Source organism: Mytilus californianus, unplaced genomic scaffold, assembly GCF_021869535.1.
Source record: "Mytilus californianus isolate M0D057914Y unplaced genomic scaffold, xbMytCali1.0.p SCAF_6, whole genome shotgun sequence".
In the NCBI taxonomy this organism is placed as follows: domain Eukaryota; kingdom Metazoa; phylum Mollusca; class Bivalvia; order Mytilida; family Mytilidae; genus Mytilus; species Mytilus californianus.
This window is the reverse complement of record NW_026262712.1, coordinates 38,418,898-38,490,986: the sequence shown is the minus strand read 5'-3', so window position 1 is coordinate 38,490,986 and position 72,089 is coordinate 38,418,898. Positions and strand designations below refer to the sequence as shown.

General features: G+C 31.7%; 3 protein-coding genes across 4 annotated transcripts in view; 2 read left to right on the top strand and 1 right to left on the bottom strand.

Annotated features, from left to right (window-relative positions):
- LOC127704329 (protein YIPF3-like) overlaps positions 1-10,948 on the top strand; it is a 22,870-nt gene extending 11,922 nt beyond the window's left edge. The window contains exons 8-12 of one of the 2 annotated variants that reach the window (XM_052208339.1): positions 1,465-1,587; positions 2,060-2,183; positions 5,349-5,426; positions 6,173-6,286; positions 9,378-10,948. In XM_052208339.1, the coding sequence (XP_052064299.1) occupies positions 1,465-1,587; positions 2,060-2,183; positions 5,349-5,426; positions 6,173-6,286; positions 9,378-9,382 (444 nt within the window). In that variant the 3' untranslated portion in view covers positions 9,383-10,948. The remainder of the gene's footprint in view (positions 1-1,464; positions 1,588-2,059; positions 2,184-5,348; positions 5,427-6,172; positions 6,287-9,377) is intronic. The other variant, XM_052208340.1, reaches the window with a different exon arrangement.
- A 10,286-nt stretch (positions 10,949-21,234) lies between these two features.
- LOC127705428 (CCR4-NOT transcription complex subunit 11-like) lies at positions 21,235-47,852 on the bottom strand. Its single transcript, XM_052209742.1, has 12 exons — positions 47,712-47,852; positions 37,731-37,836; positions 36,512-36,646; positions 35,486-35,602; positions 34,648-34,701; positions 33,913-34,028; positions 32,786-32,939; positions 27,037-27,243; positions 25,546-25,625; positions 24,942-25,011; positions 23,990-24,145; positions 21,235-21,542 (listed from the first exon to the last, which is right to left on the bottom strand). Exons 1-12 carry the CDS (start codon positions 47,747-47,749, stop codon positions 21,417-21,419), a joined length of 1,359 nt encoding a protein of 452 aa, XP_052065702.1. The 5' UTR covers positions 47,750-47,852; the 3' UTR covers positions 21,235-21,416.
- Positions 47,853-47,922: 70 nt separating this feature from the next.
- Positions 47,923-61,550, top strand: LOC127705429 (resistance to inhibitors of cholinesterase protein 3-like). Its single transcript, XM_052209743.1, has 6 exons — positions 47,923-48,172; positions 49,945-50,036; positions 52,194-52,340; positions 52,985-53,174; positions 54,486-54,622; positions 58,069-61,550. Exons 1-6 carry the CDS (start codon positions 47,986-47,988, stop codon positions 58,354-58,356), a joined length of 1,041 nt encoding a protein of 346 aa, XP_052065703.1. The 5' UTR covers positions 47,923-47,985; the 3' UTR covers positions 58,357-61,550.
- Positions 61,551-72,089: the final 10,539 nt, after the last annotated feature.

Genomic DNA, 72,089 nt, shown 5'->3' with positions numbered 1-72,089 from the left:
AATTTTATTAGTTAAAGTAAATTTACAAATCATAATCATAATCATGTACTGAATTTGATTTTTATCATCTTAATATTTAGTACTTAAATTTATTACTTATTCTAACATGACGTTCTTCAAACGCTTTGAGTACACACCCGTGGTAAAATATGAATATATTGTTTGGGCTGTTCCGATCGTCCTCCCGCGTCATATGTTTTTTTATGAATGAGCTGCCCGACGTCATAGAACGATGACGTAAGAATATAAGCATTTTACGGGAAAATACACGCTTGTGAAACCGAAAATCATCACAACAAGGAAACGTAAACAAACGATGCAAAAATGTGTTATGTAAGCCATTTGTTGTATACATATAAGACATATAAGTACAATTATCATTTAGATTCATCCAAATCTATCTAAATATGTTATTGTAAATAGTTTAAGCATGTCATTTATTCAGTTTGCTCCGGTCTTTTACGTCAATTTAATAGTGCGTTTATTTATGGGAACGGCAAATAATGCCTTCATCTAGAGCGCTTCGATCCAAAACAATTGCCGTATTTGTCCTATTAGAATCGAAATAATTCATGGGGGCTTGAATAATCGTGATTTTACCACGGGTTGTCCCTTTATGCCGATATTTTACCCCTCGCTATCGCTCAGGGTAAAATATTTGTCATAAAGGGCCAACCTGTGGTAAAATCACGATATATTCAAGCCCCCATGAATTATTTCTTAAATATTATATCATTTTCCATCCATCTGTAATGGTTGTCCAGGTAATAGATCACTACATAACAAATTCGATTAAATTTTTCACAATGTTGAATACAAATTTGGCAATTACCTCTGCGTAGTCAGTATCATTAATATTTAGTTGTATAAAAAGTAAAATAACAAAAATACCTAACTCCAAGGAAAATTCAAAACGGAAAGTCCTTTATCAAATGGCAAAACTAAAAGCTCAAGTACATCAAACAAATGGAAAACAACTGTCATATTCCTGACTTAGTACAGGCATTTTATGTAGAAAATGGTGGATTAAACCTGGTTTTATAGATAGTTAAACCTCTCACTTGTATGACAGTCACATAAAATTCCATTATACATGTATTGACAACAATGTGTGAACAAAACAAACAGGCATAATAGGTAAAAACAGGTTATAAATGACTATATTCAATGTATTTAAAAATAAGGAGATGAGGTATGATTGCCAATGAGACAAATATCCACCAAAGTTAACATGAAGTGGATGTAAGCAATTATAGGCAACCGTACGGTCTTCAACAATAAGAAAAACCCATACTGTATAGTTGTCTATAAAAGGCCACAACATGAAAAAATGAAACAATTCATTTTAGAAAACTAACAGCCTAATTTATAACAAAATATGCCCCATTATTATGTAAATTGTCAGAATTATGAAATCACTCCACTGGTTATACACTGTGAAGTATTTTTTTTCTATATTTTCAGGGATATGGATTGTTTGGACCTTGTATTGTATTATTTCTCAGCACTATCATTCACACATCACATGATCATTTATTTTTCTATTCGATGTGGGCAATATTTGGAGGTTTATCTTCCCTTAGAATGGTAAGTTTAATTTCTCTACCTTAAGGTGAATGGTCAATAACACGATTGATTCAGTTAGAATATGAAAAGTGATACAGTGGGAACAGGAGCAGCCACCAAGCAAGATATAACTCTAAATTGTTTGCATTTATAGAGTAGCCAGTGTCCATTGCTGATATGTGCATATTACTAATTATATAAATACCAGAAATATTGATGACCTGATGAGAATTGTATGCCCATACTGGCAAAAGCACTTACATCTGCTTACCCTGCTGGAGCACCTGCTAATGTTAAACTTTTACATAAATTTCATTCAACTCTAGATGAAAAGTGTGTGCTTTCAATTTTGGCTGACTGTGTAGTACACAGTTCCAAGGACTTTATTCACCTAAAAATATTCTATTATATCTTTTCAGGTGAAAAATGACATAGAATTTAAAAAATATTGTATGGTTATGAATTGATTATTTGTCTGTTTCTTATGTTGTAGATATCTATAATATTATCAAGGACACAAGGAAAATCACAGAGATTATTAGTGTGTGGTGTCTTAGCAGCTTTACATCTTTTGTTTCTTATTTATCTACATTTTGCATATCATCAAATTGTTGAAGGTTAGTAGAACTTTAATATTATTCACTCAAACTAATCATGCTAATGTTGAAGTTCTTTCAAGCTCATTGGCCATGAGCTATTTTCATGACTTGGCATCCACCATTGCCTGTTATCAACAAACTTTAAAATTTTAATCTTCTCTAAAACCACTTATCTGATTTTAACAAAACTTTTCAGAAATGATGTATGGAAAGTGTTCTACAAGAAATCTTTGCTTGAATCCAATAGGATTAAAAATACGTCCACCAGAAGCAATCTTAGTTTCTGATTTGCCAAATTTCAAAACACTTTTATGAAACTTCATTGTAACTGTTTTTTTTAGTTTTTATACGACCGCCAAAAATTTTGAGGTCGTATATTGGTATGACGTTGGCGTCATCGTCGTCCGGCGTCGTCGTCCGAATACACAATGGTTTTCGCACTCTAACTTTAGTTTAAGTGAATGGATCTCTATGAAATTTTACCATAAGGTTCAATACCACAATAGGAAGGTGGGGATTGATTTTAGGGGTTATGGTACCAACAGTTAAGGAATTAGGGGCCAAAAAGGGGCCGAAAATAAGCATTTTTGTAACTTCCAGACATAACTTGTGTGTTAGCATATGGATCTCTTTGACATTGTACCACAAGATTCCATATCACAAAGGGTCAATGCTGGGATTGATTTTGGGGTTAATTGCCTCAAAATTTTAGGAGTAAGGGGCCAAAAGGGGGCAAAAAACAAGCATTTTTCTAGTTTCATGACAATAACTTGTGTGTAAGTGTATGGATCTTTCTGAAATTTTACTACAAGGTTCCATTTCACAAAGGGAAAGCTGGAATTGAGTGTTGTGGTAATTGCCCAAAACGTTTAGTAATAAGGGGCCTAAAAAGGGGTTTAAAATAAGCATTTTTTAGTTTCTAGACAATAACTTGTGTTCAAGTGTATGGATCTCTCTAAAATTGTATTACAAGGTACCATACCACAAAGGCAAGGCTGTTATTGAGCTTGGTTTGGGGGGAAAGGGGGGTGGGGGTGATGAATCATAAGGGGGGCGGGGGTCAAAAAAGGGGTAATTTTTTTTTTCCTTTTTTTTTTGTTTAAAATTTACATTTTAAGTTAGTTATTTTTTATCACGAAGAGAAAGTAGGAATTGAGTTTTGGGGTTAATTGCTCAAACATTTATGAATAAGGGGCCAAATATTGGTCGAAAATAAGGATTTTTTTAGTTTGCAACAAAAACTTGTGTTCAAGTGTATGGATCTCTGTGAAATTGTATTGCAATGTACCATACCACAAATTAAAGGTTGTGATTGAGGTGGGGGATGATGAATCAAAAGGGGGTTGAAAAAATGTGTGGGGGGTAGGATTTTTTTTTTTCCTTTTTTTTTCTTTAAAATTTTACATTTAAAGATGGTTGTTTCAGATTTATATATGAAAGAAAATAATAATGATACGGTTATATATCATGAGGAACTGAAATTTAAAATTATGTATATTGGAAAATTTAGGTTACATTGGAAAGAAATAATTGGCTTTGGTGGGGTGGGGGGGGGGGGTGGTGGTGGTTGTTATGGCTCTAATGTTTAAGGAATAAGGGGAAAAAAGGTTAAAAAACAAGGGTTTCCATTTTAATAGACAAATAATTGAGTAAAGAACATTATTTAAAAGCAGTGTAAGGTTGGTAATTCAAACTCATTTAAATATCTCATCTACACTGCTTTTAAATTATGTAAATTGGAAACTTGCCAATAACTTTATTGTTAATAAATGCATTGGAAATTTGCCAACAATTTTAGTGTAATAAACTTCATTGGAAATTTGCCAATATAAAATTTTGCTGATGAAGGTTTTTTGTTTACCTTTAGCCTTGACTATGAAGTCATTTTCTATTTTTATAGCCTTATGATGTAGTTGAATTATTTAATACTTTTATGATGTGTTTAAATGGGGTTTTATCATGTTTATGGTTGCAAATTTATTGTTTTAGTATAATAAACTCCATTTAAAATTTGCCAATAAAAAAAATTTTTGTTTATTTTTAGCTATGATTATGATGTCATTTTCTATTTTACTTTTATGGTTGCAAAGAAATTTTTATTTTTAGATATTACTGTTAAATGATGCTGATTAAGGTTTTTGCTATGTTTAGCCATGACTATGATGTCATTTTCTATTTTAATATCTGTTATTATGTATTTAAATGGGCTTTTATGGTTACAAAGGAATTTTATTTTTAGATATTACTATAAAATGTTGCTGATGCTGATTAAGGACTTTGTTTATTTTTAGCCATGACTATGATGTCATTTTCTATTTTATTACCTTTATGATGTAATTTCCATTTTTAGATATTACTGTTAAATGATGCTGATTAAGGGTTTTTTGCTATGTTTAGCCATGACTATGATGTCATTTTCTATTTTAATATCTTTATGATGTATTTAAATGGGCTTTTATGGTTACAAAGGAATTTTATTTTTAGATATTACTTTAAATGTTGCTGATTAAGGATTTTTGTTTATTTTTAGCCATGACTATGATGTCACTTTCTATTTTAATACCTTTATGATGTATTTAAATGGGCTCCCATGTATTTAGATTTTTGATTATTTATACATGTTACCAAATTGGCTAACATTGAACAAAAACGGTCCAAATTTCAACTTTATTACATTACATCAAACATTGAATTCTACATATTCTTTGATATATTGAAATTAACAAACAATTTAGTTTATGGATATTCCACCATAATAGGTAAATTAAATTTTTTCCAGTTCTTACACCACATTTATCCTGTGTCAGAAACCTATGCTGTTTCAAATATTTAATGACAATCCAAAGTCATAGCTGTATCAAGCTTGAATTTTGTGTCCATACTTGCCCCAACTGTTCAGGGTTCGACCTCTGCGGTCGTATCAAGCTGCGCCCCAGCGAAGCATTTTATTATTTTATTGGATAAATTTTTCTAGAAAAAAGTTACAATTTGATGATAGGCTTTTCTTTTACTGACCCTTGCATTGAAAATTAAGGCATTCATGATGTAGCTATACATAACTCTACAAAATGTATGTGTAACTGGAGACTTGAATTATAATTTAAAAAATGAATTTTTAATGTAAAATTAAGTAATTGCACTATTAAATTATCCGGGGTTACCTGTTTTTTTCTTTCTTTGTAGAATTATCTGAAGTTTTTGACAGTAAACCAGTTGTACAACAGCCACAGGCAAAACTTGACGATATTTCTGCCACAAAAGGTAACTAGAGTTCTATCTTACAGCTGAAATTCTGAGTCTGTATTTTGTTCATAAAAAGTTCAATTCACCTGTTAGTTTGGTGATCCATGAATTCTATGATAGCTTTTGTAAATATAGAAACACACTGGACAAACAGATTTTTCAGTCATCCTTTGTATACTCACTCATGATACGAGTGGCAAGTACTGTAAATTCAAAAATTTGTGTTTGCATTTATTTTTTGGGTTTGTTGAACAATGGTTACAAACATAAGATTGATTATTGGAATTTCAGTAAATACTGCAATCAAAACATCCTCTTTGGATACCTCAGAGAGTTGTTGCAAAGGTTCCTGAATGTGAAGAGAGAATGACACTCAACCTACAATATTCAGGATTAAAGTCAGGGGTTCAAATTAGTGTGGGTCAGAGGTCCAGGACCTGTCTTTTCTAAAAGGGGACTTTTCATTTTTGAGTTACAAAAGTCAAGGACCTACGATTCTTTACATTGAGGCTTTATACAAGACCATTGAATTTCTTATAGAGGACCTTTCACTGAAAATTTTCAAATAGTCCTGGACCTTTCATTATTTAAAGCAAATTTGAACCCCTGTAATAAACGGTCTTATTTTCAACAAAAAATTTGAATATTGGTTTGCTTCCACCAATAACAATGTGAGTTGGCATCTCTGCCTTTGGTATTTTTTTTTAAACTTCTTTTAGCTTTCTTTTTTGTTTTATAAGTTTAATTGGTGATTTCTATGCTAGTTACAGAAAGCGTCAAGTCAGTAGTTGAGCATGCACAAAATATTGTAAAGCGGGCAGTTAATGATACACTAGGCAACACTAGACTGGGTACTAACAACACGCATGCAGTCAAAGGTCAGAATAAGTTAACATAATTTTGCATGGGTTTATGGTTTTTTTTTTCCTGTTTTTCTTATTATTAAATTTATTTGATTTTTATAGTAATAGTACATTGTAGAGTGAGGGGCGGAAGGACCTTTTTGGAGAATTCAGGATTGAGCTGTTTAATGGGGGGGGGGGGGGGGGGGGGGGAATTGAGGGATGGCCAGTTAAATTCAGAATTAAGGATTTCTGGGTTTAATTATATTGTGATGCGTAACAGACACATTATTTTCACAGGAATTCAGGATTTGGCATTTATTTTCTCTGTAATTTGGGGTGTAAACACCTCACCACCCTTCCCTAGAGTAGAAATTTTGAAAAAAAGATCGATAGGGTGTATTTGAAATTTTTTATATACACCCATCAAAGAAAGACATATTTTAATTTTATTGATCTGACAGCCAGTTCAATCTTTTTTCATGGCTCCAACATTATTATATGTTACATATTCATGTACAATATTTGTCCCTTTAGAGACCACCTTCCAGACAATTGTCATATAAAACTTTATAATCAAGTTAATGGCAGTTCAAATATTTTTACTGAGTAAAAGTAAAAGGCATATTTAATAACATCAATAACATTATTACACCGACAGTAGTATGACATTGTGCTCCCCTTACATCTACAAGTTTTCTATCTTCTTGGCCATGAGCAGTTTTTTGCTTGCACTATTTTGTTTTTCGTTTAAACAGCCTTGTATTTTAATAAGGAAAGAATTTTACCTGTATACAATGTATTATGAAGGTCTAGATGGGGGGTCTTTCATATCTGTATTCTTTAATTTTTTCATTTGTTTTTAGGTAATTTTTCTCTTTTTTTTTGCCCATTGTTTTCTGTTCATTATATTTTAGCACACCATTATTCTCCATTCTGTATTTGTTTGCCCTATTTTTCTCTATTCTTTATTTTTGGCCCATTTATTCTGCACTTTTTGCTCATTATATTCTGCACTTTTTGCTCATTATATTCTGCACTTTTTGCTCATTATATTCTGCACTTTTTGCCCATTATTCTCTAGTCTGTAAACCCCATCAATCCCTCAATTATTGTACAAGGGTTAGTTACAAAATGATATTGCATTTTGTCATGTTGGTTAATATTTGATATACTATACATGCTGTAGTTGACATGGCATTTTCAGTTTGTTTTCCAGGTATGAGTTTGAATGTCCCTTTGGTATCTTTTGCCTCTTTTTTTTATAGTATTATGACCCTAACACCTTGGAAAATTCACAAAAATATTTCCTATTATTAGTATGTACTTATGAGTTAAAATTTCATGTGTTGTTGTGTAATAGGTAGTCATTCAGATTCTGAAAATTTAACCACATTTTTTTCCAGCAGATTTACATGTAGTGTCTTTCTTTTTTTAAAGAATTATAGAAAACTCACCTTGACTTGGGAGAAATGTGATTTTCTTATATGAATCATGCTCTCTGGTTAGGGCTATTCCAGAAATAGATGTATGGGAGGGTTGGACGGCAGTTGATCTTTTTTGCATGGGTGGTGGTGGTTGGAGCAAATGTAACTGTGTGGGTAGTTGTTCTTCTCCACAACTTAATCAAGTGGGTGGCTGTACATTAACATATTAAGATTTGGAAGCTTTTGCACATTAATAACATAAAATATAACTTTACAAAAGATGATGAAATAGGAATGAATCTCGGAAATTTTTTATGTTTTTTATGTTTTTAATTTTTTTGTGTGGAGTTATTTCCCCTTCAAGTGGATTTTCTTTAAAATATGTTTTTACTGATTATTGAAATACACAACAATTTTATTTTATTTTTAAACTGCAAGAATATGTCATTTTAATGAAAAGAAGAACAGCTTTGATTTTTTTGTCTTAAAAAAGTTCATTTTATTGAAAAAAAGAATTTCTTAGATGACCATTATTTTAGATTTGAATATTGTAAGTAAAAATGTAGTTACAACAATGTCTCACCGACCGTGTGAGGGCTGTATAGCCAGTCAAGGTCTTTAAAAACTCCCATCATCATCTACCAATAGCTGACCGTGCGAGGGCTGGTTAAAAACTCCCATCATCGTCTACCAATCCGTGCAAGGGCTGTATAGCCAGTCAATGTCATTAAAAACTTCCATTTGTTGTGTCTACCAATCAACCCCCCCCCCTTTCCATAAATTTATTTCTGAAATATCCCTTACATATTTGAATGGTTTTCGGATTGTAATCTCATTGATGCTTACCCAATATCTTTTTCCATCATACTTATAGTTTTCCCTTTTTATTATCACACACACACGTATTTATTGTTCTTTTATTTCTTACAAATTTGGGATATTTGTTTGCATTGCTTGCCTTTTCTTTTTTTTTTATCAAGGTTACATAAATAATATTAACTTTCCAGTTTGGAAATTAATGTATCACTCTACACACTGAGAATATTTTTCATTTTTTAAGTAACAAGTACATGTGTACACTTTTAAACAATGTTTGCTACTCTATACTCTATTTCAAAATAACATGCTTTTTCACTGTTATAAATTGAAAGTATACATATATAACGGAACTAAAAATAGTATACATATATATAACAGAACTTAAAAAGCATGAAAAAAGGTCTGTGTCCTTGTTTTTGAGATACATGTATAAGCCATTGAAAGTTTGGCGGGAAATGATTCTCTCTAGATTTGTCATACATTAAATATTGGCACCTTTATTCTTTTAAAATCTATGAATAATAACATGGATTTTTTTAAAAAAAGAAGTGGCTTTTTAAACTTTATGTAATGAAATGAAAAGAAAAGTAGGGGTCGGCAGGTAAATTTTAATGACACCACATGGATAAAACCAGAGGATTCTGAATATCTGACACAAAATCAAAAGATAAGCGAACATCCTTAAGATTTTTGTAAAATTAATTTCAACAGTTTAAAATCTAATTCGTTATTTTCATGGCACTGATAATACATGAAAACTGTTCTCACAAAATGAATATGATGATAAAAACACTGTGATGATCTACATGTATAGCACATACATGATGAAAACTATGTAAAATAAATACTCATATATTAATGTATGTTTTGAATTCTTTCAGCATAAAAATCATTGGTTGCTGTTTTCAAACTTTGAAATCCAACTAGAGGTGCCACAGTTGGTCCAACCTGAGTTGTAATTTTTCTCTGGAATTGTGGGATTTACTGGTAAATTTGACTTACCAAGAAAGCAGACTATTATTAATCACAGAAGAACAGAAAGAGAAATGAACCATGTCACATGTCACAGAATATCATGAACTTTTGTTTTTTTTTGGGAAGAATGGTTTTTTACTAAATTTAGAAATTCATGCCATGTTTTCATTAAAAAATGTGAAACGATTTACATTCACATTGCAATACTGTGAATTCATTGTTATTTGTGGGAAACCAATTTTTATGGATTTCTTTGGTAGAGGTGAACAATGAATCAAAATGTTAAGCTTGGTACACATGAAAATCAATGCATCCACAGTAGTAAATACAACTAACAGTTTAATTTTTGCAAGGTAATTTCTACTGTAGCAATTACAATTGATTAAATAATCTGATATTATTATCGGTTATTAATGATTTGCAACTCTATAAATTTGATTTTATGAAAGATATAAGAACTTTGAAAAATAATGAGCATCATGGAAATACGAACAAAATGAATGGGAAAACACTGAATTTTTATTTATATGAAAAACAAATCATGGAGAGCCTGTCCTACTGTTTTATTAAAATTTTCCCCATGATCTTAGCAACTACTTGTTGTAGCGTAAGACTAAAATGTGATGATATTGTATGCTTTGTTATGTGTATAATATTTGTTTAGAATTGTAATTCTCCTGAAATGGAAGATAATGCAGATTTTTCATTGCCGTTTTCAACTAGTTTCACTGTATTGCCTTGGAAACTGATTTTTGATATGAAAAAAAATAGTTATTGTGCAACTGCAAGTTAATATAGAATTTTTGAGACAACAGCTTTTTAGTCTTTGAAAATGCACTTGCATATTTTAATGTTTGTCAATGTTTCAGTCTGTTTTCTGTTGGGTATCTTAATGAGAGACTTTTAATATTTTTTTATGGCCCCGCCTCGGCAGAGGGGGCATTACGATTTACCCTTCTCCTTTTGTATGTCCCTCTGTCCATACATCCTAAAATTATTTTCCTTTCTCCAACTTTAGTTTGCCTCAAGTTCAACCAAATATTATGAAACTTCTACATAATGCTTATTATCACCAAACACAGATGAAGTTCAAATTTGAGTTGCGTCACCTTCACTGTCTAGAGTTATGACCCTTTGTTATGTCCCTTTTTAAATGAAAGAAATTTTTAAATTTGCCCTTTCCACTCTCTAACTTTAGTTTGCCTCAACCAAATGTTATGAAACTCTTACACAATGCATATTACCTCCAAACACAGATCAAGTTCAAATTTAGTTAGTGTCACACTGTTATCAAGTTTTGTCCCTTTGAAAATTGAAAATATTTTGATTTTGGCATTTATTTATCTGTATCCATTCTTCATTTATTCTACCATATAATGTATGCAAAAGGTGTCTGTGATAATGTTTTGTGATATTATTGGGAATTGTACTAAAGGGATCATTTATAGCTAGAGTAAAATCTCATCATTATCTGTATATTACAGTCAGAGCTCTGACATAAACAAGTCAGAATAAAATGACTTCTTCAAGTCAGAAAGTGTTTTGAAATTCTGACCTGTACGCGTCAATTTTTGTTTTGCGTAGTTTTCACTCGAGTCCGTCAAACCAGAAGTTATTTTGAATTTGCCGCCGATCTACGACACATACGATCACGTGGTTTTTTGCAAGAGATCACGTGTTTGAGAGTCGTTGTTTTGGAAGTGTCTCGAACGAGAAGTCATTGAATATTATATTGATTATTTACGATTTTTAGTGAAAATCTAGGTCATTGTGGGCATTTTTAGAAAGGTAATTCATATTACCTCCGTATTTTCATGGGCATTTTTATATTTTTTGCCTATAAAGAAGTTCCTTGCAAGTGATTTTTTTGCTGTTTCATGAAGGCGCGCGTCCTGTAAATACGGACGCGTGGTCTTTTAGATGACCTGGTGTTTGACAATTCTGACTTGTTCAGGTCAGAAAATGTTGTTATGATAATGAATTGTTATTTTCGGGAGATAACTCGTGTTGTCTTAAACAATATTAACATTATTAACCAGTCAGTGCAATTTAAAAAGTAAAATTATTGCTTCGAGTTGAACATCGTCACGTGATTTTTCTATTTTTAAACTCAATCACGAACTGATTTTTTAACCTTTCTGATTCGTTTCTCCCTATGAGAAAAACGATCATTGTGAATATTGATATGATGATAATGAAACGAAAATGGGAAAAATTTTAATAAAAGAAAAACGAAGGGAGGGGTTTAACTAAAGAACCCAAGGGTTTTTTTTTTATTTTTAAAGTTAATAACTTGAGAACAATAAGTGATGCACACACCTGGTCTTCATTTATGATCATGGGACATGATAAAACAAATCAAATGAAATGTAGGGCAAGTCTCCAGGGATCACCCCTATCCCTGTCATTTCTCTATTCCTCTTTATAATGTCAAATTGATTTGAATGAAATATACCGGGCTAGTCTCCAGGTTTACCCCCACCCCCTGTCATTTGTAAATGTTCTTATATTTTGTTAACGGTAGAGATCCCCACCCCTAAACCATATATATTCTTGTATGGGACAATTTAACAAATCAAATGATATGTTGGGGAGGTCCCTGGGGGTCACCCCTACCCCTCCTGTTTGAAAACTTGTAAACGGTCGAGATCCCCACCCCTAAACCATATATTTTCTTGAATAGGACAATAAAACAAATCAAATGAAGTATAGGGGAAGTCCCTTGGGGTCACCCCCACCCCCTCCTGTGTGAAAACTTGTAAACAGTCGGGATCCCCACCCCTTAACCATATATATTCTTGTAAGGGTCAATAAGACAAATCAAATGAAATAAAGGTGGAGTCCCTGAGGGTCACCCCACCCCCTCATGTTTGAAAACTTGTAAATGGTCGAGATCCCCACCCCTACACCATATACATTCTTGCACAGGACAATAAAACAAATCAAATGAAATATAGGGGAAGTCCATTGGGGTCATCCCCATCCCCCTTTTTGAAATGTTCTGGATCACCACCCCTAAAGGTAAACCATATGATATTCCTGTTCGTCATTTCAAGAAGATTTGAATGACATGCAGGGTCAAACCCTAGGCGTCACTTATGCATATCACTTTACTAGACAAAACCAATTTGTACTGGAACTTGCCCAATGTCAGGCAACCATGGGAATGACGAATTATGGGAGCTTAAATTTGTTTGGGAGACTTCGTAACAGCATCCTGTTACAATTATTTCTTGTTTATTTTAATCTGCTGAGAGACCACCTTTACATATTATATTTATCAGTGTTTGTGCAAACAGAATTGTCTATTCAGTATTATTTTCCTCTCACATGCATCACATCTTATTAATTACACGGATATAGGAAGATGTGGTATGAGTGCCAATGAGACAACTCTCCATCCAAGTTACAATTTATAAAAGTAAACCATTATAGGTCAAGGTATGGCCTTCAACATGGAGCATTGGCTCACACCGAACAGCAAGCTATAAAGGGCCTCAAAAAATTACTAGTGTAAAACCATTCAAACGGAAAAACCAACGGTCTAATCTATATGAAAAAAAAATAAAATTTTGGCATATTTGTTTTCCTCTGAAATTACACATCTATAATTCTTACCCCAGATGCTTAGCCACATGAAGCATTTACCTCTTATTTGAGACATAGATAGTCTTTGTTTCTACAGAAGTGAGAAGAACATTGGAAGTCAGAATGTTCTGACTTATAAAAGTCTGAATGTTCTGACTTATAAAAGTCTGAATGTTCTGACTTAATAAGGTCAGTAAGACTCAGAATGATCTGAAAATACTGACTTTTTTTAATGTTTAGAGTATTTTAGAATATGAATGCACTTGTCATGCTAGTACCATAAGAAACCCTGACAAGATTTTGTTCCCAAACAACAATTTTTAAAGATATTAAGAATAACAAGTGTACAATGGAACATAAATTACAAAGTTATAAGTGATGTGAAAAAAGCTATTTAAAAAAAAAAACAATAGATAGTTATCTTTCAACTTTTACATGTATTTAAAAAACAGTGAAAATATTATGGATTATATGTACGGCTTCTTGAAGGACAACAAAGTCACCATATTTGGTCTGAATTTGTATGTTTTTTCTCAAATTTTTTTTAACATTATTAATGTCAGCTTTTTTCTTAACTAATTTTAAACATTCTTAATTATAATTAAATTTCCCCAACATTTTGCTTACAAACTCTTTAATTTCTAAAGTCAAATTGAAAGTTGTCTTCACAGATTCAATGTGTCTGAAAATGTTATATTGAAAAAAACAATACTTTTATATCCTCAAATAAAATGGGTATACCATGAGTTTAATGGTCATGCAGATATGCAATCCAGGATGTTAACAATCAGAGTTTAGATTACAGTCATATAGTAATAGGCAGAGTTTTTCTTATATAATCAATAACCAGAGTAAAGATAATTGATTAATAGAGGTTTAGTTTAATATAAGTAATAAACAAAGCTAATTAATACACTTGCAATAACATACATGTAGTTAAATTAGTAAATACAGAATATTCATAAAAAATTCAGACAGAAATACTGTAATAGGTCAAGTCGTTAGGGACGACATCAAAAGTTCAATATAGGATGAAAAACTTAATTCACATCACATAGTTTTTTCACTGACCCACCCACCCCCCCTCTTAACTTAATTTGGGAAAGATTGATTGACCAATATGGATTTATGTAAAATCGATTTTGGATAAACAAAACTTGCAGCAACTTTAACCCCACCCCCACCCCCAAACTATTTGATTTAAGTTTTTTTATCCTACATTGGTCTTTTGATGGCGTCCCTTAGAATGTGCTGACTTTGTACATGTTGTAGTGATAGTTATGGCACCCATACAACATATAGGAATCAGTCAAAAGGAGAGAAAAATTCCCGTAATTTGTCACATAGTGACATTTGTGAGTCGGAATAACAAAATATAGACTCATTAATCTCTCCATCTTTTCAAAAATTATGAACCAGATTTTATGCATATCCATTTAGTTTTTGACGGACTCTTTTAAGTCAGAACATGATTTGACCTGTTTGAGTCAATTTGCAGAACAAAATTTCCAATCAAAGCTATGTGTTCTTCCTCTTAGCCCCCTTCTGAATCTGCCACTGTTGAGTTTATTAATTGATTTTTCCATACATTATCATTAATATCAAATGGCAATGCCTGACTTAATAATTTCAATAAATTTAGTTTTTGACTGATTTTTTAAAGTCAGAACATGACTTGACCTGTTTAAGTCAATTTGCAGAACAAAATTTCCAATCAAAGCTAGGTGTACTTCCTTTTAGCCCTGCAATGCCCGGCTTTAATATTTCAATAAATTTATTTTAGTTTTGGACTGACTCTTTTAAGTCAGAACATGATTTGACCTGTTTAAAACAAAATACATTTAATATTGAATATACCAAATAAACTTTTTTATTGTCCTCATTATTGTGACTTATGGGGACTTTATTCTCTCTGTCTTTTATCTGGCTCACCCATACATTTTTAAATCAATATGACAATACTATACTTAAAAGTTGTAATAAGTTTAGTTTTGTTTGACTCTTTGAAGTCAGAACATGATTTGACCTGTTAAAGTCAGTTTACAGAACAAAATTTCCAATCAAAGCTAGGTGTACTTCCTTTAAGCCCTGCTTCTGAATCTGTCATTTTCGAGTTTATTATTTGATAAGTTTTTAGAAACAATTAAGTCAAATGGTTATTTATTTTAGGGGATCTTACATATATTTCCTGTGTCTTTTATCTGACGTTCCCATACATTCATTAAATAACATATGGCAATGCCCAGCTTATATATTTCAATAAATTTATTTTAGTTTTGGACTGACTCTTTTAAGTCAGAACATGATTTGACCTGTTTAAAACAAAATACATTTAATATTGAATATACCAAGTAAACTTTTTTATAGTCCTCATTATTGTGACTTATGGCTACCTTATTTCCTCTGTCTTTTATCTGGCTCACCTATATATTTTTAAATCAATATGACAATACTAGACTTAAAAGTTGTAATAAGTTAAGTTTTGTTTGACTCTTTGAAGTCAGAACATGATTTGACCTGTTAAAGTCAGTTTACAGAACAAAATTTCCAATCAAAACTGGTCTTTTCCTCTAAGCCCCCCCCCCCATCATAATCTGCTACTGTTGAGTTAATTAATTGATAAGTTTGTTTAGAAACAAATCAGTCAAATGGTTTTAAAATAATATTTTTTATAACCAAAAGTTCCATATGTTAACTTAACAGAAAAAAAAGTCATAAAAATGCAGAAATAGAATAAAATTTTAAGATAATTTGATGAAATTTGTAAACAAAATACATTTGAATATTAAATATACCAAATAAACTTTTTTATAGTCCTCATTATTGTGACTTTATTATTGGGTGTCTTTTATCTGATTTTCCCATACATTCTTAAATGCATATGAAAATTCCAGACTTAAAAGTTGCAATAATTAGTAAAAGTATAGTTTTTGACTGACTCTTTGAAGTCAGAACATAATGTGACTTGTTCAAGTCAGTTTGCACAACAGGATTTACCTCAATGAAATATTAAGATATCAAATACATACCAAATTAACTTTTATATAGTTCTAAAAATTGTGACTTAATATTTGTGATCTTTTTTCCTACTTGTATCCATACATTCTAACAATCACATCACAATCATGACAATGCCCGACTGTTACAGTTGCAATCCATTTAGTGTTTGACAGACTCTTATAAGTCAGAACATGATTTGACCTGCTTGAGTCAGTTTACAGAACACAATTTCCAATCAAAGCTATGTGTTCTTCCTCTTAGTCCCCTTCTGAATCTGCCACTGTTGAGTTTATTAATTGATAAGTTTTAAGAAACAATTAAGTCAAATGGTTATTTATCTTAAAGGATCTTGCATGTATTTCGTGTGTATTTTATCTGACTTTTCCATACATATCATTCATATCATATGGCAATGCCTGACTTAAAAATTTCAATAAATTTAGTTTTTGACTGATATTTTTAAGTCAGAACATGATTTGACCTATTTAAGTCAATTTGTCAGAACATAATTTGACCTGTTCAAGTCAGTTTGCAGAACAAAATTTCCAATTAAAGCTAGGTGTACTTCCTTTAAGCCCTGCTCCTGAATCTGCCATTTTTGAGTTTATTATTTGATAAATTTTTAGAAACAATTAAGTCAAATGGTTATTTATTTTAGGGGATCTTACATATATTTCCTATGTCTTTTATCTGACGTTCTCATACATTCATTAATATCATATGGAAGTGTCCAACTTTAAAATTTCAATAAACTTAGTTTTGGACTGACTGTTTTAAGTCAGAACATGATTTGACCTGTTTAAAACAAAATACATTTAATATTGAATATACCAAATAAACTTTTTTATAGTCCTCATTATTGTGACTTTAGGGGACCTTATTTCCTGTGTCTTTTATCTGGCTTTCCCATACATTTTTAAATCAATACGACAATACTAGACTTAAAAGTTGTATTAATAAGTTTAGTTTTGACTGACTCTTTGAAAGCAGAACATGATTTGACCTGTTAAAGTCAGTTTACAGAACAAAATTTCCAATCAAAGCTAGGTGTTCTTCCTCTAAGCCCCCCCCCCCCCCCCCCTAAATATGAATCTGCTACTGTTGAGTTAATTAATTGATAAGTTTTTTTAGAAACAATTCAGCCAAATGGTTATTAAAATTTTATTTTTTTTGGCAACCACAAGTTCTATGTGTAAACTTAATAGAAAAGAAAAGTCATGAAAATACAGAAATAAAATAAAATTGTAAGATAATTTGATGAAAATCTTTAAAAACAAAATGCATTTGATATTGAATATACCAAATAAACTTTTTTATAGTCCTCATTATTGTGACGTAAGGGGACCTTATTTCATCTGGCTTTTATCTGGCTTTCCCATACATTTTAAAATCAATATGAAAATCCTAGACTTAAAAGTTGAAATAAGTTTAGTTTTGTTTGACTCTTTGAAGTCAGAACATGATTTGACCTGTTAAAGTCAGTTTACAGAACAAAATTTCCAATCAAAACTAGGTCTTCTTCCTCTAAGCCCCCCTTTTTTTCCCTTTATCTGAATCTGCTACTGTTGAGTTAATTAATCATGTTAATTGATAAGTTTTTTTAGAAACAATTCAGTCAAATGGTCTTTAAAATAATATTTTTTACAACCAAAAGTTCCATGTGTTAACTTAACAGAAAAGAAAAAGTCATGAAAATACAGAAATAGAATAAAATTTTAAGATAATTTGATGAAACTTGTAAACAAAATACATTTGAATATTACATATACCAAACAAACTTTTTTATAGTCCTCATTATTGTGACTTTATTATTGGGTGTCTTTTATCTGTTTTTCCCACATATGACAATGCCAGACTTAGAAGTTGCAATAATTTGTAAAAGTATAGTTTTTGACTGACTCTTTGAAGTCAGAACATAATTTGACCTGTTTAAAACAAAATACATTTAAATATTGAATATACCAAATAAACTTTTTTATATAATCCTTATTATTGTGACTTTAGGGGACCTTATTTCCTCTGTTTTTTATCTGGCTATCCCATACATTTTTAAATCAATATGACAATACTAGACTTAAAAGTTGTAATAAGTTTTGTTTTGACTGACTCTTTGAGGTCAGAACATGATTTGACCTGTTAAAGTCAGTTTACAGAACAAAATTTCCAATCAAAGCTAGGTGTACTTCCTTTAATCCAAGAAAGTCCTTGCTTTCAGACTGCTTCTGAATCTGCCATTTTCGAGTTCCTTATTTGATAAATTTTTAGAAACAATTAAGTCAAATGGTTATTTATTTTAGGGGATCTTAACATATATTTCCTGTGTCTTTTATCTGACGTTCCCATACATTCATTTAATATCATATGGCAATGCCCGGCTTAAATATTTCAATAAATTTATTTTAGTTTTGGACTGACTCTTTTAAGTCAGAACATGATTTGACCTGTTTAAAACAAAATACATTTAATATTGAATATACCAAATAAACTTTTTTATAGTCCTCATTATTGTGACTTATGTTGACCTAATTTCCTCAGTCTTTTATCTGGCTTACCTATACATTTTTAAATCAATATGACAATACTAGACTTAAAAGTTGTAATACGTTTAGTAAGTCAGAACATAATGTGACTTGTTTGAGTCAGTTTGCACTACAGTATTTACCTCAATGAAATATTAAAATAATAAATGTTTTGCTCTTAATACATTTAGCTTAAAGTGGATGAGAATATATCTTTTATTAACATAGTCTTATCATGAATAAGTGTCTCGTTTTTCCTTGGAAGATTTGTAGTATTGTCATGGTACTAGTAAATGTATCCAATATTGTATTTTGTAAATCTTTTGATATTCAGAAAATTGTATGATCCATTTTTTCTCACCTGGTTTTTCTTTGTATTTTGAAATAATTGAAAGTGATGAGATAAATATATTATGTTTAGATTCTAGAAAGGAGAAGGTATGATGTCAGATGAGCCCCACTTTTTAAAACTCTTTAATTCGAAACTAGTAATCACCATATTTTTATGGAGATTGATAACAAAGTGGTAGTAATGACTGCTTCAAATCAGAACAAAAATGACCTCTCCAAGTCAAAATGCATTAAAAAGGGGCATAAATCTTATTAGAATATGAAGATATTAAGTCACAATATTCTGTGCAAAAGCTGACCTGTGGAAGTCATTTTATGATAAATTAAAGTTTGACATAAACTGACCTGTACAAGTCATATTCTGTTGAGTGCAAGAAGGGAGACAACACTTACATCAAATTATATCTGACCTATGGAAGTCATTTTATTCTGACTTGTTTATGTCAGAGCTCTGACTGTATTACATTAGATATGAAATATCTGAGGTAGATGTTTTATCAATAAATCATGTTCAACATAATTGTTTTTATCTATTATATGACCATTAGAACCTAAATTTGGGAAATTTTCATCTTTTCCAATTCCTGATCTTTTTTCAGCCAGTGGTCTTGTAGTCCCCTTGAGTGCTTGAGATTGTCTTTTTGCTTAGCATATAGCTTTTCAGCATATATATAAGAACCCAGGCTTATCAGCTCAGAATTAAAATATGGCAATTACTAAACCATGAAACTATGTATTGTTAAAGTATCTTTCATTATGGATCCCTTTTTTCATGGCTTCTGCAAATACTATATATTGATCATTTATTCATAAATTGTACATGTTGTAATACAAAATAAGCCTTTCTGAAAACCAATATACCGTAGAAACTCGCCTAATAGTCGATCCTATTATAAGTCGGGTGCCCTTCTCAGCTCCAAATTCTAAGGATTTAGTCTTGACCCTCGTATAAGTCGGACAAAATTTGGGCATTTTTTTTTTCAGCTGACAGTAACTGAGCGCCGGTAAAACCAATGCAAATCCAGGAATAATATTCATTTCTGCATTAATGTTTGTTTGGTTTGAATTGAGTTGATGCTCATCATGATAATTTATATTGCTGTTAATAATAAAGATGTATTCATTTCTCTTGTTTTGTTCACTGTTCAAATGTTTGATAAGCCATGTGTTGTTTACGTAATGCATCAATGATTTTGTAGGGTATGACTAACAACCTATTGTTTGAGAAAAGCGAATATAAACCAATATGAACCTGAAAAATTTAAAGTCAATCAACACTTGATGAAAATAGTTTTCACAGCATACATAACTCGGTGTTAAATGAGCATGTACACTTCATAATTCTTATTATATTGTGATGATTAAAGGAATTTAAAAAATTAAGTGAAGCTAATCAATATATTAAAATAACTAACTCCAACTCATTAGTGTCATCTGTTTACCTATCACTGATAGTTTTCACACCTTTAGTAAATACAACTCTTTGTCTCTTAATTGGGGTTATCAATGGATTATATTGGCTTGTCAATCAATTTTGTAATTTTTGTTTACCTGAGACACTTTAATGAATAATATTTTGATTTTGGGAATGAATCTTAAAATTATTTTTTGATTATTATATGATTTATAAGCATTGAATTGATATCATGATATCACAATAATGACACATAACTCCGCTGAAAACATCCTTTCACATATTTGGTACATTGTTATCTCCTTTTCATTTTTGGTTCTTGGCTCTTCTTTTGGGTTTATAGGAAAACCATGTGACCATGAAAATCAATACACAAACCGGAAACAGTAGAATTTCAACACGAATTTGCAGAAAATGTTTACCAAAGAACAAATAAAACACAAAGACAGTATTGTAGTCATTTATTTTCAACAAAAACTTTTTATTTATTGATTTATGTAGGTTTGGCAATCAAAAACGTAGTTTTGACCAGGAAATTCACTCCTGACCACTTTTCTCAAGCTTTGATTTTTCCTCTGGTCGCTAGATCTCGTCTATTAGTCGGTCCCCCTCTCTGGATTATGAATTTTACTCCCAATTTTCCGACTAATAAGCGAGTAGGAACGGTATGTATGTTAACTCTGCTTTCTCTTCTAGTTCACCTGAGACAAAAACTGTGGTTTGGTCAGGTTCTTGTTCTTGTTCTTTAGTTTTCTGTATAGTGTTTTGTGGACTGTTGTATTTTTGTTGCATTTTTTTTGCTATGGCATTGTCAGTTTTGAATGTCCATTTGGTATCTAAAGAATCTTTAACAATACCACCATGTATTCATTTAACAACTGAAAAAATAACTAAGCTTTTTCACATTTATTAAATTGTAGCTAGTGTCATTAGGATATGCACAAAAACTATTATTTGTCACTATTATGCATCAACCCACATATCACTGAATGCTGTTGGATGTCTAGAGCAACACCAAAATATCCTTTAACTGTGTGTTTCAATATGAAAGACAAATTATCTCCCTTTGTTTTTCACCGACTTGCATTTGGTGTTACACCTTCAACATTGTCTAATGATTTTAGAAGTCTAAAAAGTCCAGCTGCTTCTCTTATACGACTAAATTCAATACAGAAAGCCTGAACTTCAATAAATATATCCTGAAATAAAAAAAAAAAATTTGGAGAAGTTTTTTATTTGGTAAATAAAAAAATATTTCAAAACCACAAGAAATCACTTAAGCAAAATCCTAAATAAGGAGTCTCAAGTAACCTCTTAAAACAATCTATATATGTAGACACGAGTTGTAGCCTAAATGAAACTCTATATAAGGTGGCATAAGTTATCGCACAAATAGAAATAATTATAGAAGGTGACAAGTTATTGCTTAAACTCTTCGGAAATTCTGAGGAAAATGTAACCACTCACAATTAATTACTTTGATTGCCTCCCATCCCCCCAAATCAACAGCCCTAAAGGTAGTTTGTGGTCACATCAACTAAATTAATACACATGTTCATTATGAAGTGAAGTGATTTAAATATACAGCAGATCTTTGATAGGCAATTGTCTTTATGTTTTTGTCAATTGAATATGGTGCTCGTTAGCTAAATGTTCTGAGTGTTTGTCCATCACTAGAGACTGTGCAGAGACCTCTATATAAAAATAAGGAGATGTGGTATGATTGCCAATGAGACAACTATCAACCAAAGTTGAAATGAAGTGGATTTAAGCAATTGTAGGCAACCATACGACCTTCAACAATGAGAAAAACCCATACTGTATGGTCGGCTATAAAAGGCCCGACATGAAAAATATGAAACAATTCAATTGAGAAAACTAACGGCCTAATTTATAACAAAACAATTTACGAAAAATAAATATGACAACCACTGAACTACAGGCTTCTGACTTGGGACAGGCACATATGGAATGTGGCAGGGTTAAACATGTTTTTGAGCGCTCAACCTAGTTATCTAGTTATCTTTTTGCCACTGTACTTTAACAAACCAACAATCAATCAATCTAGTTATCTAATTGGTTATTGTTTTGTTGTCTTTCATACTTTGTATTTACCCCTATTCTCCTTTTGATCAATATCATAACAGAATAGTATCCCTTGCTATAGGTCAATACATGATTTTCAAGATTGTCTGCTGTAACATGAAACTAGAGGCTCTAAAGAGCCTGTGTCGCTCACCTTGGTCTATGTGCATATTAAACAAAGGACACAGATGGATTCATGACAAAATTGTGTTTTGGTGATGGTGATGTGTTTGTAGATCTTACTTTACTGAACATTCTTGCTCCTTACTATTATCTCTATCTATAATGAACTTGGCCCAGTAGTTACAGTGGAAAATATTTTGCAAAAATTTACAAAAAATTTACAAAATTTATGAAAATTGTAAAAAATTGACTATAAAGGGCAATAACTCCTTAAGGGGTCAATTGACAATTTTGGTCATGTTGACTTATTTGTAGATCTTACTTTGCTGTACATTATTGTTGTTTACAGTTTATCTCTATCTATAATAATATTCAAGATAATAACCAAAAGCTGCAAAATTTTCTTAAAATTACCAATTCAAGGGCAGCAACCCAACAACGTGTTGCCTGATTGGTCTGAAAATTTCAGGGCAGATAGATCTTGACCTAATGAACAATTTTATCCTGTCAGATTTGCTCTCAATGCTTTGGTTTCAGAGATATTAGCCAAAAACTGCTTTTTACCCTATGTACTATTTTTTAGCCATGTCGGCCATCTTGGTTTGTGGGCGGGGTCATCGGACACATTTTTTAAACTAGATACCCTAATGATGATTGTGGACAAGTTTGGTTAAATTTGTCTTAGTAGTTTCAGAGGAGAAGATTTTTGTAAAAGATTACAAAAATTTACGAAAAATGGTTAAAAATTGACTATAAAGGGCAATAACTCCTTAAGGGGTCAACTGACCATTTTGGTCAAGTTGACTTATTTGTAGATCTTACTTTGCTGAACATTATTGCTGTTTACAGTTTATCTCTATCTATAATAATATTCAAGATAATAACCAAAAACGGCAAAATTTCCTTAAAATTACCAATTCAGGGGCAGCAACCCAACAACGGGTTGTCCCATTCATCTGAAAATTTCAGGGCAGATAGATCTTGACCTGATAAACAATTTTACCCCATGTCAGATTTGCTCTAAATGCTTTGGTTTCAGAGATATAAGCCAAAATCTACATTTTACCCCTATGTTCTATTTTTAGCCATGGCGGCCATCTTGGTTGGTTGGCCGGGTCACAGGACACATTTTTAAAACTAGATACTTGAATGATGATTGTGTTTAAGTTTGGGTGCATTTGGCCCAGTAGTTTCAGAGGAGAAGATTTTTGTAAAAGTTTACGGACGACGGACGACGGACGCAGGACGACGGACGCAAAGTGATGAGAAAAGCTCACTTGACCTTTCAGGTCAGGTGAGCTAAAAACACCTTAACAGAAGATTTTTTAGTAACTAGAGAAACCGTTTTATGACTCAAATATCATCTGGTCACCACTGCACAACTGAGATTCGCCGGTGTTAAGTCCTAAATCATGAAATTTGAGCATATGAAACTTACCTTTACGTCTATAATTTTATTACGAATGAGAGATTGCAGAAATACACAAACAAGTCTAACCAATCTGTTCTGTAGGTATCTATCTTTTATTGTCTCACATGTAGATATACAGTTAGATATATACAGGTGGATGAACTCTGATGGTAATTCTACTGCCTGGAATAAACAACACATTCATATAAAAACACAAAAAACATGTAGATACATATACATGTAAAACACATGAAAATAAACAAACATATGTAGATAAATAGAAAATCATAATGTAGATGAATATAAAACATATGTAGACAAATGTAAAACACATGTAGATAAATAGAAAACACATGTATATAAATGTAAAACACAATCATATTGATTTATAGAGAATAGATGGACAAACTTTGTTGAAAAATGTGTTATAATGTAGATATGCAGGTCAGATATAATATGCATATTTAGTGAACATAATAATAATTGGGACATGAAAACCTAAATCATGAAAATTTGACAAATATTCAAAAATTCAGTATACAATAAAATGCATAAAATCAACCAATGAGATATAGTTAAGAGTCTTATGTCTGTCATGTACTGCTAGGTAGCTGTGATGTCAACTATTGGTAAATGTGAAATCAGCATTAATAATTTCTTTCAACAGACTCACATAATAATATCATTATTTATAATGTTTCTTAGCAACATTTAACAGTTCATGATAACAGACTATTTGTACTGTTGGGTTGCTTGTTTATTTACATATACACCACATCACTTTTGAATCATCTTTGATAGTTAAGTTTATCAAAAACTCATCTAGACTTTGGTTATTAGATCTTTAAATATAATATGGATATTTGTCTGTTGTTGGTGACCTTTAGTCTTTTTTTTTATTTCAATGGGTTGCTTTCTCTATGAAGTGCACCCCATGCAGCACGTCACCCTTTTTAAATACTATATAATCATAACTTACTGTCGTTAATCTGTTAACAACTTCCATTGAATGTAATGACATTTCCATATTTACAAGAACAGAGAAATATCTACAAAATAATTCAGCCATCTTGTACTAACATTTCAAATATTAAAACCCCAACAGTTGGCTGGGGTATAGAAAAGGTCATCTCCTGGACTTTTCCCGTCCAGCAGTGAAACTCTAGCTAGCTAAAAGAGGAGCTAAAATAATACTTTATTAGATGCCTTGTGTAGAGAGAGTGCCACACTCTGTACATTAAAGAACCTTTGCAATACTGTAAACCAATAGATTTTGCAAGCAATTTATTTTTGTGCTCAAATGCAAGGCAAAATTTCTGCCCCTATCTAACAAACAATAATTTTCTAGTCAAAATAATCGTCCTTCATCCCATTCCACCCATTTGACAGAACCTACCTATTCATTAATGGTTAATTTGTTAAAAATTTTACTATTTTCTATTTTACTATTTTTCTATTTTCAGCAATAAATCAGGCCAAATTATTGCACCCTTTTTTTAAAATTTTTATATATAAGTTACTAAATGTTGAATTCAATCCATGCATAATGTAACAATATGACAATATATAATAGATGAACTTACTCAGTAATTTGATTCGACTGCATTAATCTCAGTAACACTTCTATGGCAACCAATGGATTATTTTCAACAAGGTCAGGTAACTGGAATAAATTACAGCTTAGGTTTAAAAAAGAAAAAAATCAAATTTAATTTATTTTTATTACATGGAATACACACAGGATATACACATTTGTATTGTAATTCAAAGATATTTCATAAAACAAAGTAAAAGACAAATGCATTATTGTATATACATGTTATTTCTTATTCATTTTCATGATGACTTCAACCTACCCAATTCATATGCAAAATCTTTCATAAACAAACTGTGTCATTGCCCATTTACTTTTGTTTGACCTTAAGGGCATACGATACAGTTACAGGGGAGAATATGACGTTGTTAACGTTAAATGTTATTTTCGCGACGTCAAACTGTGACATATCGGGAAAAGATGCATTTTTCAACTGATTTTTATCATTCAGACTGATTTAACTTGAAAATGACATTAGGTTTGATTACATATGAAGATTATTTGTACCATTTTTTATGAAAAAGTCACAGATGAAATTTTCTTTATATTCAGCAAAAAATCCCGTTTTTTTTTCTAAAATCATGAAACTTTGATAAAAATTAATTATTTCCAAAGAATTGTTATACAAATTTAGAGCATACTTATGTAAATATAAAAAAGAAGATGTAGTATGATTGCCAATGAGACAACTCTCCACAAGAGACCAAATGACACAGAAATTAACAACTATAGGTCACGGTACGGCCTTCAACAATGAGCAAAGCCCATACCGCACAGTCAGCTATAAAAGGCCCCGAAATGACAATGTAAAACAATTCAAACGAGAAAACTAACGGCCTAATTTATGTAAAAGATAAATGCATTATTAAACACCATTTTCCAAATGTTTTTATAAAAATCCGCTTTTGATAATATTTTAAACAAAAAAGTTAGGTATGTCTATCCAAAGGATAGAAATGTCCAAAAAAAACGAAATTTTGAGTAAAAGTCTAAAATTTCGACCCCATTTATCTTTTAAAGTAGCACATGAAGGTATATTTTTTATTACATATTTGAATTGACTAGGTGAAAAATAGCCTGTATGCAAATTTCCTTCAAAAAAAATCACTGTGGGATCAAAACTGTATCGTATGCCCTTAAACATCTAGTAACCATGAATCAATACTACAGGTACATGTATATAATGTTATTTCACAAATCAATGTGTGCATACATTTTTGGGATTATTTTTAAATTGAAAAAAGCAAAATTAATCATTGCCAATTCGTGAATTAATGCTATCAAAATTTAAAATGCAAGTATTATTTTTTGCAAAGCCTTTCCTGTCGCAATTTTCGCAACAATAAAAACATCACACAATATTTTGAATTTACAGTACAAAGATCAGTATGGAACAGCATCAAATAAACAAATTTTTCCATTGAAAAAAGTAATGAGACCAATAATATTACAATCTCAATACTATAGCAAAATTCCATACCTTAGCTGGTGTGAGACCTATGTGGTATACTAGTTTAGGATCTTTTTCAATTTCATCCATTAACTGTTGCTGTTGAGGGAGTGACAGAGCACCTTTGAATGCCTTTGCCATCAGTCTACGTACTTCCACACCAGCAGAACTACTGACACACATTGTAGAATCCCAGGCTATATTGTAATCTCCCTCTACAGGATTCAACCAGGCAAACTGTAAAGAAATGTAAGAAAAAAATCAATCTAGAATTTTTTTGAATTTGTTAACCACATATTTTAACATAATATTTGTTATCTGTTTGAAAAGTTTGTTTTGACAATGTTTTCAATTCTACATCAACAGATATATATATAGATTCTACCACTGCATCGAGTGTGATAGGATATTTCTTCACTCGAGACAGTTAAATTTTCAAGTTAAAAAAGCAAGGCTTCCAGAGCTTTTTAAATGATTAAAATTTTACTGTCGTGTATTGCAGGAGATTTGGTGATTTGTTTCTCTAATGATTTTTGAATAATTTTTGGCATATATTCACTGATCTATAAAAAGATATGTTCTTTAAAGGGGCACTAGCTACAAGATATATAAAAAATCTGATATATGATTTTTTTTTTGTTCAATCATTAATGAAAGTGAAATAGTGAAATAATTATTCGCTTTTAGCCGCCAGTATGGTTCAATTTTGTCAAAATAAGCTAAGAAACATTGATGATGAATTATTCACTTGCAAGTGAATAATTCGACCTCATTGAATCATTATTCATGTGAACTTCAATTTAACCCCTTAGCAAAAGACGGATAACGCATAAATCATGCGTGCTCAGTTATTTAAAGGAAAAGAATGTCAACATTGAAAGTGAAACAAAGGTAAATCATTTGATTGACTTATCCGATCCACAAAAAATCATTCTTATACAGGTAAAAACGATGATAAACATATATTTTTAATCTATAATATGAAATTAAACAGACCTAGAAAAATCCAATAGCACAAGTTCGCTTAATATATTTATATCTTTATTTATGTTTACATCGCTTATATGGTCATCGATTACATCGAATGACTTTGGAGGTCAACTCGATAGTTAATTAGATGGCGTCTAGACTAAAATACACACGAAACGAAGCTACCGTTCCTACTCGCTTATTAGTCGGAAAATTGGGAGTAAAATTCATAATCCAGAGAGGGGGACCGACTAATAGACGAGATCTAGCGACCAGAGGAAAAATCCATGCTGGAGAAAAGTGATCAGGAGTGAAATTCCTGGTCAAAACTACGTTTTTGATTGCCAAACCTACATAAATCAATAAATAAAAAGTTTTTGTTGAAAATAAATGACTACAATACTGTCTTTGTGTTTTATTTGTTCTTTGGTAAACATTTTCTGCAAATTCGTGTTGAAATTCTACTGTTTCCGGTTTGTGTATTGATTTTCATGGTCACATGGTTTTCCTATAAACCCAAAAGAAGAGCCAAGAACCAAAAATGAAAAGGAGATAACAATGTACCAAATATGTGAAAGGATGTTTTCAGCGGAGTTATTGTGTCATTATTGTGATATCATGATATCAATTCAATGCTTATAAATCATATAATAATCAAAAAATTATTTTAAGATTCATTCCCAAAATCAAAATATTATTCATTAAAGTGTCTCAGGTAAACAAAAATTACAAAATTGATTGACAAGCCAATATAATCCATTGATGACAAAGAGTTGTATTTACTAAAGGTGTGAAAACTATCAGTGATAGTTAAACAGATGACACTAATGAGTTGGAGTTAGTTATTTTGATATATTGATTAGCTTCACTTAATTTTTTTAATCCTTTAATCATCACAATATAATAAGAATTATGAAGTGTACATGCTCATTTAACACTGAGTTATGTATGCTGTGAAAAATATTTTCATCAAGTGTTGATTGACTTTAAATTTTTCAGGTTCATATTGGTTTATATTCGCTTTTCTCAAACAATAGGTTGTTAGTCATACCCTACAAAATCATTGATGCATTACATATACAACACATGGCTAATCTAACATTTGAACATTGAACAAAACAAGAGAAATGAATACATCTTTATTATTAACAGCAATATAAATTATCATGATGAGCATCAACTCAATTCAAACCAAACAAACATTAATGCAGAAATGAATATTATTCTTGGATTTGCATTGGTTTTACCGGCGTTCAGTTACTGTCAGCAGAAAAAAAAAAGCCCAAATTTTGTCCGACTTATACGAGGGTCAAGACTCAATCCTTAGAATTTGGAGCTGAAAAGGGCCCCCCACTTATAGTAGGATCGACTATTAGGCGAGTTTCTACGGTAAGTGTTATCATGCCCATGTCCTGTTAACTGTTTATTTTAGACTTTTAATAGCACTACAAAAGTCTAAAAGTCTGAAAAGACCAGTTTTTGTCTTAATTTGCATGAACTTTTACTCGACATTCTCCAAAAGTATGACTTGTGTCTTAATTTTTCTTGACAAATTCTCATTTATATTAAATTTGTATGAAATTTACTCGACATATTCTCGACATTCTGAATATGGTCTTAAAATTTCTTGACAAATTCTTGACATTTGATTACTGTCTTGAAATTTCTCGACATATTCTCGACATTCTTATTTTTTCTCAGTATGGCTTGACATATTCTGAACATTTTGAATGGTGTCTTAAATTTACTTGACAGTTCTGAGTTTTACAAATCATGACCAATATTCATGATATAACTTTAATCTTTATTTCTCTTTATATGATATACTGTTGTTTCAAGTTGCACTTCTTTACAACAAAAATAAAAGTTGGGCATGTAAAATAATTGAAAATTTGGGTATATAAATATTTTTACAAATGCAAATATGGCTATGAAATCTAAAGTATAAAATAATTCAAATGTGGGTGTGTTGATATAAAACAATTTCAATGTGGGTTTTTAAATAATTACAAATTTTGATTCCTAAATCTTATAAATTAAATGATTCAAACCAATCATACTGTAGACATATTTCATCCTACATTCATAATATTCAATGTTGATATGGTAAATAATTATTATACCAAAATGTGGTTTATATAAATAGCAAATTATGATGATATACAAATCATTCATTTAACAGAAGAAAAATTTGTGTAATGTCATCTGTTGGAATATATTAAGTATTACACATGGACAGGATGTTCCCCATAAAATTAAGGTATTCCACACCCCAGAGTACACGCAACTGTCAAATAGAAGTTATTGCTTTACCTGTAATCAGCCATACAACTTATCAGTTGACTGACCATGCCACTACAATTTAAAAAGTTTGTTGATAGATGAAAATGAAAATCATCATTTTGATGAAAAAAAATTGAATTGAAATGGATTTTCTTCATCAAAATTATGAAGTTAATTATTTTAACATAAAAACAAATTGAATAATTCCCAAAGATTAAAAGAAAATTATTATCTACTCCAGGAATAATAAAAAAAATGTATTTATAATGGGTCCCAACAATGATTTCTATAGAAATCATCGGTCTTATGAAATGGTTCTCAAACAGACATGCATAATATAGATCTAAACATTTTTTTCTTTTGTTCTAAAAAATGAATAAGGTTTTTGAATCAAGATGGGAACAAATTCTTTGACCTAAACGAAAGCCCCCCCCCCCCTCTTTTTTTAGCCACACAAACCCAAAAGAGATACAAGACACCTATTTTAGAAAAGCAAATTTGACTGGCAGTTTTGCGAACGGCAAAAATCTAAATGCTGTTTATCAATACCTTCGACTTATATTCCAAGTGAAAACAATTACTTAAATGTTTAATAAAAATAAATCAAAATTAAACTACATGGAGGATTATTCAGGGTATTCCAACTTAGTTGCACCAAAAGGGTATCTTACTATACCAAATTAATCCTTGATTCTTCAAAGTTGTGTTAGCCATAATAAAAAGGAGTCTATAACAGCAATAGAATGTCATAAACAGTGCAGAATAAGTCTGTTCACATTTCAGGCGAAATTTATACTGTTCGGATAGTGTCAAGACATATTTAAGACTGTCAAGAATGTGTCGAGACATATTCAGACATTATTTAGAATGTCAAGAATATGTCGAGACATATTCAGACATTATTAAGAATGTCAAGAATATGTCAAGACAGATCGAGACAAATTTAAGACAGTCAAGAATTGGTCGAGACTAATCCAGACTCTTATCAGATGATACAGGAAGTGTCGAGAAATTTTAAGACAATGTTCATACTGTCAAGACACTTGTCAAGAAAAATCAAGAACCTTATAAGACAAATTCATACTATGTCAAGAATTTTTAAAAATTATTCAAACAAATTAAGAATGTCGAGTAAAAATTCATGCAAATTCAGACAAAAACTGGTCTTTTCAGACTTTTTGACTTTTGTAGTGTAGTTTGGATAAATGATTTATATATAAATAAAGGCAACAGTATTTACATTGTTATAAATCAAATATTAAAATTTGAGTCAAATCGGTGAACATGAATTTGACAGCTAGTGCCCCTTTAAGGATGTACTTAGGTGATATTAAAAAAATCTAGAATTTAAAATTGATACTATAAGTCAGAAGAGCATTAGTTAAGGAACAAAATACATGTAAGCTAAACATATTGATAGGTAATGGAGCTCCTTTTCGAGATATTTAATTTTTAAAAAAAGGCGCGAAAAGGCTGACTCAGACTTTTACCTTATATTTTGCATTAGTATTGGGTCTCAAATTGAAGGAAAAGAAATCTAGAATCTGCTTAAATTATGGTAAATAACCTTCTATGAGCTATTGAAGTCTTATAAGAAAGAAAAATGGGTGTTATGGGGCAAAATATTTTACCCTGTATCGTAGGAAAAAAACCATACGAGTCCGAACATTTGACAAAAATTCCTAAATCTCACCTAAGTACATCCTTAAAGCATTTTAATTTTTTTTTTTTTAAATGATATCCAATCTGTAAAAAATGAAAATTCCGTTCTACCCTGCAGTTGTTAGTTTTATCATGTTTATACAAAATTTAATATTTTTCACATAAAATTTGTTTTTGTTTTAAAATAAAATTGAGAATGGAAATGGGGAATGTGTCAAAGAGACAACAACCCGACCACAGAACAGACAACAGCAGAAGGCCACCAACAGGTCTTCAATGCAGCGAGAAATTCCCGCACCCGGAGGCGTCCTTCAGCTGGCCCCTAAACAAATATATATACTAGTTCAGTGATAATGAACGCCATACTAAACTCCAAATTGTACACAAGAAACTAAAATTAAAAATAATACAAGACTAACAAAGGCTAGAGGCTCCTGACTTGGGACAGGCGCAAAAATGCGGCGGGGTTAAACATGTTTATGAGATCTCAACCCTCCCCCTATACCTCTAGCCAAGTTTGTTTTGACAAGGTTTTCAATTTTATCTGAAGAGCTATATTGTTATAAACAACAATTTTATTAATGTGATGTATCTTTTCTTTTAATTTCTCAATTGCGTAATTGGACAAATTTGTCCTTGACACAACATAGATTATGTGTGCTGATGCAGCATTGAACCCTAATCATTAATTTGCCAATTGTTTTAACCTCATTGCTTAAACTGATTAACAGAAATTGTCCTCGCAAGTAAAGTTTTGAATAGTTGTCTACAATGTAAAATTCCATGCAATAGTGCTTATATATCATGTATATCCAACTTTAACAGTGACTGTCTTTACTACAGTGAATATTGTTCAGAATCCTACCTCATCCTCAGCAATGTGTAGTGGCGGTGCAAGTCTAATGAATTCTGGCATCATACAGTTCTCTACAGGAGGTTTATTGCCTGTTAACAAAGCCTCTATGGTCTGCCTCTGTACATCAGGGTTTATAACACCAGGCTTTCCAAACTGGTCAAAACTATCATAAAATACAGAATCAGATTATAGACTAATGTTAAAATCATCAACAGCAAAGAGATCTGATAATCGATTCAGGGTATTTCCTCAATTTTCAGAAAAAAATACCAAATAATTAAGTATATTCTATTCTTCAAGGATACACAGAGCTTCTTCAATAGCGTTTCCTCTGGAGTTTTAACAAGTACTAGTTATAACAGAAGGAAATGTTGATTGATTGATTGATTGTTGATTGCTTTACGCTGCATCAAGGAAATGTTGATTTAATCAATATCTTTTTATAAAACAAATATATATATACTTTATCATGTTTATACTGTGAATTCATTATTATATGTTGGATACTAATTTTCGTGGATATCGTGGTTACAGGGGAACCACAAATTGAAATGTTCAACGAATTACAAATTTTTTATTGGAATGTATGCAGACTATGTCAACACCACGAAATCAAATATCCACGAAAATGCAACTTTTCCTCAATCCATGAAAATTGGTAAACACGAAAATGAATGAATCAACAGTAATAGAACTGTGTTCCAATGTACCCCTCTCATTTACATATTTTATCTGCCCAAGGGTAATAACCACAATATTTTTTTTTCATTCTTTTTTTGTTTCATTAATATCCTACAAGAAATGTCGAGTGAGGAATGAAATGACTTTCTTTGCAATTTCCCTTCGAATTATCATTTCCAGGGGACACAACTCTTATAAAAAAAAAAGAAAAATCAGTGCAATTTTGTGTACTTGTCTGAGACATTGATGATATAAACCTAAAATATATATCTTATAAAAATCATACAAAAATGAAGGCATGAAATCACTTACACTTCAATTTTCCATATAAATTACATTTTAAAGGGACATAATTACTAAACCATATGAATTAATCATGAATTTCAAGTATAGGTTAAGGATTTCTTTCTGCTTCAATCAAAAACATCCATTTTTTAGTAATAAACAATATTTACCTGGTGGGTTTATTTTCAGGGTCAGGAACTACACAAGGAATAGCAGATTTACTCTGAGCTGGCATCTCTGACTGTCTTTCTGCCAATGCTAACTGTAGACCACTGACATCAAAATTCTAAAAAGAAATATATACCACTAAAAGGAAAAGATCAGCCATACTTTCTATAAGGGCTATTCCAGAATAAAATGTAGACGGGGGTTGGAAGGCCGTTTTCTTCTGCATCCGCCACCCAGACAATTGTAATTGAGAATCATAGTGCATCATAGTGTGAAAAGTTGCTCTGATACCCATCACCCATGTATAATTAATATAACCCCCATTCTTTTTTTTTCTGGAATAGCCCTAAGTAAAAAATATTCAAACATTGTTAAAAGTGATGAGGATTTATTACTTGTTCTTTAAAGTTTTTGAAACCTGAATTTGACTCTAAACTTATATTATATAAATCAAAGATTAGATTACCCTTCCTTTAACTGACTCAGTGGTCCCATGGTTGTGTGTTCGCCTGGAGTTCGTGAGACCATGGTTTTGATCACTGACTGCATCAAACCAAAGAATGTAAAATTGGTATTCGCTGACTCTCTACTATGCAAATCATTAATGAGTCAGAGCAAAGACAGGTTGGCTTTAGCTTAGCCTTAGGAAATTTGTGTCAAATTAGAATTAATATTTTAACATTTTATGTTTTTTAATAGGAACCTTGTTAAGTTACCAATTATTTGAAAGACTTTACCTGCATATTCCCAACATCCATCTGGATAATTTGTGGTGGAGTCTTTTTGAAAAGCTGAAAAAGTATGGAAACATGTTTTAAAGGTTCTTATGTTACAGAGTTAACCATGGCCATAACAACTATGACATAAAGAGGGAATTTAAAAAGCAACATGAATGTGACTAGTTAAGAAAAAATTGAAAACTTTTCTTACATGTCTAATGGATTTAGATGACTGTAAATCAACTTGTTTTGGCGAATACTTAATTTTGCTTTTGGTCCCTTCTAGCTGACTTCACTGGATTTTGTCATCTGCTTGATGTATTTATACAATTTGCTTGATGTACTTATACATGTATAAATGGCATTATTTTTTTACTAGCAAAGTCGTAAAAATTAATTGCTCGCATAGATTATTTGGTTTTTAGTATATATATATATACATGGTACCTAAATGAATCGAATGTTTGTAAGTACAATTATTTATGCATTAATAACTCGTCAAAACCCCTTTTCCAGTGTTTTTGCATTCATGCCTGTTTTGCTTTGAGATACATTTTTTGTGTGCATGTTAATGTATTATATATTTAAGGATAGTATGAACTTTCTCTCTATTTTAAGTACTGCTTCCTCTGTACATGCTGTTGTTCATATTGTATGTATATATAACAAACTAATTAGCTAATCTGAGTATTCCCAGAATGCCTTAAAAATAATTCCAAAGTTCTTTTCTATAAATGTTAGAAGGGACTAGTAAATAGTCCAGATAGTAATGTTAATTTCAAAATTGTAAATACAAATTTGTATTTTTCCATAGCCAGGCTTACAAGTTTTTGTTTTAAAAAAAATTCCAAAGTACCTCTTTTGATGGACTAGAAATAAGCTGTGACAAGAAGTATCTTTCTGATGGTGAAATTGCTGGTATTGCCCAGTGGAGATCAAACTGTCCTGCATCCTGGTTCTCTGTTGGAGGATTCTAAAAATACATTTCCTTATTATTCATTTGTAATACAACTCTGATTTCCACATTTGAGGTAGGGAAAACTTCAAGATAGTTCCTTCCACCCTCTCCCCCTTTTCAGCCTATAGGATGGACATGCTATTTCTTTCCTCTGTCATACTAGCATATAAAATATCTTGGAAAATTAGTTTCACCATTGGTATTCTTTATTTTTTACAAAATCTGAGCTTAAATTTGAGTGGCTAGAAAGTAGCTTCCAATAGTGGGAAGGAATGATAATATCCAACATTTATTCATTTTAAACATTAAATTACCAGTTTCATTTTCTGACATTTCTTATTAATTCAACTGAATTCATATGATAAGGAGATGTAGTATTATTGTCAATGAGACAACTATCCGCCAGAGTTCAAATGACGTGGATGTTAGCAATCATAGGTCATCGTACAACCTTCAACAATGAGAAAAACTCAAGTTTTAGAAATTATATCTATTTAGAGTCAATCCATATTTGTTTGATTATATTAGAATTTTCTTGTATCAAATCATTTATTCTTTCCTGCATTTGTGTCCTAGCATCTATTGCTTGTATTTTACAAGAGAGGTAGAAAATCAAGACACCAAAAAAATCCTTTACAACATTTGCTTCCAAATTTCTATTTTGCTTTAAACATGTTAAAATAGTTTACCATTTTAAGAATCTGTCAGAATGGAAATACAATGTACATAAATCTTTGAAAAAATGTTACAGTCTTCAAGACAAACATTTGAATCCACAGGCCCGAAGCTAACTTTTACTATAATTTTAGATAGATTCTATGGGCCTGTAGACCTAATTCTAACAGGTCCAACAGCAATTTTACAAGCCTGGGCTGTTGGGCCTGTGGTTAAGCATGAAGACTGTGTTAGAAAATGTTTACACACCAGCAAATGAACAAATACTGTGGCAAAGGGATTAGCAGCTATGGGATCTGTTCTGTACATCTCATATAGAACAAAGATGGCTGCCAGCTTCTGTGAGGGATGTGGCAGTAAGTCTCTGTTCTGTAACAGAAGGACCTGGAAAAAAATAAAGTTTACTTTTTAATAAGTTTATTTATGTTGGCAGAGCTTTCCATCTATAGTGCAGTATCATATTTCTAGAACAAGTACATAAGTTGAACACTTTAAGGTTTATTAAGTTGTCTGATATAAATATTTTAAATGCATGTCATAACCATGGTAACGGTCAAATTAACAAGTATTTAACCTTTATTTTAATTTATCAGTAATCAAACATTGAATACTACTTGGATATTTTTACAAAACAAAGAAAAAATGATTTTATAGCTTTCAACATGTTCAATGATGGAAAAGGGATCATTTGAGATAATCTTCACTACTTGGAACATTAGTTGAAGTTCATTTAAGATATCATTTGTATAGAAAAGTCCTTTTTACATGTTTTTGTCATAATATATCAAAAAGTAATTTTTGGCATCTTTCATACCAGTTCCTTCAGCCAAAATCTTGGTTTTCTTATTTACCATGTTTACAATTAAAAACATGACTTTTCCAAGCAGACACAACAGTTTAAAGATTTTTAGGGTTTTTTATTCATATTGCTTTTCAAGGTCGAATTATCTCCCCTTACTCTTCTCCAAAAATTTACTTATGCAAGTTAAGTTTTTAAAAAACCCTAAAATTCTCAAGTTTTGAGGTCAAAACAGGCCAAAACAATTTTTTTCAGTTTTGCTAATTTCATTATGAACTTTTTATCTCCAAAATTAAACAAAGAAATCAACTGCTTAGGGATGAATGTTAAGTAACTGTGGAAGGCCTTCAAAATTGCTCCCTGGAAAGACAAATACAAAAGTACACTATACAGATCTAATTAAACACTCCATTACAGCAATGAAGTCATGAAAGATTAAAGAAAAGAAGAAAATAGGACAATCTGAACGTCTAAGGGATAAAACCTACCTCCAAAATAATTTACCTTTACAAGTAAATAAAAATACACTTGTATAAGTATTGTCCATGACTGACATACATGTATCAAGTTGTCACTATTGAAAAATGTCAAGAGCTTTGAACAAAGCTATCTGGTTCAAAATGAATTGTAAACATCTTAATTAATTATGGAAAAAAATATTAAGCCTACCAAAGCTGATCCGACTTTATAATGGTCTTGTTTTGTGAAATAGTGATGAAATCCTGCAGCTAACCCTTCAAACGTTTGTGTCTGTGTAGCATCCTCAGATAATACACTGAAATAAAATAATAATAAAAATTACCAAAAGATCAAAACGTGTATTTTCAAATATTTTTCAAGATGCATATGAAGCATCGTAAATCATGAATATGATGGTGGGCTGTCCTTTATATTTCTTTTCTGGTTTTATGTACATTGTATCATGTATGTTTTAATTGGTTGTGGCATCTTGTACATATTGTACAAAAATACATAGTTTGCAATACATCATTTACATGTAGCAGTAAAAATTTAAAGAAAAAAAATCATTATTTTTCGGCTTAGAAAAGAGCATTTTTATTTTCTGGGAAAACTGCTCTGGAAGTACTGTGCTTTAAAACAGTAGAATAAATATCATTTTTGAAAAAAAAATACACTTAAATTACCATTACCAGTACAGTACAGCACTAGTGATCTTAATTGCTTATATCCATATAAAAATAAAGGAGATGAGGTATGCATGGTATGATTGCCAATGAGACAACTATCCACCAAAGTTCAAATAAAGTGGATGTAAGCAATTAAAGGCAACCGTACGGCCTACAACAATGAGAAAAACCCATACCATATAGTCGGACATGTCATTTGAACTCTAGTGTAAAGTTGTCTCATTGGCAATCATACATCATGTACATCTTATTTTTATATGGCAAATGATTGACTTGGTGACATGTAAGGAGTTACCCAGATGGTTTTACCAGAGGGACAAAATCGTGTCCAGTAGTGTTAGTCACCTAATGACCCACTAACTAAGGTTCCCAGATTGATAGTAACCAGCATGACCAGTGCAAAAAAGTAAGCGGAAGATTGTTTAAAATTAGAGGTATAAAGGCCTAGGGAACCTTTGTTAGTATGAGTCTTGCCTTTTAAATCTAGAGGTTTTTGGTTCATATCTTTTTATAGTCTAATGTAGCGGTGCTTCCCCTTACCAAGTAGACTTATAACCGCCCTCTGTTAGCTGTGCTAATGGAGTACACCTTTAGCTCAGTTGGTATAGCGATAGCAGGGGTCCCTGGTTCGAATCCCTACTGGTAGGTAATGAATTTTAAAAGGCAAATCATGCTCTCTGGATACAAAATTGGCACCCAACAAAGTAACCCATGGTTAGAAGACATACCTAGCCAGGGCAAGAGTTGAAGACATTGTCTTTAATCAGTCAGGGAAATTACTTACATCACTGATTTAAGTAACATTTTGTCCAGATATGTTGGAAGTAAGAGTTGTCTTTCTTTAATAATCATCCTATTTTAAATATAATGCTTCACTGAGCGCAGCCTGATACGACCGCAGTGGTCGAACCCTGAACAGTTGGGGCAAATTTGGACACAATATATATATTCAAGCTTGATACTATCTGAATTTGGATTGTGATCAAATTTTGACATAATATAGGTTTCTGACACAAAATAAATGTGGTCAAAGATCTTACAAATCTAATGTGCAATACTGTGCAATTGAAGATTTCTTCTTGAAACTTTTCAAAAATTTGAAATTTTGAAAATTTTAAAAAAAATATGAACCCTTTTAAAAAAAAATTGGAAACCCCTTCCCCCCCAGGGCTCACGCTACCAGGCGACTAGGGCGAAGAAGTCGCTTTCCTGTCCGTCACTTCGCTAAGCCCGACCCTCAAAAGCTAAAACAAGTCACCCTGTTGTTTACGATACTCGCTTTCAGTCGCTTTCGTCATCTGCAATATTCAATTTTTACCAAGTCGATGAAACAGCAATTTTTCATTTTAAAGTAAAAAAATTCAAGGCATAAATAATTTATTTTCTTCAGAAAAGAGGTTAAAGCATTGATTTTAAAGTTGGTGGCATGTTATTTCATAAAAACAATTGTTTATCACTTCCGGTACTTGTTACTCGGAGAGCGTACACCAAATCATTCTAACTTTCAGCAAAATAAGTTGTTACTTCATTAGAACTTGATGAAATTTGCCTAAAGTAAATTTGTTATCCATGTATTGCATTAAAAACGTCATATTCCTTTCCAAATAGCATGTCAAACATCGTTTATTTTTGTAAATTTTTCTTCGTCCTCCATTTAAATTATTGGGCATTTCATTGTACAACTACAGATCTGAGTCGGGATTTCATCGGAAACGGACAGGCTATGACCGAAATCCGGATTCTTAGGATTATGACTACGGACGCATGAATGGCACTGCTGACAGACAAAAATTGATCCCAAAAAGAATAAAATGCTCCGCTGGGGCGCAGCTTGATACGACCTCAGAGGTCGAACCCTGAACAGTTGGGGCAAGTATGGACACAACATTCAAGCTTGATACAGCACTGAATTTGGATTGTAATAAAATATTTGACACAGCATAGGTTTCTGACACAGAATGAAAGTGGTCTAAGAACTTAAAAAAATTCAATTTACCTATTCAAACCATATCATTATTATTTGCTTTTATATATAAATCAGAAATAACCAATTTAAAATTGAAAATTTTAAAGAAAAAAAAGGAAAAAAAAATCCCCCCCCCCCAAATTTTTTGAACCCCCTTATGATTCATCACCCCCAAACTCAATCCATGCCTTCCCTTTGTGGTATGGTACCTTGCAGTACAATTTCAGAGAGATCCATACACTTGAACACAAGTTATTGTCTGGAAACTAGAAAAGTGCTTGTTTTTTGGCCCCAAATTCCTAAACATTTAGGGCAATTACCCCCAAACTCAAACCCAGCTTTCCCTTTGTGATATGGAACCTTGCAGTACAATTTCATAAAGATCCATACACATACATGTGATGGACTGTGAAACTAAGATCAGGAGTTTGGGAAATTTTGGTCAGGAGATTATTAGGACTCAGATCAGGAGGTTTTTAATCGACATAAATTCTGTTGTAAATGTAACCGTGTGCTGTAGAAATTGTCTGTTAAAGTGTGTTTTCTTCAACTTTCCATCGGAATGTATTATGTTTATAGTACCCTTGTACTTATAAATTTTCTCTATCTTTTTAAACTTTCAACTTGTTCAATCTAACATTCTTCTTATTTAGTATGTTCTTTAAATTTGTTAGGTCATATTTTTTTACCATTATATATTCATTGCAATCAGAACATTTGCTTATCTATCTGCAAGTAGATCTATTATTTTTATCTTTATGCAAGTAGATTTTTAATGCATGATAAGTAACACATTCAAACTGTAATCATGGGTCATAGTTATTATATAAATTTCAATTTAAGCCTTGAAAGGAAGTATAGAACCCTCAAATAATTTTCAAATTATTATTTTTTTATTTGTCCTAAAACAATGTAAGACATTTAAAATCATTTAATTACCATCCTTTTATGATTATTTGTTCAATTTATATTTTATTTATATTCTTTTAAAAATTTACATTATTTAAAGGAAAGTAACTTAAAACAGGATAAATCAAGGGAAGTAACCCAACATTCATTTTAAATTCACAAAGTTTTATTACACAACGGCAGTTAGCCTGAGGTAAAAATCATTGATTACCAGTATGTTTGACACCCAAGGTGACAAGTGAAGCCATATAATTATGCATGTTAATTGATTTACAGGTAAAATATAACTTCAGGTAATGTCAGTTACACCAGATATGTTGGGCTGAAATTTTTCATTCATGAAATATTTCATACACAGGATTTTTTTGTCTTCAACGGGAGGTCGGGAGGAGACCCCTGAAAACGAGATTATTGAACTCCCTTCGGAGGTTCACATGTATGCATACACTTACACACAAGTTATTGTCCTGAAACTAGAAAAATGCTTGTTTTTTTGCCCTTTTATGGCCCCTAATTACTAAAATTTTGAGGGAATTACCCCCAAAATCAATCCCAGCCTTCCCTTTGTGGTATAGTACCTTTCAGTACAATTTCAGAGAGATCCATACACTTGAACACAAGTTATTGTCTGGAAACTAGAAAAATGCTTATTTTTGGCCCCTTATTCCTAAAATTTTTGGGCAATTACCTTCAAACTCAATTCCAGCTTTCCCTTTGTGATATGGAACCTTGTAGTACAATTTCATAAAGATCCATACACTTACACACAAGTTATTGTCATGAAACTAGAAAAATGCTTGTTTTTTTGCCCCTTTTTTGCCCCTAATTCCTAAAATTTGGAGGCAATTACCCCCAAAATCAATCCCAGCATTCCCTTTGTGATATGGAACTTTGTGATACAATGTCAGAGAGATCCATACACTTACACACAAGTTATTGTCATGAAACTAGAAAAGTGCTTGTTTTTTGCCCCTTTTTGGCCCCTTATTCCTAAAATTTGGAGGCAATTACCCCCAAAATCAATCCCAGCATTCCCTTTGTGATATGGAACCTTGTGGTATAATGTCAGAGAGATCCATACACTTACACACAAGTTATGTCTGGAAGTTACAAAAATGCTTATTTTTGACCCCTTTTTGGCCCCTAATTCCTTAACTGTTGGTACCATAACCCCCAAAATCAATCCCCACCTTCCTTTTGTGGTATTGAACCTTATGGTAAAATTTCATTGAGATTCGTTCACTTAAATTAAAGTTAGAGTGCGAAAACTAATGTGTCTTCGGACGACGACGCCAGACGACGACGTCATACCAATATACGACCACAAAATTTTGTTTGCGGTCGTATAAAAATTAGGCATTCCACATGCATTAACATACTTTTGGTTAGATCTTCTTGATTAATGTTTATATTTCCATGTATATGCATTGTTTCAATTTATAAGTTAAAGTTGCTAAACTCTGGGACTATTACACTAATATAATTATATCATGTCCAAGCTTAACTGTTAAATTTATATACTTTTTAATGAGAAATACTTAGTTTCATGAACATGATAACAGAGTAGGTTTTTAATTGAATTTTAATTGATATAACAACTTTCTTTTCCTTTTTGATATAAAAAAAAATCTTTTTTATTATTGCTAGATATTTAATTGTTTTTTCTGACAAGAGGACTCATATGATTGTGCAACTAGATATGATAAAATTAAACAACTTTAAATTTGAACAGTTACTTTATTTGTATACCCAGGTACAAATTGAACAATATAAAAAAAATAAGAAACATATGACCCTTAATGTCTTATAGTAAAAACCAAACATTGTAGCGCCGCGAGCGAACAAGCACTTCTCTCTCAAATCTCACCACTTCTCCCTCTCAATTTCAAAAAGAGAAGTCACTTCTCCCTATGATTCTGAAGTAGTGTGAGCCCTGCACCCCCAAACTTTTTGAATGCCCCTTTTAGCATTAACCATCAAACTCAATTGCAGTCTTTCCTTTGTAGTATGGAACCTTGTAGTACAATTTTAGAGAGATCCATACACTTTATCACAAGTTACTGTCTGGAAACTAGAAAAATGCTTTTTTTTAACCATAAAAGCCCATTTTAATAAATCATAAAAGTATTAAAATAGAAAATGACAGCATAGTCATGGCTAAAATTAAAAAAACCTTCATCAGCAACTTTTAATAGTAATATCTAAAAATAAAATTCCTTCATCAGCAGTTAAAAGTAACTTCTTAAAATAAATTGACAGCTAGGACTTTGCAACCATAAAAACCTATTTAAATACATCATAAAAGTATTAAAATAGAAAATGACATCATAATCATGCCTAAAATTAAAACACTTTCATCAGCAACATTAAATAGTAATATCTAAAAATAAAATTCCTTCACATACATAATCATGGCTATAATTAAATAACCTTTATTAAACATTTTTAAAATAGTAACTTCTAAAAATAAATTGACAGCTAATCACCGAAAGACAATACATTTTTTTATAAATAATTTACAAGCAGTGTAAGGGAGGTAATTTGACAATATGTGTTTGAATTACCTCCCTTCAGTCAGGGGTACTACTTGTACAAGTAATCTTTATTAAGGCCAAAATAAATTAATAGTATGTTTCCTATTTCCCCTCCCAAAAAATTAGGTAGGGTAGGTAGGTAAAACATTTTATTTTATGAAAACATTTTATTTTTTTTTATTGATTGGTCGACAGCCGAAAAAAAGTTCCAAATCAAATAGTTTGATGTGCGGGCTTCTCTGATATTTATAATAGTAATTAAATCTACAGCTTTTTTAATTTTCTGTTTTATATATATAGTTCTGCATCAGAAATATGAAAATAAACCTTAATGAAAATTTTATGCATTTCATTGGTCGTAAAAAGAAAAAGTGTATGTTCTTCATGATTAATTATCTTAAACCAAAAATGGCAGTGAAAAATCTGGCATGGTATGTTATTATGTTGGGCCTCGTTGAACCTAAAAATGTAAATGTCACACAGGGTATACATGTGGAAGCAGATTAGTACCCCTTGAAAACACTGTGAACCGATGCTAAGCAGCAGATAATTATGATTTTTTGAGGGTTAATACTCTGCCTTTGCACCCTCTTTATTTAATATACAGATGTGTTTTGATGTTTGACAGAATATGATGTTGATTGAAGATTGGGTGTTTCTGACAATATTAAAATTCCAGGTTCTGAGAAGAGTGAGAATGTGAAATCTTTGTCTTATTAATGAGGGTAGTAATGCCATTTACCGTCAGGCGTCAAACGGTCATTCTCGGCTACCGTTAGCATCAAATTGGTTAAAATTTTACCTTAATTCATCAAAATATCCATATCGTGATTCTTCAGAGCAAGGATTTGTATATTATACAAATCCTTGGTCAGAGGTCTCAAATAATTATCGTTACCGTTATTTTTGGAAAATTTTTTACGTGATTCGTCAAAATCAGTCGATTTTTTGTATCGTCTAAAACAAGGTGTACATTTTATGTCATGCACCAAAAATTACCGTTAACGTCGTTTGGCAAGATTTTTTAGCGTTATTCTGTCTACATATAATTGTTCTGCCTAACAGAAGTTCCACTGGAAACTTTGTTATAACCAATGTCATAATATCTGTTCCTGTTGGAACAAATATTCTATACCATTCATTCCGTTAGGAACATATACTGTAATATTTATTCCAGAACACTTTTTCCATTTGGAACTTTTATTATGAAGGAACTTCTATTTCGTGACAATTCGTCATGAAGGTACCTCATTAATCTACTGGTCAAATAAATTGCAGATGTAAATATGACAGGATTTTTTCCCTTTTCTTGTATAAATTGTTATGGGACCAGCCAGAGAAATAAAAAAGAATAAAAGTAGACATGGTGCTGGGGCAGATTCATTTATAAATGAATATGAATCATACACCATGTCTGCCTAAAAAAAAAAGCTTTCATCTTTCTCGTTCCACATTGTCTGTCCCCTTGCCATCATAAACTAAAAAGCATAAACAGCCGTTTATGTTGCGTCCTGGGCACAATTCTGTACAACATTCGTAAGAGCATGTTTTTACTACAATAGCTGTATTGATTTTAGCAGTAAATTTGAACTCATTTTACTATAAAATTGTTAGTCAATTTACCGACAGATACAGTCTGTCCAACCTGGAACGATTCTGACTTTTGGTCCAAAGAAGCACAGGTACAAGACGAGATTTAGTTAATATATGTATATATACTGAATACACTTCATTATATATATACAAATATTTAAAAAATTCTCGCTTGTACCTGTTCAAAGAAGTTGAGCAAAATGCGTCAACTTCGTATTTTTTTCGTCTATAGGTCCGCTTGATGTTCTTCAAAAAGATTCATCATATCGTAATAATCCGGAATCGATGTCATTATATTTTGCGTCCATGTGTTCACATTTCGCATATTTGACAGCTAATACGGATCAATACGCAACACGGTTGCCGAAAAGCCATGCTTGTTTACATAAAATCTTGGTCCTTGAAACGCTTTACTTATCAATAATAGGTCGTTTTTATCAAACGCTTTGAAGATCTATACTATTCTAAACGAATAATCGGAACCGGACAGACTGAAAAATCCGGATTTTGAATTTTTGTTTTCATTTTTGTCAATAAAATGTTTAGGGTCGGCGTCGGAAACGGAGGTAGGGTCGGGAAACCGGAAACACACCATTTATTTATTTTGGCCTAACTTGAAGAAGTAAATAAAATATACTTATATAAGTTAATTATAATGTTTGAATAATCTCCCCTTAATTTTCTAAAAAAATTTACTTGTATAAGTAATTTTTTTTTACAATCCCACAAAAATTCTCAAGTTTTGAGATGTAAAAACATGCCTTTAACAATTTGTCTCAGGTTAGCTCATAATTTTTTATTAGAGTTCAATGTTTCATCTCATTAATTCAACAAAGAAACTGATTGTGCAAAGATCTCAAGTATTTGCGCAAGGCCTTCAAAAATTGCCCCTTGGGGGCTTGTAAATGAGCAGTGTTCTGAAGATAACAGACAAATGAGATTTTCATTGTCCATGAAATTACACTTAAATGATTAGTAAAGACATCTGCAAAGGACAGACAATTAAAAATTCTACTAGAGCAAAGAAGTCCTAAGAATGCAAGAAAAGAAGATAGGATGACTTTTTTACTTGTATAAGTAAAAAAATCTGAATGTCTAAGGGACATAACTAAGCCCAATTTTTGTTTACCTTTATACAAGTAAATAAAATACACTTGTATAAGTATCCTACAAATTTACTTATATAAGTATATTAATATTTACTTCTTCAAGTAAATAAAAATTACTTGTACAAGTAGTACCCCTGACTGCCCTTACACTGCTTTAAATTTATGTTTTGTACTTAAGTAATTGTCCATTAACCTGGAAACCCTTGTTTTTCCCCCTTTTTTGCCCCTAATTCCTTAACAGTTTAAGCCATAACCCCCAAAGCAAATTCTTACCATCCCTTTGTGATATGGTAAATTGTCGTATAATTTCAGAGAGATCAATACACCATTTCACAAGTTATTGTCTGGAAACTAGAAAAATGCTTATTTGGGCCCCATTTTGGCCCCTTATTCCTGAACTGTTAGGACCATAACCCCCAAAATCAATCCCAACCTTCCGTTTGTGGTCATAAACCTTGTGGTAAAATTTCATAGAAATCCATACACTTAAACAAAAGTTATTGTCCTGAAACCAATGTGTCTTCAGACGACGACGACGATGTGATACCAATATACGACCGCAAATTTTTTGCTGTCGTATAAAAATAAGTAGTACAAATAATTCACTAGATTAAGTGATTTAATTTAATTTTATTGTAGCTTTGAATATATAATACTAATGATACAGGTACTAATTATGCTGCTAAAATGATCAGAACCAACATCTGTGTTAATAGGATGACCGGTCATGTCAGGTGATGACCTTGTACTGAATCTTGGATAATGACATGAAAATCACTTCTTTGTCATACCTCTTTTTTCTTCCAAAAAAATAACTTCTTTTAAGTATTATTATTTTAAGAACCCAATGTACCCCCACTAGCTTCAACACCCCCGAACAGTGAAATTTTGATCGTGAACAGTAAAATTTTATGACATAATCTGTAAGATGAAACAATTTTACAGGAAAAATACTCCCAATGCTGGGAAAAATTAATTTTTTGCTGTGACACCTTCCTGGATGCGAAGGCATCAAAGCAAAAAATCAAAATAGCCTTTCAAGTTGTCATAATTATTTTGACTAAGTAAGGGAAATCATGTTCTTTGGTTACACCAGATCATAGTGACGTCTGTTGAAAGCAGACTTATCAAATTTCGACTTTATTTTTGATAGATCCTTAAATAGCATTACAAGATGTCATCATTATTTGGACAAATACTATTCATGGAATTTTCTAAAATGAATTATCTCCCTTTGCAATTTTTAGACAAAAATTGTACAATTTCTTATCTGTAAGTTTTCAATGGAACGTCACATGTATCGTAAAGTAGTTGTATCGATAGTGTTTGTAGTTTTCAATTAGTTCTTTTTATATCTTATGCTTCTTGTATTAGATTAAGTAACTTAGTACCTGAGCAAAGATGCAAGTTCTTTCAAGGAGAGCGCCATTTTGTTTTATAACGTGATCTCGTTATTTCAAGTAGACAACAATAATTCTTAGTCATTTTAATGTGGTGATTTTAAACATCATTGTTAAAATCCTCCAAATAAATGATATTTGGTTGTTTCCACTACGCAAAACACACAGGTGCAAGCGTTAAATTAGCTAAATATTGATCGATCACGTGATCTTAAAACGAGAGTTCGATTTGTTTACTTTTCACGTTGCCTTTCTACTGTCAGAAATGGAAAAGGTTGCAAGCTCAAAAGTTGGGCATACACATCAGTCTGCTACAGGATTGTCTTCTGTTAGACTTGTTGTCACTGTTGTCGTCATTGTGGCATGTTTCACGGCACTGTATCCTAAGTTTTTCCATCCAATTGTAATGAGAATGTTAGGAGTGCCTCTACAAAAACAAAAGACTGAGCCAAGTGAGTCTGGAATGATGTTAAAAAAAGATAATAGAGTTCTTTACAAATATATATCATACATCCTACCCTTTCCAACTTTCAATTAATACATCAGGATTTTTAGATATATATCATCATATATGAGGGTAGGAATGCCCTTTATCTTCAAATGTCCAATTTTCGCTACCTTAGCGTCAAATGAGCCTTAATTTTTTATCGTCATTCGTCAAATCTCATTTTGTAGCTACTGTTAGCTTCAAATGAAGTAAAATGTTTATCGTTATTTTTACAAATATTTTACCGTCATTTGTCATGTGGGGTACCCCATTCCTACCCTCATATATTGGGTACGTTATGGGCCTCGGTTGGTCAAAGAGGCCACCATATTTGATCTGGAGATCATGTGTAGATATATCTTTGGTTTGTCTGTTTTTGCCGAGGAGCACTGTGGTGCTCTCCGAGTACTTCCCCTTCCTTCACCATAATAACAGTCTTTCCCATGTCCTAACACTCCCTTGGTTTGGGTTGGGGATTATCGGTGGTGATGGGTTGTATATAGATTAATGACACATCTTCATTAATCCTTAAGGGGAGTGTATACCGATTCCACAGACCACAGTACACTCTCAGCTCTTGAGGGGTGCTTCAAATAATGAAGGAATTAACATGATTAACATACATACATACAGTTTTAGATTGTAGTTTACATTACATAGAACATGTAGAAATGAAGAAGATGTGGTATGAGTGCCAATGAGACAACTCTCCATCCAAGTCATAATGTGTAAAAAGTAAACAGTTAATTTATAGGTCAAAGTACGGCCTTCAACAAGGAGCCTTGGCTCACACTGAACAGCAAGCTAAATGTATAAAGGGACCCAAAATGACTATAGCTAGTGTAAAACAATTCAAAAAGGAAAATGTATATTATAGTTTAGCCTGGGGCTGCAAAAGATAAGACACATGTCTGCCCCCTGTTCAAATGACAATTCTGCACCATTGTGGTCATTTCCATAATTGGACATGTTGGGTAAGTAATTTCACCAGCTCTGGTCATTTTCAAGAATAGCTTAGTCACTAAAATTTGAAAAAGTAAAAAAAAATTATTGTCATTGTCCATGTTGTCACTTACATGTAATGATGTATCATACTTATACATGTACATGTAAAATATGCTACTCAGTAAAAGGAAAAGAATCAGTTTGGTTCCAAAAGAAATGCCTCCTGGTCGTTGTTTTAAAACCTAGAACAAATCCATAACTTAATGCATAGGACTATTATCTTATCATGCCTATTGATCTTGTTCATAGTGTTAACTGTTAACAAACCTGGTATTTCTGAAGATTTCAAAGCTCACATCCAGAATATTTGAAAACTTCACACCCGTAGCAAAATCACAAAAAATCTTACACTGAAAATTTTTACTGCAAGTCTTTATTTACCAACTCTGGTTCTGTATGAATGGTACACATATGTATTTGACTAAACCATGTAAGGTACAAATGATTTGTGTCAAGTAAATAAAATATATAAACATTTAAAAAAAACAGGTTCATTAAAAAAAAGTAATAATGGAATAGGCCAAAAACATCTACTGACAATATTTTCTACAGGTGCAACACACTGACACATTTACACTTTAATTTATAATCAATTTATCATGTTAACGGTGTCCCAAAACACATAACCATACATGTTCCTTATGTGGATTTTGTAAAAAAAAGAAAAGGACATTTATAACTCATTCACTGTCATAAATGTTTCTTTTTTGTATTTATCATGTTTATTTTCAGATCATCCCCCTAATAGACCCTCTCCTCATGGCCATGGAAACATGCATGGAGCACCAGACCCACACCATGATGATATCAAAAGACACATGCGTGTAAGTGTTTTAAATTGTTTTGACATAAATATTATTTCCAATATTCACAACTGTCAAGACTATATTTCATCCTGAACATGCATGAAATATTTGCCATCGGACGTTAAACAACCAACAATCAATCACAATGGAATAAAACACCGAGTTAAATGACTCGGATTAGCTCATCTTATAAGGGATGGCTTGGTGACATATTTGAACACTAGTCACTACAAGATATTATAGGTTTAGGGCTATTCCGTTAAAATGTATGTGGGAGGGTAGGAAGGGAAGTTTAATTATTGAATGTGGGTCATGGGATTTTTTTAGCTCACCTGGCCCGAAGGGCCAAGTGAGCTTTTCTCATCACTTGGCGTCCATCGTCAAGTCGTCGTAAGTTTTTACAAAAATCTTCTCCTCTGAAACCACTCGGCCAAATTTAACCAAACTTGGCCACAATCATCATTAGGGTATATAGTTTTAAAAATGTGTCCGATGACCCTGCCAACCAACCAAGATGGCCGCCATGGCTAAAAGTAGAACATAGGGGTAAAATGTATATTTTGGCTTATATCTCTGAAACCAAAGTATTTAGAGTAAATCTGACATGGGTAAAACTGATTATCAGGTCAAGATCTATCTGCCCTGAAATTTTCAGACAAATTTGACAACCCGTTGTTGGGTTGCTGCCCCTGAATTGGTAATTTTAAGGAAATTTTGCAGTTTTTGGTTATTATCTTGAATATTATTATAGATAGAGATAAACTGTAAACAGCAATAATGTTCAGCAAAGTAAGATATACAAATAAGTCCATGACCAAAATTGTCAGTCGGCCCCTTTAGGAGTTATTGCCTTTTATAGTCAATTTTTAACAATTTTTCGTAAATTTTTGTAATCTTTTACAAAAATCTTCTTCTTTGAAACTGCTGAGACAAATTTAACCATACTTGGACATAATTATTATTAGGGTATCTAGTTTAAAAAATTTGTCCGATGACCCCGCCTTCCAACCATCATGGCAGACATGGTTAAAAATAGAACAAAGGGGTAAAATGAAGTTTTTGGTTTATATCTCTGAAACTAAAGCATTTAGAGCAAATCTGACAGGTGGCAAAAATGTTCATCAGATTTAGATTTATCTGCCCTGAAATTTTCAGACGAATCCGACAACCCGTTGTTATGTTGCTGCCCCTGAGTTAGTAATTTTACAGAAATTTTGCAGTTTTTTGTTATTATCTTAGATATCATCACATGATCATTATAATATCTAATATCTAATACTATTAATTATGATTTTAACCTTATTTTTCATGATTTCCAAAGCATCAGTAAATACAGGTGAGCGACACAGGCTCTTGAGAGCCTCTAGTTTCAGTATGCGTCCATTACCATTATGCAAAATTATCCAGAAAATGGTTCTTGGTTGTAGGGATATTTTGAAAGTCCTTTCCTACCCTCCCACATACATTTTAATGGAATAGCCCTTATTTAATAAGGCATTATAAAGAACTAAGATAAATATTTTATGTATTTTCGGGCTTAATGACCATCTTCATATGTCTTAACAATATTAAATTACAATAACAATAGATTTACAACAGGAGTCACTGCCCAAACCTTGATTTAATAAAACTTTTGCAAACTTTCTTTTATACTGACAGCTAAAATTGGTTTACTACTATTGTGAAAAACACAAAAGGCTTAACTCTTATCACAAATCATCATGCAAACTCCACATAGTTTATATATGTTACTCTTCCTTCAAAAATTATTTATGACCCTTTTTTAAGGGCAAGCTGAGGAAAATCATATCACACTGTATACAGTGGTAGAATCTGTTTTAAAAAATAATTAACAAAAAAGGGGCAGAAGATACCATACATGCCATATAGGGTGAATCAGAACTCATATGTAAAACAAAAGTGGAAAAAAATCATGACACAAAAAAGAAAAAGAATGAATAAAGAAACAACAGTCTACATCTGCATAAAAAACTTTAGTCTGAGTGATGGGAGTCCCACCAAAAGCCAGCAGTGAAGTCAGGTGCTCCAAGAGGGTAGTTTGATAATAGAGTTTGGTATTTTTGTTAATAAATTTTTTATAATATTTGTTGATAGCAAGATGAGGTTAACATAAACATTAGTATAACAACATTTTGTTTTGTTGTAAAATTACAGCCAGGACCACATCCAGGAATGAGGGCAGCAGCTGAAATGAACAAACAGAATAAACAAGGCTCCTCCGGTAGAGGAGGTATGATGGGAATGCTACTTCCTGTTTACGCCTTTGGTATAATTGGATATCTTATCTATACTCTTGTGAAGGTATGTCCAAAAAAATGCATGTGTGTTTACTGTACCCAGACTGACCCTTATTTTTGAGAGTCAACCCTAACTTTTTTTTCATTGAAAATTGGGCAAATTATATTTGCACTGGTATTTTTTTTACGGAGATATTGATTGTCTTTTTGTTTTAGGGCTAGCTTAATGTTGAAAATAGTCAGCAAGTATCTTGAAAAAACAAAGGACTGACAAAAACAACTTCACCCCTAATGCGGCGTTCACACAGTGCCGATTATGGCTTCCGTTTGAGATCAGACAGCGCTAAGACACGAAAAGTTAAAAGTCGGATTACTATCCTCATTGATCTGGAATGTCCTAACATTGTCTTAACGAAGTCGTATATGTTCGTAACAGATTCCTACGGCATGAGAGGCTGCCATGTTGTTAAGAATAAGATTTTCCTCAAAATTCAAATGAAAAATATAGTGTCATCTATTTCCAGCCAAAAATTGGGAGTATTAATTGCTTTAATGATGTTTATCATTTAATAAAAAACATGCTTCAAATTTTAAAAATTTTCCAATAATTTCTATGTATTTTTCTATAAAAAGGATATGACATTTATGAACATTTTTCTTTTTTGAATATTAACAGCAACTATCCTCAAGTTTGGTAAATTTTTCCAGGTGTTTGGCAAAAAAGATAAAGGAGAAAATAGTATGGGATATGGTAAACGGGGTATGTCCTATGGCCAACAACAGAGTAGTGACAACAGACCTGTAGAACCTCAGCGAGAAGAGGTGGAAGAGCAAGAAAATAAACTAAAAGGATTGGAAGATTTATTGGACAGAGCTTCAAATGTTGATAATAATATATGTTAGTTTTTATAGAATATATGCCTTGGGTAAAAAAAGTGTGTATAATACACAACCAAATAAAGTATGACTTTTATGTGTGGACTTTAGAGTTGGCGTTGTGGTATACACATCCTGGACACAAAACTATCTAATTGGATGCACTATTTCATGAGACTATGCATCTGAGAGATGCATCATGATTACAGTAGGTGTGTCCTATCATTAAATTTGGATTATCCTCGAGCTGTTATAAAGTATCACAAAAACCTCAATATTTTATTGCAAATTTCCTTCTGCAATTATCAATAGCTTTGCTTAATGTAAAGGCAACATGTGAGATTTCATTATTTGTTTCTCTCAGTAAATGCATGTATGCAAATATTAGAAATTAAATAGTATCAAACTTTGAAAAATATGCCTCTGAACTATTTGAGTTTCTCTTTCGATGCATAAAAGGTTAGTTTGCTTCTTTGCTAGTGAGGGTCACCTTCTTCTCTTTATTAGCTATTGATGATATAAAATAATAAATTTGTCAGACTTGTTTTTGAGTCTCATTTTATTACGTGTCGCTTGATTTGGTTGTCCTGTAATAAAAGAGAGTTGAAAAAAGTAAAATAAAAAAAAAAACAAACTCCAAGGTAAATTCAAAACGGAAAGTCCTTTATCATATGGCAAAATCAAGGGCTCAAACACATCAAACAAATGGAAAACAGTGGTAATATTCCTGACCTGGTACAGGCATTTCCTTATGTAGAAAATGATGGAATGGTGAAAGATACCAAAGGGACATTCGAACTCATAAGTTGAAAAATAAACTGACAGCGCCATGGCAAAAAACTAAAGACTGATCAACACAAACCCCACCAAAAACTCGGGGTGATCATGTTTACTTAATAACTATTGTTACACCTTGAATAGGTATTATACAAAGATACTAGTGATTTCATGGTCCATCTAACAACAAGCAAGCTTAAATTCATATATGTATTTCTTTGTACACACACAAGTATATACTGTGGATTCATTTATTTTTGTGGATACCATTTTCGTGGATTGGGAAAATCTTGAATTTTTTTGTAGATGTTTGATTTCATGTATTTGCCAAAGTCTGTATACAATCCCTTAGAAAATGGGTTTTAAATTTGTGGTTTACCTTACTTAATCCACGAAAATTGTTATCTAACAAATTATGAATCCACTGTATTTACTGTAAACCCAAAATTAATATATCACAATGCGACACTGTATACATGTAATCGATAGTTTCACCAATCAATAGTAATTTTGGATATTATTTTTCCATTTTTTTAAATATCTTTTTAATGTTTAGCAACTGAAGAAATGAGAGAATTACAAAAGAGACTTGAAGAAACAGAAAAACAGATGTCCAAGATTCTGAGCGCCATGCAGCATGTATCCACTAAAGTTGAGACTGTTGCTACTGATGATGTTAAATCTCAAGAACAGGTATTTTGACCAGTCATCTTTGAGCTTTTTAAGTGAAGGGAGACAACTCTTTAAACTAATAAATTGTCATTTTTGTCGAGCCTGCGACTTTTGTCGCAGAAAGTTCGACATAGGGATAGTGATCCGGCGGCGGCGTTAGCTAACTTCTTAAAAGCTTTATATTTTAGAAGCTAGAAGACCTGGATGCTTCATACTTTATATATAGATGCCTTATGTTACGAAGTTTCCGTCTGTCATATGTCCAATGTCCTTGACCTCATTTTCATGGTTCAGTGACTACTTGAAAAAAAAGTCAACATTTTTTGTAATGTTAATTTCTTTCTTATTATGAGTAATAGGATAACTATATTTAGTATGTGCGTACCTTGCAAGGTCCTCGTGTCTGTCAGACAATTTTCATTTGACCTCGACCTCATTTCATGGATCAGTGAACGAGGTTAAGTTTTCGTGGTCAAGTCCATATATCAGATACTATAAGCAGTAGGTCTACTATATTTGGTATATGGAATGATTGTAAGGTGTACATGTCCAACTGGTAGGTGTCATCTGACCTTGACCTCATTTTCATGGTTCAGTGGTCAAAGTTAAGTTTTTGAGTTTTGGTCTTTTTTTTCTAATACTATATGCAATAGGTCAACTATAAATGGTGTATGGAATGATTGTAAGGTGTACATGTCTAGTTGGCAGGCGTCATCTGACCTTGACCTCATTTTCATGGTTCAGTGGTCAAAGTTAAGTTTTTGAGTTTTGGTCTTTTTTTCTAATACTATATGCAATAGTTCAACTATATTTGGTGTATGGAAATATTTTATGATCTATATGTCAGTCACGCAGGTTTTATTTGACCATGACCTCATTTTCAAGGTTCATTGCTCAGTGTTAAGTTTTTGTGTTTTGGTCTGTTTTTCTTCAACTATAAACAATAGGTCAACTATATTTGTTGTATGGAAGAATTGTTAGCTGTACATGCCTGCCTAGCATGGTTCATCTGACCTTGACCTCATTTTCATGGTTCATTGGTCAATGTTTAGTTTACTTGGTTAATGTTAAGTTTATGTGACAGTTGTAATAAAGCTTTATATTTAGGACTATCAACATAATATAAATGATTAGTAAAGAAGGCGAGACATTTCAGCGTGTGCACTCTTGTTAATGATTGATTGATTGGTGTTTTATCGCCGCTTACACACTACTGTGGTATTTGTGGAAGTCAGTTTATATTGGTGGAGGAAGCTGGAGTGCCCGGAGAAAACCATGACCTTCGGAAGGAAGACTGACAATCCTAGTCGATTAAGATTAGAGTCAAGTGCACCTGCCAAGTGCGGGATTCGAACTCACAACCTCAGTGTTGACTGGCTAGTGATACACTGAGGTCCCTGTCATTTGTGAAAAAAAAGATGTAAATGGTAGATCTAATAGAAAGCAGCTGTTTATATTCATGGATGTTTGCTTAACAGCCCTGTGTGATGTTACTAGTTGATAATTTCTAATGTTCCTGACAGTAAATATTAACTTTATGCATTAAAATAAATTATTATCCTGGTTGCAGTGAAATAGCAGTGAAATTAAAACAGATGTATAACAAGTAATATATATTGTAATTTCACTCTGATGTCATACAAGAACACATGATCAATAAATGTTGTCAATTAGGTTACTTCTTAATGAAAATAGAATTTGTAGAAAAAGATGTAGTTCCTTGCATTATATTCTTTATTTACATAAGTTGTTAAAAAATCAATCTAAAAATAAAAGTATGGAAAAAGGTTTAACTAGGTAACAACTATAATGTGATAATAAATTTAAGCTTTCAAGAATTACAGTGTTCCAGCTAGGATTTCAAAAGGGCAGGGAGCCAATCATGAAAAGGGCACTTTTGAACGCTAATTGATGATTCAAAAAGGGCAATTCAAACATTGTCTTATGTAGACAGCAGGGGTTTCAGCTAGGAGTTTTGAGGGCTTTATTCACTTTACACGAGATGAAAATAAAACCTTATTTTGGGTAGCAGAAAGGGACCAAGGATGTATATTACTACTACTAGCTATACATATGCCCAAGTCCTTCATGGACCAGGATCTTTGAATGCCTTAAACATACTACAAATCATGAAATGTAGGCAGTCATGGCATGATTTGACTGGTGTGATGCTTAAATATGAAGATTAGCTCAAGGATCCGGAAATTTAGTGCACAATTTCAGTTATTTTTAGGGGACATCCTGATCAACAAAAGTTGGGTTCCTCTTTTTTAAAACCAGGAATCACAGCATAATTTCCATAAATGAAATTGTAAGGACTATTTCACTGGATAATCACTATCCCTGTAAAAATGTTTAAATCCGTATTTTGAATTCATTTTATAAACTTGGAACGATTAAAATGACTGTCTATTTTAAATTTATCAAGAGAAGATCACATTTACTTTCGATTTTAAACAAGTGAAAACAGGAAGTGACAAGGAGATGATAAATTTAGAATGAATCCGGATTCATCTACGGATTGGTTTTTGTTTAACAAAAAGGCAGGAATTTATTTTTTTTTAAATTAAGTTGCTCAGTAAGAAATATATTTGTCTCTCTCGTTCAATTTGATACTAAATGATTTTGTATTTGCGTGTCTATTAAATTTATAGAAATATGTTCACACATGCGCGGTACATGATAAAGAAAGCACATGTTTGACTCTTGAAAGTATTTTTGAACGTTCATGAATAAAGTTTTATCTTTATAATCGAAATTGTCGAAAGATTTTAATGAAAAGTTATGTAAAATGTGACGAAAATAGTTTAAATGACGAAACTACGTCAACCGAGCTGCAATTAAAATACTGTCCGGGGGAAAACAATATTTTGTTCGATTGACGAAACTACAAAAACATCTATGGATAAAGGAACTGTAAATTGTGGTCTTTTGAGAAATATTGAATTTGAAATGCTGACTGACTGATTTTACTGGGAAAATTAATTATAATGGTCAATTATGAGGTTTAATTAACAGATTAGTGACCCATTTGATGGCGATAAGCGGATTACCTGTAATCACAACTTAACACCTGCTGTAAATGTAGAAACATGAAGACAGGTAGATTTATAGTATGTTTATCAAAATATTACGTCAATAAAGGCATGGACTTGCGAAAAAGGGCAGGGCGTCTTAAAAAGGGCACAGGGCGTCAGAAAAAGGGCACAGGGTGGCAGTCGGGAAAGGGCGGGCGGACCGCCCTGTGAAAACAATCAAGCTGGAACACTGAATTATTGTGTTGTTTGTCACTCATTTAAATAGTTTTAGAAGACCCATTGTTGGCCTTTGGCTGTTTTCTGCTCTTTTGTCGGGTGTGTGTCTCTCCGACACATTCCTAATTTCCATTTTTAATTTTATTTAGAACTTCCAATACTTTCAATTCTTTGATTAGTTATTCTATAAATATCACTTTATTGTGTTCACAGGCAAAAACCAACGGCAACAGTTCAAGTGATTCCAGTCCTGATATCAGTAGTTATGAAGTGGTTGATAAGAATAAAGAAAAGAACTCTTCTAAAGTGGAGACAGTAAAAGCATCTGAAACCAATGAGGACACACAGACAGAAACAATGGAGGATAAGGACAAGAAAGAGGAAGTAATGTCTGCAGACAATGATGAAGTAAAGGATACTGAAGAAGTTATAAAAGATAAACATGAAGAAGAGGAGTCAGGTGTCCGTCAGAGGAAAGGTCAAACAGGGTCAACTGAATAATCATCTCTTCTTATGTAGGCTCATTAACTGTCTTCTTTTATATGATATTTTGGTTATGACATACATACTTTTAAGTGGGTATCATGATTGAAATTGAATGCAATATTGACCAGTCAATGCTTATTATGGGGATACCAAATTTTGGAGGTAATTTATCACTCAAAATTTTGTACTGAACTACATAAATTGAAAAATCAATAGTTTGGGATCCCTAATTTTGTTTGAAAGTCTTTTAAGACATTTAGTTCTTAAACATAAATTTGTATTCAGAACATGGGTGTTAATTGATGCAATAACCATTTATTTATTGTGTTAGATTTGCACTGAAACTCCTGATTGAAAATGAAAAAAAAGTACATTACGAACGAAAAGAAACAAAATCATTCCATATTTATTACATACATATTTTGTTACTCCAGACCAGACATGAATGTAATGAAGAAGTTTGGCAACCTTACTTTTTTTCCTGCGTCCCTTTCTTTTAAAAAAAAAGTTGTATGAAAAGCCTTGGCTTGCTCTTCAATCTGTAATTAAAAATGGCAAATTACATTACATGCCATATAATATGGCAGAATGTTTTCCTGAATATTGTTGTACCTTGATATTTGCTGTATTTATTAGTTTGATACTGCTGACCAAATTCAAAATTTTATTTTTTTTATTTCATGAGTTCATTGAGTTTTAACTTGTAAGTATGGATGTTATTATGGTAAACTAGTACCTTATATTTTTTGGTCATTTATATTGGGGTTCTATTGGCAAAAGAATGATAAATGTTTTCATATACATTAACTGAATATAATAAATATAATTTAAAATGATTATTCTGTATTTTGGACAAATCCTATATATTCTACATTTCCATAGTATGTTTTCCTTGCATACAAAAATGACTTTTTCTGCAGTTTTTAATAGAATTAGGTAACACAAATTTAATGTCATTTGGTAAAATATTTTATTAAGAATTTCCAACACTACAATTTTTATTCCCTGTAATTTTTCATCAAAAGTTATATGTACAATAGAATTAGGATACATTTATTTATTACTTTGGCATTTTGAGATAAATTGAGAGGTAAAAGAAACAGAGAATTGAGATTTTCAACACAAATATTAAATTTCCTTTTTTTTGGTAAACTCCTTTTTTATTCTTAATTAAGAGTGACAAATATTTAGAATTACCTGTGAAATTAGATTTAAATGTTCATAGAATTTGTATTCATTACGTCCTTTAGTTGACCTTGTTGACTATAGCTATAAACAAACTGTAATGATATTGTGATAATTGTGGTTTTTGATATAACTGATAGCTTTATTTATTGTTTTTTTTATACATTACAAAGTATATATATATCTGTTGGTGTTGTGATATTTATTTATTAAGAAATCCTGGAATCTCTGTTTATATTTACATATTTATATTTCATTATGTTTTTTTTTTCAATCCTATTTATTATATATAGGTACATGATTTATTATTTATTCGTGACAGCACAGTGCCTGGTGTGTAGTTGCATTTTCATGATTTATAAGATAAATGGCACTTTTCAAACAATTACACTTACTAGTGTTTATATTCCCTTGAAATAATATGACATTAGATGATTTATAAGGATTTCAGCATTCTGATTGGCAGACATCAATCATGCAATATAATAAAGAGATGTTTTATGTCCCAATACAAACCATGATCCATGACTGCACGTCTCCATAACAAAGTTACAACAATACATAGGGGTTCTAAAACAAAATAATGAAAATCTTGAATTAACTAGTCATTGAAATTAAATAAAAAAGAATTGAATGGCTCATTTTATTAAATTTTGTATATGCTTGTTACAGTATTGAATGCATTCCTTTTAGTATACAGTACTAACAGGCATGGGAATTAAGCTTTTTAAGGGGTAGTCCAGCCCAAAGTTATGTGATCAAGCAAAAATGTAGAAACAATTATTAGCCAGCCAAATTTTTACAGACCTGTCATGGATACTGAGCCTCTACTAATTTCCATCCCTGACCAAAGTGTTGATGAAATCATAAAAGGGGAAACTTTCCTTCTGATTAAATTAAGGATTATCTGTAGAACTTGGGATCAGGTGAATGACAGATTTTTCTTAATAATACTTTTTCTTTCTGTTTTTCTGATTTTAACATTTTTCTTTTATTTTCATTTTTTCTAAAAAATTTTGAGATGGTGGATATATATCTAAGCATTAAGATCTTCATAATTGCCCAGGAATTCTCAATATAAGACCAGTAAACTTTCATCTTTTGCACATTGCTATATTTTTTTTAATATTTTGCTGCCAGATCTGTTAGCATGGTAAATATATTTTTTACATTCTAAGTATGTGTTTTACATTATCATTTGTATGAACACAATAAAAGTCATTGTTTTATATTTTTGTCTCTTTTTACTTTGGTCATCATATCTGGTACTACTGATAAAAATGGAAATATATATGTTATTGTAAGTCCTTGTTTGAATGTTGTTTTAGAATAAATTGGGCAGAGGTATCTCTCTGATCAACAGAACAATTTCTTCAAGTTTCTTTAGTGTAGCGACACCTATGCAATTGTGTGGTTTTTATTTTACTTCCTTTATCGTAAATGTTTTATGTTTAATTTCTGACAATCATGACATACCCATTTCTATTTATAAATTGATAATTTTTTCTATAAATTTATCTATAGTTTACAAAATGTTCAGTTGTGGAATACAGTAATTTACAATTGTATACTGTCCTGTATGTGTTCAGTTTTGTATGTATGTAATTAATACTCTCATTTACATCAGCTTTAGAAATTAATGTGAATATTTGTCGATTGAAATTTTTCATTTTGATGAAAAGTGTGAAAACTGTTTTTGTTCATTTTATGATATTAAATATTTAAAACTTTGTTTATAATTAATCATTTCCTTCACCCAGATGCCTTTGATAAGCCTAAACATCTGTTAATGATAAGTTTATCCATGAATCTAAAAGATATTAAGCTGATACCTTTGAATTGTTGGATACCATTCAGTTTTGCTAATGATTTTTTCCTCCTCAGAAATTGCCTAGTGTTTTGTTCATGTCTTTATCAAAAATAGATGATATTAAATGTTTAAACTCTTCAATGTATTTTGTTTCAATGACAAAGTTTAGTATGTTATTGTGATATTAATGTGTTTAATAAAAATGAAAAAAATGCTTCTTGTTTTAACACTGCTAAAGTAAAGACAATTTTGTTTTTTTAGTTTATATTTATGTGTAATTTGCCTGCCATAACAATGAAAATAAAATTGAGAATGGAAATGGGAAATGTGTCAAATAGACAACAACCCGACCACAGAGAAAAAAACAGCCCAAGTCCATCAATGGGTCTCCAACATAGCGAGAAAATCTCGCACCCTGAGGCGGGCTTCAGCTGACCCCTAAACAAAAATGTGTACTAGTTAAGTGAAAATGTAAACTCCGAAACATATAAATGAACTAAGATTTAAAAAAAAACATATAATAGAAAAAAGAAGATGTGGTATGAGTGCCAATGAGACAACTCTCCATCTAAGTCACAATATCTTCATACTAAATACTTTTCAAAGGTGGTACATATTTAAAATAGTGAGACGAGATATAATAACACAAAGGCCAGAGGCTCCTGACTTGGGACAGGCACAAAAATGTGGCAGGTTTAAACTTGTTTTGTGAGATCTCAGCCATCCTCCTATACCTCTAGCCAATGTAGATTTAACAAACGCACAATGAAAAACATGTATTAAAATCTTTTGACCTTTTTTTTTTCTCATGTTTTACATTTGTCATTTCGGGGCCTGACATTATACCTGACATTCTTATATACATGATGTATATGTATATAAATGGTGATGAACTTTTTTTTCACATTATGCATGTTATGGTGGATGAAATATTTATATATACTTTAAGCGAGAAATCTCTGATCCTCTATGAATGAGGTGAAGAAAAGACGCAGATACAGATTGACAATCAAACCACATCTTATTATTTTTATATATAGGCCTTTTTTGGATCGAACTAAAATGTCATTACATATGCATTTTGATAGCAGGAATGTGAATGTCACCGTCTTGACAGATTATATTATATTTCGAGAAAGATATATGGATCTTGAAAGAGAGAAAGAGAGTCGTAAATGATGCCGAAAGCATCCTCTTGTCCTCAATACTACCCCATTGTCAACTTCTACTCTGAAACAACGTACATGTAGCAGCTTCAAATCATGCTAGGGTATTGTTTTTTTACCTTCGTTATAACATATTATTTTTATGTATCATCTAACTTGAATTAAAGAAGCAATAGTTTTTCAGAATGATCAAAGTAGGTGTGATAATTCTTTTGTTAAGCTTAAAGAAGATAATGCATACAGTTGATTTTCGTTCATGTACTTTCTCTGACATTTTTGTTAAACATAGGTCTTGCCTGTCATATAATAAGGTACTGTTACATTTTATAAACTAACATTCTGATGATACTGCGTTTGCTATAATGTATCAATGGAATTTTCATCTTATCATTTATGGGACCAGAATATTCATTTAAAGATGCGGACATTACTAACAACTGCTGACCTAACCCAATCCCTGATGTATCTGTTTTGAACTAAAAGCAATTTACTGTTACGAAAACTAAATTTGATATACTTTTTATCAGACCGGATCAATTGATTCAACAATCATAAAAAAGTAAACCAAAACATCAGTAAAAATCTTTCATCCAGAAGAAACTCAAAATTGATCTGTAACTTTTATGATATAACAGAGTATAAAAGTGTGGAAAACAAGATTTTCATCCAATTTTACATTTTCGAAGAAACACAACTTAATTCGGCAATAATGTATAGTGAGCACTTCTGTGTTGACATGAAATATCATTGATATGGTCATAATTATAAATTAACTGTTTACAAAACTTTGAATTTTTGAAATACTAAGGCTTTTCTACCTCAGGAATAGATTACCTTAGCTGTATTTGGCAAAACTTTTAGGAATTTTTGGTCCTCATTGCTCTTCAACTTCATACCTTTTTTGGCCTTTTTAACTCTTTTTATACGACCGCAAAAAATTTTTGCGGTCGTATATTGGTATGACGTTGGCGTCGTCGTCGTCGTTGTGTGTTAGTGTATGGATCTCTCTGACATTGTACCACAATGTTCCATATCACAAAGGGAATGCTGGGATTGATTTTGGGGGTAATTGTCTCAAAATTTTAGGAATTAGGGGCCAAAAAGGGGCAAAAAACAAGCATTTTTCTAGTTTCATGACAATAACTTGTGTGTAAGTGTATGGATCTTTCTAAAATTGTACTACAAGGTTCCATATTACAAAGGGAAAGCTGAAATTGAGTTTTGGGGTAATCGCCCAAAACATTGAGGAATAAGGGGCCAAAAAGGGGCCAAAAATAAGCATTTTTCTAGTTTCCAGACACTAACTTGTGTTTAGTGTATGGATCTCTCTGAAATTGTACTGCAAGGTACCATACCACAAAGGTAAGGCTGGGATGGATTTTGGGGGTAATTGCCTCAAAATTTTAGGAATTAGGGGCCAAAAAGTGGCAAAAAACAAGCATTTTTCTACTTTCAGGACAATAACTTGTGTGTTAGTGTATGGATCTTTATGAAATTGTACTACAAGATTCCATATCACAAAGGGAAAGCTGGGTTTGAGTTTGGGGGTAATTGCCCATATAGTTTAGGAATTTGGGGCCAAAAAGGGGCCAAAAAACAAGCATTTTTCTAGTTTCCAGACAATAACTTGTGTTCAAGTGTATGGATCTCTCTGAAATTGCACTGCAAGGTACCATACTAAAAAGGGAAGGCTGGGATTGAGTTTGGGGGAGATGAATCATAAGGGGGTTCAAAAAATTTGGGGGGGGATTTTTTTTTTCTATTTTAAAACTTTTATGATGTATTTAAATTGGTAATTATGGTTGCAAACTCCATTGGAAATTTGAATTGAGATTATGACCATATCTTGAGGGAAAGCATTTTTTTTTGGAAAAGGAGGGGGTAAAAAAGAAATTGTGGAGGCAATTTTTATTTCATTTCAGATTTCAGAAATTAAAAAGAAAAAAGGGGGGGGTTAAAAAAAAATTTTGGGGGTGGGGGGGGGGGGGGGGGGGTCAATACGCAACAGTATAGTGTATCTCACAAAAAAAAAACATAACCAATTCTAAGTTCTTTGACTACAGTTATTCGACGTCAGAAACCTATTAGGTGTCAAATATTTATTTACAATCAAAATTCAGACCTGTATCAAGCGCGAATATTGTGTCCATTTTTGCCCCAACTGTTCAGGGTTGGACCTCTGCGGTCGTATCCAGCTGCGCTCAGCGAAGCATTTTATTGATTATCAAAATTATAAAAATTACTGTGAAAGAACTTTCAATCGTGGAGTACCAATTTTCATGGTTTTTGTGGGTTGCTTTATCCATGAATTTAAGTGTCCAATGAAATATAACAACTGTTGTCTAGCTCAAAACATAGATGGAAAGATCCCCATGTAGGTTTGACTAAATGGATATGGGTATTGTTGATTTAATCTAGAAAATACACCGAATATAAGCAAAAACAGTATGACCTTTATTTAAAACTTCAGAGAGGATTTTACCCATTTAATCCTTAAAGAAACTTGAATTGTCCGACTTTTAACCATTAAATTCTAACAAAAAGTATAGTTTTGATCGACGAAAGTCAAATTTCCGGTGATGATATGCCGGATGATATATTGAAGTGCTCATAATTCTCATAGGAAAAAAAATCATTTTTTGCTTGCTTTTTTTAATTTCAAAAGAATTAAATTCTACAATTCAAAGTACATTTGTAGGACTTTTTATATGTAACCGTTTTCTTTCAGTGACATGTTTATGGCCCAATTAACACCTTTGATGATCATTTATCTGTTGATCCCAGGTTAATTAGTGTCATCACTTCTGATTTCACGTATGCAACATTTAAAATGTTTACTTTGCAATATCCTTCTATCGAGACAATTTGTAAGCATAGCTTATATCCAAAAGCAATTATTTTATTAAATATTCAATGAATGTTGTCATTAATGAAAGACGAACAAGTAAGTGAAAATGAACACCTTATTTTGCAATGTCCCACAAATCAATATAAAACAACAGTTAATTATTTTCAAGAACACGTTTTCTTTAAGTGACATGTTTATGGCTGAATTAACACCTTTGATGGTCGTGTATCTGTTGATCTCAGGTTAATTAGTGTCATCACTTCTGAATTCACTTATGCAACATTTAAAATGTTTACTTTGCAATATCCTTCAATCGAGACAATTTGTAAGCATAGCTTATATCCGAAAGCAATTATTTTATTAATTATTTAATGAACGTTGTCATTAATGAAAGACGAACAAGTCAGTGAAAATGAACACCTTATTTTGCTATGTCCCCCAAATCAATATAAAACAACAGTTAATTATTTTCAAGAACATCATTTCTGATGGCTTCAAATTCTTCGCTCGATTTTTTTTTCTTTAGAAAACTAAATTCCACGAATGTAAGAACCCACGAACATATAGCTTTTGCTCAAACCACGAAAATTGGTACCCACGAATAAAAGTACTTTCACAGTATGACTGATGAACTCTCTGAACTGGAGACATTTATATATATATTTATATTTAGCTCACAAAATATCAATTTCAGGCCATAATATTTTTATATCGAGCACACAAAAAAATTAATATGTGCGCACTGTATTTTATATTGAACGCACAAAATATATATTGAGCCCACACACTATATTTAGCGCACAAACTAGTATATTGTTGCACGATATATATTTTGTGTCTGCATAGATCTCTAACAGGGCTTCGTAAAAGTAAATCTACCTATATAACAGATACTTTTAACTTTCATTAATATCAGTGAGAAATTAAAACCTTGTCAATCAACGGAACCTTCTTAACTTGGTTCACGCATTTTAAATATAGTGGGTTATACTTATAGCTAGCTAAAGCTCAAACATGTATGCCAGTTGTTTATAGTTGCGTTATAAATTGACAATATTGGGTGAGCAACCCAAATTACTGACATTCAAAGTCGATTGATAACCGGTCAACATATTAATAAATCTTTTGATTGAAACTCATGATAGATAACAATGTATTTGAATTTGATGGGAAAATTTAAAAACAAATAATAGGTACGGCAATTTGCGGAAGTCCCATAACCGGGTATCTGTGTCATACTTATGTTGAAATAAGGAATCAAATGGTGTTTGTGTTTGATGTCAATTCACTAAAGGTAATATTTTCCTTATAAATTTGTAATTTTGAATAACACTTACTCCCAGATTTAGGCAAAAATAGTTCACTGATGTTAAAATCTCATATATTGGTCATAGCTTCATTTTTTAATAAAAAACACTAAAGATACAAATCAAAGAACCACCCAGGAACCGACGGAATCGCATGAACTCCTAATTAGTGATATCGGTGACGTCTACAGTGTCGTTGTCTCCGCTATAGATGCATCATCCGCCAAGCAAGATCACATTCATTAAAAATGTCACAATCTGAAATAGGACAATTTTGATGAAATTACAGATCAGAAATTCAAAGGGTGGGATAATACATGTACATCCTGTGTATATAAATGTCTATTGCATGTTTATGATGTTATGTAGTCTTACGTGTCAGTCTGACATATGTCAGTTAAGTAGGGTTATCTGTGTCCATATAAAAAGGTTTATATGACTTAATTGTCAAAGAATGATTGATAATATAAATCCTAGTTGATAAATGTAGTAAAAAAAACCTCATCATAGATACCAAGATTGAAATTGTGAATCAAGACCGTGATCCTAAAGATTTTAAACGAGTATCCAATCGCTATAAGTAATGCCGTATAGATATTTCACAGTGTGAAATGTTGTTGACATGTAATATAAGAAGCTTTTGAGCTGGAAGCTTTTTAACGTTATTAAGCTGATCAAGTATATATGTATAAAATCACATGCTATTGATAAAGAGTTGTCCTTATGTCTTTGTTTTGTCCCTTTTAGCCAAACCTCATACGTGATCTTTTTTCCATACATACGCTATACCTGAAAATTGTGTATGCATACTGTCCAACGTGTAACTCTTGCAACTGCCTTTCGAGCTTTTATTATTGGACATAGGTTTAATACAATAAATATCTTCCATGAGTTTTTTTACATTTTTTCTGCTATAGTTGAAGAGTAGTCATTTTACTACAGACGTCTAGAACATAAACTAATCACCACTAGCTGATAATAATTCGATCATTTGATTACAATTATAATAGGGTTTAATTGAGTAATCGCTATTATAATTCATATTTTCTTACTTTCGCAGTTATATTTTAGACACTAGTTTAGTCGTCATATCTGGATTTCTATCGCTTGCAACTTATTCCTGATTGTGACATTTTAACTGAGCGAGGATTTGTGATGCATACATAACAGGTTATACTAACCCTTTCGACGTATCCAGTCTCAATCCTTGTGGAGTGTTTGCTATTTCCTAACATTTTTTTTAGTTTATTATGCACTACTCCATCACATATTTTGACCAGATTCAACTTCGTTAAAGTGATATGACACTTTAAACTTAAATAAAAAGTTGAATATGTTTTATATACTTATTCTTGAATGGCTTAGTTTACTATAAGACAAGTGTGGAAAATATTAAAAAAAGATATCATGGCTCTATCGATCCACGTATGTCGATAATACGTTATAGATTCGTAATAAATGTAAAACAAAAAAACGTGCATTCAGGACTAAGTTTAGTATATATGCATGAATTGGTTCTGCAATTTCGATCCAATTATAATTACAAGAAACTCGTTTTATATGATTTTAGCTGTAATAAATTGTCTTTCTTTAGTCATAAAGTATATACAGATCACTGTTCATGCAGACTTTATTAAAGATTTAAATTTCTTTATTGATAGTATGATTGGTCGTTGTGATGATGATAATATATTATCAAATTATTTTAACTTCAAACGATAGTAGCTGCGCACCTAGTATTGCAGATTTTTTTTTACTTGACAGTTATGCATCTTTAGACAGGAAAAACCTTCAAACAGAAGGAAGTTAGAATATTCTGACAGATTAATTGGCATATTAAACAATAATAGCTGATACCTCGCTTAGGAACTTACAGCTGTTTTTTATTTAGTTAATTTAACATGTTGAATGTATTATTTAAAAGAAAATTATCTAATTAAAGCTAATAATAACAGCCAATATTGCCCATTTTACAACAAAAATCTTAACTACTAAATGACAAAATTGAAAATAAAATATTCGGCAAAAGAAACGTTTAAATTTTGCTAAATCTATATTCGCTTGTTTAGATCGCAATGTTACTCTAACCGCATTATTTGTCGTAAACGTTTCAGATCTTGTACGATTTGCCAGAATATGTTCTAATGACAAATGAATAGAGCGATTTTCAAGAGGGCATTACCTTGCAATAACACAACAGTTTATATATAACACAAAGTACTTTGAATACTTTCCTTTCATTTAAAAGTCATCATCAGCCTACTGCAAATATAAAGGTTCTTGTAAATAAATAATGTTTGGTGATTATTCTAATCTGATCTTCAGAAGGCAAATATAATCGAAATATTGAACAACGTCTTTCAAAAGCAACACTAAGACGGGCTAATACGTGACATTCTATCTTACTCAGTTATTCCATCGATTGTCTGGTGATTTTAAGTCATTCAAACGCATTAGCTGAAAATATACTGACAAGGCCTTGACAAATTAAAAAAAAAATAAAAAGACAAACAACAGTATACAAACACAACATAGAAAACTAAAGACTGAGTAACACAAACCCTACCAGAAACCGAGGGGGATTTTAGATGCACCGAACATTTGCAAAGGTTTATATTTTACATTTCGTAATATTTCTTTACAGTGTCCAGTACAATTTTTTAGTGAGTTTTTGTTTTCAAAATTTTATAAGAAATATTTTTTCTTTCTTAATACTATGGTATACCTTAGAACGCATGCAATAAACGCTTGAAATAATATACCATATTCTTGGACAAAATGCTGAGCAAAGACCTTATCAAATTACAATTAGTAATTATCAAGTCACTACAGATGTGATAAGATCCAAGAACTTACAGAGAGCTCGATGATATTTGTATTATGTAAATCATATCGAAGATATAATGGTTCATATTATTGTTCATTGTGTGTTCGACAAACTTTAATTGCAGAGAAATCATTTATGATGGATAAAATATAGTCATGTTAACTGGAATTTTCAATAAACACCAATAATACACATCGATTGTCGAAATATTTCACGAAAAGAAAACGGTAAAAGTTATTTTTTGATTATAGATTAGGCAAGTCATAACTTTATTTTTTATTTTCGTTTGAGCAGACAGCCATGATTATATTGGATGTTTTGTTGATTCATTGAACAGACTGTTACCACACAAATATCTGTTAAATGGAGAGGATCACCCAGAAATAGAAAACAACAGGTGTCTGCTCTACTGTTAAGACCAGGGATACAAGTACGCAGGAACAGATGTAATGTTGTACATAAACATTATAATTTACGAGGATGTTGAATACAATTACTTAATTAAAGCCAACCCAACAAGGAGAACTGACACAAAACTAATAAAACACACGAATTCTATTTAATTGATTATTCATACCGTTACCTTGACAATAAAACTGCAGAAATAAACCAAGGGAACTTACTTTAGATACATCGTATACAACCATGTTCAATATCTGTCGCTTTCTGTATTTGGACATTTCAGTTTTGCAAGGGACACTCTACACAAAAAAGGTTGACAAATGATACGATTTTTGGTGTCCTCTTGTTGGTTTTCGTTTGTTAAACGGTGACGTCCCTTTGGTCCCTAAATATGGTATACAATCATTTCTCCGGTTAAGAGCAAAATAAATATACAATAAAATAGTATATATTTAACTCAAAGTAGTTTTTTTTCGCATAGCTGTAACCTTGTAAAAAGTAAAATATTTGGTCAATTTTGATACCAAATGAACGCTTGAGGATTTTGAAAATCTATATAACCCCTGTTAAAAGTTTCTTCTAAATAATGAAAACAAAAATTGATATTAAAACAGGACAGATTATTTTGCCTGTAACTCATTTCAGAAGTACCTGTTTTTGAACAAGTTACCTTTGGGGAACCAGTGCAAAATAATATGCAATTAAAGGTGTGTTCAATTTTCCAGCACCAGCTAGGAGAATGTAAAGTATTGACATGAAATAACTGCCACTTTATCTACACTTTAGACGAAATAGGTATACATACTTTGAATTGCAGAATTAAACATGAATAGCAATGAGCATATGAACGAATGGTTTATTCATATAATTGAAAAGCATGTAAAAATAAAAACTAAAGAAATTATACAAATTACAATCAAAACTGGTCACACTTATCGTTAGTCAGCATGCTTAGATTAGCTTTTTTTATGACAAATTATGTTGGTGTCATATACAATCCTTCTATTGCTACAATTTGGATTTTTAGACTATTTTGGTCATTAGGTATGTAAACATGGTTAAGACTGACCTTAAGTTTCTATTTTTTATTCTGCTACTAAAATCAATAAAACAAGTTTTTATAGAAACAAGATAGCTTGTGGTCAAATACGGCTAATGAGTTTTCATGTTTTTTGGCATTTTTGTATTTTGTAATTATAATAGCATTAACGATACCAATTTTACCGAACCAGATGCGCATTTTGACAATAAATTGATATCTTAAGGTGGTACCCAACACCTTGACTAATACTAATTTGGCTCGTTTAATTTTCCTAAAAAATTGACAAAATGTTTACTTTGACCCTTTGACAAAAATATAAAAATTTCAAATAATTTGAACCAACCACTTTATCAGAAAAATTTCACTGGTTATATAGAAGTTTGACAAACACTAATTTTGATCATTGAGAATCTTGATATTTCCTTAACAATACAATATGATTAAAACGTTTAGCTGATTTTTACAGAGTTATCTCCCTGTAGTGTTAGGTACCACCTTAAGTGTTGGTCGAGGCCAAAAGGTATGAAAATACTTACCTTATTAAAAAAAGAAGAACTGATAAATAAAAATGACAAAAAATATAGCAAAATCCTGGCAAGGAATCAGAGCTCACCATGAGGAAGATATATTCTTTCAATTAAAATGGTTTCAAATTGTTCAAACATCAAACTATATTAACACAATATTGGCAATCATAATTACAAAATTGGTATATACTTAGAAGAATTCAAAAATCTCTCCTGAAATGCAAATTTCACCAAGTTAAGCAAATTGTGCAGCTGGAAGATGTATAAATTGATCTTGTATATACATTGCATTACACATAATTGTGATTTTATCATAAAACACCCTTTTCCCAACTTGCAGAAAAAAACGGTTGACACAATTCGCAAATGTAGTCATTGTTTTTGTTTGGACTACAACATTTGATTTAATGAACAATCTCTGATAGAAATGAAATACATTGTTATTTGAGTAGATATTACTTAGTAACTCATAGATACCAGGCTTATAAGAATGTTTTATAGTAACAAATTAGTACTGGTAATAATGGAACCAAGTGTCATATCAGTCAATATTATTATTCTTATTCCGTTTTTATTATATAACGCATGTGTTACTACCAAAAATATCATGAAAGTTAAATTCCTTGTAGCTTAT

Coding starts and splice junctions, on each gene's coding strand:
- LOC127705428 (XM_052209742.1), bottom strand. CDS start 47,749: ATGGCGCTCTCCTTGAAAGAACTTGCATCTTTGCTCAG. Junction 37,837..47,711: donor GAACTTGCATCTTTGCTCAG/GTACTAAGTTAC, acceptor ATTTTATTTCAG/TGTATTATCTGAGGATGCTA. Junction 34,702..35,485: donor TTTCTAGTCCATCAAAAGAG/GTACTTTGGAAT, acceptor ATACTTTTTCAG/CTTTTCAAAAAGACTCCACC.
- LOC127705429 (XM_052209743.1), top strand. CDS start 47,986: ATGGAAAAGGTTGCAAGCTCAAAAGTTGGGCATACACATCAGTCTGCT. Junction 48,173..49,944: donor AAAACAAAAGACTGAGCCAA/GTGAGTCTGGAA, acceptor GTTTATTTTCAG/ATCATCCCCCTAATAGACCC. Junction 52,341..52,984: donor TTATCTATACTCTTGTGAAG/GTATGTCCAAAA, acceptor AAATTTTTCCAG/GTGTTTGGCAAAAAAGATAA.